This window comes from Micropterus salmoides, unplaced genomic scaffold (genome assembly GCF_014851395.1).
Source record: "Micropterus salmoides isolate LMB-PRFRI ecotype aquatic unplaced genomic scaffold, ASM1485139v1 Ms_hic_scaffold_8, whole genome shotgun sequence".
Lineage (NCBI taxonomy): Eukaryota > Metazoa > Chordata > Actinopteri > Centrarchiformes > Centrarchidae > Micropterus > Micropterus salmoides.
Genome location: NW_024044570.1, coordinates 37,624,141 through 37,681,403, shown reverse-complemented (window position 1 = coordinate 37,681,403; position 57,263 = coordinate 37,624,141). Strand labels below are relative to the sequence as shown.

Below are 57,263 nucleotides of genomic sequence, written 5' to 3'. Positions count from 1 at the left end.
AACTACTTTTGATAGGTACTGACCCCTGCAGACCGTGAACACCACACAAGAGCTGCAGTTGCTGGGATGACAAGTTCACTTGCTGCCCAATATATCCCACCCACTGACAGGTGCCATGGTAACGAGATAAGGTGGGTGGGTCCGAGGCCCAAAAGGTAAAGTCTGGTAAAGTTAATTACATGTGTCCATTTGCTTTTAATGGGCACGTGTAATATGTTTTATACTTTCTGTGATTATAATCCAATTAATCCTATTTCCATACTTATTTTGAAAACCGGACGTTGTCACGTGTATCCAAGATATTCACTTCAATTGTTAGTAGTATTAACGTTATTGCTGATTGGTGTGTATATATACAGTACTGTGCAAAAGTTTAGTGGTCAGCCAAAGAAACTTTGTATATCAGATGAAAGACGCATCATGCTTACTTCCCTTCAGTCTGAAGATGTCCAGCAGGGACATCAGCTCAGTGCTGCAGGAAACAGCGGGACCCTGGTACATCCATCTACTGGTAAGTCTGGTCAGAAGTGGCCTTCATGGAAGACTTGAGGCCAAAAAGCCTCCAACATGGAAACAAAGCCAGGTGACTCAACTATGTATGGAAACACAGGAACTGGAGTGCCGAAAAATGGCAGCAGGTGCTCTGGAGTGATGTTCACCGAAGGGTTGGATAGCCATACAAGAATGAGTGTAAGCAGACCACATGAAGCATGGCGGATGTTCCTTGCAAGTTTGGGGTTGCATTTCTGCAGACAGGGTTGGGGATTTGGTCAGAATGAGGGGTCTCCTCAATGCTTTTCGTGGTTGGTGGTCATTTTGAGACTCGTAAAGTTTCCTGCCTGACCTGATATTGTTCATGCATTGCTATGTACAATAATGCAGCTAAAAAAAACCTGAAGCGCATTGATTTGACTGTCAAGATGTGAGTCGACTCGGGGTCTTCTCCAGTGATGACTCAAATCTGACTAGAGGGCAGCCCTATGACTGCCACCTGCCAAAGTGGCTAGTAAGAGTGACTGTGTTACACGGCACTGGCACATTCTCTCCACATTTGGCGGGTGCTAATGTGAAGTCCCGCTGCTTAGGTTTTAAAAGTCTAAACTTAAACTAGAGTACTTGAATGTTCTCCATTGTCAAAACTATGTGTACCTGACCACGTACCACACTGTAGGTAGTATTTTGTGCTTTAGGCCAAACCTAAACTACTGTTCTTCCAAGTCTAAACCCACTGAGAGCAGATCAGTGTTGATTTAGCCTTTAATGTGAGTTTACAGCGTGTATAGGCATACTGATGTTTTTCTCTGAGCCCACTGTCTAAATTGGGATAGCCCGATACCTCATAACTTTGAGCATTATCTTAACAAAGACATTTTAATTATGAATGTTTTGCATTTCCCCAGCAGCGATGTAACTCTATAAAGTAAACCCATTTTGAAATATACATGTGGTATACCTTTTGAAAATTATCAGCATAATATAAAGAATGTTATTTGTGGTTGTAGTTTGCATACTAAATATAATATATACTATGCATAATACTTTGAAGACTGTAAGTAACAACTGAGAGTGCATTTTATTTTCCTATTTCCCTAATATTGACCTATATTTGCATGTAATTGTACCTTGAACCTATAAGCTCTGGAAATGTTTTTTCCAAAGGTTTGGGTGTATCTCAAAACTCAAGGCAATCTGGCAGCATGTGTCTGGGAACTAAAATACAATTTGGATGCTAACACCCATAGCCTTTCTCTAAAACGTCATTATGGTTTTCAGTGAATGAAACAAACATTTTTAGTTGTAATCTGGAAGTAAATACCAAGAAGGGAGATTTGTACTAAGATTAAAAATGACCTTTGCTGCTGTTTGTCCTATAGTGTGCGCCATCCTCCCTGGGTCTAGCCTGGCAGGCAGCGGAATTCCTAGCCACAAAAAAATCCAACTCTTTGTCTTCATTGAGGGGAGATTTTAGCTTGACACTTAGCGTTGATATTTACTGTCCAATACCTAATTTGTTTAATCTGTAGTGTTATGACCACAGCTTGATATTTTTTTTTAAAACTCCAGTGAGGTCTTGTTGTTAGAGTGCTACCTGACAGACCCAGCTGGAGGCTTAAACCTACAATGTGACGTCAAAACAAGTTCTGTTGACAGCTAGCTTGATGTTAGCTAGTCTTGCGTCAACAACGGGTCTTGGCAAATCCCTGACCGACTCGTGTTTTTACACGTCTGCTGGACATCTTTTATCCATGCAGTGTAACGTTATAGTGTCAGTGTGAGACATGCAGGATAGGTATAGCGAGATAGGCTTTGTCCAGCAAATACTCGGTTTGAATTTAGTGCCGAGAAAAAATGGCACACTCCGAGGCAACGACACGTCTCTCAGCGACTTCTCAGGTGGGCTAATGTTTGCTAACAGTTAACGTTAGCTTGTTAACTACACAGGCTGTATGTTAGTGCTGAACTGCGGGGTGGCTAAATATCACACCACGTCGTATTCAGAATTTTTCTTTAACGAACTAATTCGTAATTCCATTGGAAATGTACGCTATCACTGTAGGTTAGATTGTTGGTGAAATGGCTAACTTCCTGCTTCATCGCAGCGGTTGTTGTCGAACTAAATGTGTGGTATTATTTTTGGGTAGAGTGTGTAACTTAAATTAATCATCTCAAACGTTGTTAAAAACAACTTTTATATTCGGTTATATTTAAGATTGTCATTTTGTACGTCGCTTTGTAACGTTACAGTAGGACCACTGAAGAACTTGTCCATTGCTTGTATTCGTGTAGTGAGTCATACATTAATTCAATATTCGATTGCTAACCCTGTCGAGGCTTTTTTTTCATATAGTAGTGTTCAAGGACTAACATAACGTTACAGACAAGATGTTGAGTTATAAGATCCAGTGTGGACACAACAGCATGAACGCTGGAAAATATAAAGCAGTGTAAATAGTACCGCTATTATAAGTGAAGGTATGAGCAGTCCAGTCCAGTCCAGTTGTTGGAGTATAGCTGACTGTTCTCCTGGAGATTTGTCACTTACTGCAATGAAAGCATTTATGTTGCTCTGAATTGCTCTTACATTTTACTGTGAGATTGGCTATACCATGGTCTGGGTTTGTGGGTGTGCAGTGTTGTTACATATATCTTAACCTGTGCCTTACTCCATCTTAATAAGAATTACACTTCACTTATAGTTTTCAGCATTTTCAGCATTCCAGCTGTGCATTGAAGACAGAGCTGCAGATAATTAATAATTTCCATTGTCCAAAAAGTGATTGACATGAGGTGACGTGTGACTGCATGATGTGTGTTTGTCCAGAGATGTGGTACGGAGTGTTTTTGTGGGCAGCAGTCTCCTCTCTGGTGTTCCACCTGCCTGCAGCTCTGCTCTCCCTTGCGACGCTGCGCCAGCACAAGATGGCCCGATTCATGCCCATCGCCATCCTCCTCATGGGCATCGTGGGACCAGTTTGTGGGGGAGTCCTCACCAGTAAGTTGGGGTGTGTGTGTGTGTGTGTGTGTGTGATGGTTGTATAAATTTAGCACAAGGATACACGTGAAAACGTCCAGTTTTCAAAATAAGGTGTCTATACAGGATGGAAATAAGATTAATTGGGTTATATTCACAGAAAATATAAAACAAATTACACGTGCCCATTAAAAGTAAATAGACGCATGGAATTTACTTTACCAGACTTTTCCTTAACTTTTGGGCCTCGGACCCACCCATCATAGTCTCTCCAAATCCTGTAGGAAACACTGAGTAAAAAGCACATTTTGACTATTTAATTTATGCACTGGTTTAAAAAAAAAAAAAAAAAAGGCCAAAATGTGAATATGCAACGGCCTTAAGCTTGACAGAAGCAGACACTACAGAAACTTTAGTGTCACACAGGCAATGAAAGTAGCACCCGCGGGTGACTTGGAGGCGGGGGTGGGTGAAATATTCAGGTCATCCGCCGCTTTGACGGACAGGGACAATGCACAGCAGAAATACACGTGTAGTAAGTAAGCGTATTGTGGCGATCGGCGCCTGCGTCACACAGCCACCAGTCAGCTCAGGAAATATCTGTGAAACGGCGTTTCAAACCAAATGCACGCCCGAAAGAGGCCCAGTCTGTCCCGAGTTACAGCTCCGGTGTTGTCGGAGAATTACAAAGATTTTCTAGTGTGTGTGTGTGTGTGTGTGTGTGTGTGTGTGTGTGTGTATTTTGTTTTTGTCTTGTGGAGAAATTGGGCTTGTTAGCTTATCAGACATTAGGTGAAACTAAACAATAAAGCTGTTGAATACTTATGTGTTGTTTTCTTCCTTTTTTTAGGTGCAGCCATAGCAGGTGTATATAAGGCAGCGGGGAAGAGGATGATTTCTTTGGAGGCTCTTGTTTTCGGTGTTGGACAGTCGTTTTGTGTCCTCATCATCTCCTTCCTCAGAGTACTTGCCACCCTTTAGCAGTGCTGAGGCCCATCTGGCCGGCCATGATGCTGCCGTGTGAGTCTGACACCAGTTGCACCTCCTCTTGACGGGACCTGAGTTTATCATGGTACAAGACTAGATCCCTGGTATATCCTGGGACACATGTAAACCAGTCAGGCCCGGGACATGATGTCATTTCCTACTGAGGGACCAGGACCAGAGCGGATTTTATTCAACTATCACAGAAAGAGCAGTGTGTACAGTGGAGGTGTGTGTTATACAGCATTTAGCCTTCTGACTTGCTCTGTATAAAGTCCACGGGACAGCACAATGCTGCATTCACATCACGGAGCACACACTACATACAATATAAGATGTTTATTTAAAAATTCCCTGGCAGTGTTTCCTCAGTTTATTCCAAAGTTAGGAGAAACCCTTAAAGGACCAGTGTGTAAGATTTTGGGGGTTCTATTGATAGAATATGGCAGAAATTAAATATAATATTCATAAGAATGTCTTCATTAGTGTATAATTACCAGAAAATAAGAATTGTATTTTCAGTACTTCAGAATGAGCTTTATATCTACAGAGGGAGCAAGTCCTCTTCCACAGAGTCAGCCCTGTTTGCACTGCCATGTTTCTACAGTAGCCCAGAATGGACAAACCAAATACTGGCTTAGAGAGGGCCTTTCGTGAGTTTCACAGCCACTCTGGGGTTTCCTACAGGCTTGGAAGGGTAGGGTGAGGCCAGGGGTATTCAGTTGTTTGCGACTTTACCGCTAGATGCCACTAAAGCCTACACGCTGGTCCTTTTTTAAATAATCATTGATAAATAACTTTGCAGTTTTCCTGAAAGATGTGAAGGCAGCTGGATTCAGTTCTTCCCTGTTGTCAGGGTTACAGGTTAGCAACAGGATGGCACTAACCTTTCTCAGGGCCTGTGTGTGTCACTATGAGTCTGACAACAGTTTGACTCCATGCATTGACCGCAGGGAGACAGGACAACAGGCAGGTCGGTGCACTGTTGAAACAGGAAGGTGATGGTTATATGCAAGATTCTGGCTTTTTCCCCTGCGGCCTTAATATCTATTTTCTAACTTCCAAAGTGGTGTTTATCTTCAGGGCTGTCTTTCTTTAGCACTCTTGCTGCTGCTTTTGTTCTTCCTCATACTTTTTGTTCCAAGTAATCTTGATGTCTAATTAAGTCTGAAAGCCTGAGATTGTTGTTAAATTGAATTTAGTGAGAAGCACCAGCATACAAGTGAAGAGAATTGTAATTGTGTTTAGTCCTGATCACAGCCCTGCAAATGTATCCTAGAGAATGTCTTCAGTTTGTTTATGCGCACATCTTCATCATTTGTTTATTTTTTTGGAGTGAATAGATCAAGGTTTGAACACGGAGCACCAGGATGGTCCGTTACTAAACAAACCCAAAATGAGAAGAGCTTTTGAGGTCTTTGTTTTACAGGTGTGCCATTTCATAACAGTGAACTTTGTATGTAATCTAAATTGTTTGCGGTTCTTTGGAGCCATTCAGTCTTTATGATGAAATATGAATTGCTGTTTTATTTTTCTGCACTAAATGGCCGTATGATATTTCAACAGAACACTCCCCTGTAGTTTTTATGGGCTCATGAAATTCCTACAGTCTTCAGTGGCTGCTTTTAGTTGCTTTTGTTAGCTGACCGGTTTTTTGAAAGTAGTATCATATGTGCAACTTGCATAAACAGACATGAGTTAACTCTACATGTAATACTTTGTATGTAGTGACACTGTTTGCTATTTCTGTATTAGCAACTACTGACGCCCGGGCCACACTGCTGTCCTCTCCCTGTGTCTCTGAACTGCTGCTGCTGCCAGCCCAATGAGGTTGCCATTTATAAAAAAAAAAATACAACAAAAGCCTTGCTAACAGCTGAAAGAGATTCTGTCCACAGAAACACTGGAGGGATTTTAATTTGAAACGGAAACATTTGTATGTCTGTGACAAAGGAATGAAAGGTGCCACGTTGCTGGTATGATGTCAGTATGACTATCAACAGACGATTTTCACAATTGACAGCAACTCTCAGGATGAAGCATCACACTGCTCATGAAGGCTGTGTGGCCCGGGCGTTAGCCGTGATCTAAAACTAGCTGCTGACACCACTACCATTTATTTCCTATTGGAGTCACTTTTCAAAGTTAGACATTGGTTTTGGTTTAATTTTAACTGTATAATTGTCTTTATGAAAAGCTACTGCTGTGAAAACTGCTTAATAAGTTTTCATCATGCGAGTTCATAAAGGATTTGTGCAAAGTTCCGTGCAGATCAGACTCACCACCTGGGAGCTCACAAAAGCAGGTTTCTCATATTTCACGATATAGGCATAAATAGGCGTGGCCTATATTGTGAAATCCAGTTAAATTCAGGGAACGTGTGAGTGTAAGGTTTTGAATTTGCAACATACTGTGGGGACTTACAGCCCAAAACACACTTACCTTGATTATAGCCCCACCTGCTGGTGGACGTCTCATGTTTTGTGTCTGCTGTATGTGCACCGCTATACCACCCGTGTGAATTTCACTTTGCCTTGCATGCGTAGTCCCCAGCCCCCTCTGGCATGGACCCTGATTAAAGGTTCACACTGGGTCCTTCTACAAGGCTTTAAAAGTAGTTAAATTTAGGATCCACCTTACGGCCTTCACAGTTTGAGTTTAGATCATGCTTTAATGGTGCACATTACCAAACAAGTACAGAAGTAATCAAATTACCACACCAGAATTGCCATGCAGTGATTGAGGGTCTGGGGCCCGGGGCAGCTCCACCCAGTTGCTAGTCTTCACTACGAATGTAACAGAGAGGAATCTGTCAGTTGCTGAACCTTCTTCTTTCAAGGTTTATTTCATTCTGGTGCAGTATTTGCATATTGGCATCTGTCATTGCAACCAGGTTACCCAGGCCAGTTTTCTGTTAGCTGCAGTTAGACTTACAGTACAGACTTCGATCCTTTTTAATTCATGCAATAGTAAAGAGAGAGCAAACAGCAGATTTTCTCATAATTCCATCAAAGAATTTCTTTAACCCTTTAAACCAAAGATGGCTTGAATTCCTCATGTGCGCCCCTTACTTAACTAGCTACAATTCACTTCTGTTACATCTGATAGAATTGTTTGAAGTGCATGTAAATATGCAACAAATGAAATTGACACTAAAATGTAGAATCATTTGGCTTAAGTTTAGTTCTGCGAAGTAAAAGCTATAAAACTACAAAGGCCATGACCAGGGAACTTGGCTTTGATGACAACACACTCACATTGGAAGGACAAAAATACAGAAGTCAGCACCAATGGAACCAACAGTGGGACATGAATTGTTTCTGGAGAGCACCCAAAATGATACCTGAAGACTTCAGAGCCACACCAAACCACTAACTAATTCAAAATTTAATTTCAGTTAACATTTGAGATAGATTTCCTTTTCAACACTGAGAAGCTCAGTGTGCGGCATTACACTGTACCTATGTTGGGGAGGAAGACATATGAAAGTATAAATGTTTGTTTTTACAAAGACTTCAAGTCAAAGCACCTCACTGAGATGTCTGGCTGATGCAGAAACAAAGGAGCCGTGTGTCGACCCCTTGGCCTTGCTTTTATGCTGTATATTTTGGAGAATGTTTATTTTTTTTACGGTTGTGTAATTTAGCTCTCTGGTTCTGTTACAGCAGCACACATTAGGAGTGGGGGGTTGAACTTTGACACTGATGACAGTCTGGATATTTTCTTCAGCTAGTACTTAACATTAAAATATGTCCTGTGTGAAACTCACTGGCATGCTCATGGATATATGACTATAGGCACTGAAAAACCACCAACAAGAAGTTTTGCGAGTATAATTTTGGAGCTTCTTGTATTGAGAGTAAAGGTCAGAAGTAAAAGCAAATGCTTCTATGGGAACTGTTGGAGACAGCAGTAAATGCGTACAGACTGGACCGTCTCAGGGGAACATGTTTAGTCTGGCCCTTTACGTAAGACCCCAGATGTGGTTAAAGTCCAAGGATAAATGTTCTTGGAGCTGCTTAAAGCAGAAGGATAAGACAGGCATGAAGTAACACTGATTAAAGTAGCTGCACAAAACTCGCCCCCAGTTGGTCCATATGCCAGGCCTATTTCCCAATGGCGGGGGGGGGTTAAAATGTAAAAACCTAATGCAGTCTAGTACAGAAGTCCTCCCTTCATGAAGGTTAATTTGTTCAGTTTTTGCTGAAAATATTTAAGAGAAGAGACGGGATGATCATTTTAGACAATGGAGATTGTGGTGCTGGTGAGTTGTATTGCATTTTATACCCAATGGTATTTCTAATATTTTGTCCACCCCATTTATGTCAAAGAGGGTTTTCTACCCTTGTTGCAGGACTGTTGTGTTAGACCGACTTAGTTTTACCTAGGTGGATGTGATTAACTGGAAAAATGCAGACATTGGCGAAGTCCTCATTTAGATCTGAATTTAAACGATCTCATAACCGGCGTAACAAATCTGATCTATTTGATCTCCTAATTTTGATTCACCACATTTTTACATTTGAAATGGTAGGTAGGTACATGTATTAGGTAGAGCGCTACACAAAGTCAGAATAAAACAAATTTCAAGGTGATGCTGGGTCTCTGCTGTAATAGAACCATTTGTTTGGCTTGGTCCACATTCCTGGACTGACTTCATTATTTTTTTACAAATTCAAATAGTTTTAAAAGTTGATTTTGTTATAGTAAATTAAGTGCCAATGGTTAATATTTTCATGGAATAAAAATGTTTCAACCATAAAGTTGGTGTTCATCTCCTTTATCCTATAGTGGTGACTAGTGGGAGCTGCACATTTAAACCATCCTTCATCCACACTAAACAAAAATGGTGCCAAATAGCACTAAAAGTGGTTTATTGGCTCGTAATCAAAGGGGAACCAGTTTCGGTGCTATATAGCACCTATCTTTGAAGGTGCTATAAGGCGGCTATAAGGGGCGGCTGTGGCTCAGGAGGTAGAGCGGGTTGGGCCCGCTCGTCCCCCCTTTGCGTGTGAAAGTATCCTTGGGCAAGATACTGAGCCCCGAATTGCCGCCAGTGTATGAATTTGTGTGAATGTTAGTTTACGCACAGCAGGAGGCCTGAAGGAACTGTTTTGGACAAAGTTCACAGGTATGTTAACTGTCTGTTGAATTTTTTAGACTGTAATTTCTCCAATTTGGTACAGTAAAATGTTGTGATATGTGTACCAGTGGTAGTAGAGGACACTGTGAAGCAGAAGAAATTAAATTGGTGGTGTCACCTATGAAGGAACTGTTTTGCTGAAAGGTCAAAGTTCGCAGAAATGTTAACTGTCTATATAGTTTTCGCTCTGGAAGGGGTTTTTAGACTGTAATTTCTCCAATTTGGTACAGTAAAATGTTATGATATATGTATCAGTGATAGTAGCGCAAACTAGGAAGCAGAAGATATGAAATCGGTGTTGTCACCTATTAAGAAATTGTTTTTGTCAAAGGTCACTAAGAACATCACAAAAAACGCGTATGTATCTTTCAGTACCTTCGGCTCGCTCGTAGCCCGTCCTTACCATAATAACACTGCTTCAGGCGCATCAGAAATCCAATTGCGGCTGGTTTCACCACGGTTTTGCATGGCGCTGCAGCCCTTTACATTTCCCGCGATTGAATACTGACTCTGGCTGACTGTAAAATCATTTCTGGCTGTGTTTTAGCTGTGAAGGTAATAATGTCACTCTGTGTGATGTGTGTGCAAAGACAGTGAAATACTTTGGCAGCACTGCAAACTTTGCTAAACATCTGAGATAATATCAAAATAATATGATGATGTTATGAAGCAGCAGTTCTGAGCAGGATATTTTTATTACAATTAAAGAATATGACAAGATTGATATCTTGTCATTATGCAGCTATTATTTTGACTCAACTAACAAACATGTTTGCCTGATAACCCCAAGTTAACTCTGAGTAGGTTGAACTCCCATCGTAGTACAGGCCACAAGTCACAGTGCTTGACAATGCTGGTAACCCTGGAGTGCGGGTTTGGTGGGCCCAGACTGCATAGGGCACTCTGTAAAATCTTAAATCAAAGAAAGTCCCTAGTTTTATGTATAGAGGATGGTTGTAACACTTGTGTTACAACCCACCCCACCCCTGTCAGCCAATGTTGAGCTAGCGGTATTACCATAGTGGTTTGAAATTAGAATGGAAAAAATGCATCACATGTTGCCTGAGAAACTATATTTCAATCTAACATAAGTCAAAGAATTCTATCTGCAATAGTATTGTAACGGACTGGATACTAGTTGCAAGTTATTCAAAGAATATTAATTCATACAGCTCTCGTTTCGCAGGGCACCACCAGAGATTTAATTCTCCCAGAGTGTCCGGACCTCTAGGTAGCATTTTAATAATTATACAATTATGCACTAGTGATCAGTTAGTTAATAATCGCTCAATTATCCTAAATAAATCAGTCAGTCTCATATCGAAGGGGTAAATTCTTGTGGCAGGGACTTGGAGGTAGGCAATACAAACACAATTCCTGTGATTACGGTGAAATTTATTAACTAACTATGGTTAATGCGGTTAAATACACATCAAAGTGGGGCCTTTAAAGGCCCCACTGCAAGAAAACCCACACACACAGACCAATACCTACTCTTCGATTCACACCACCCACTGGAGCACAAGCTAGGGGTCATGAGAACACTGCACCACAGAGCGGAAAACATACCAACAAGCACCCAAGCCAGAGAGAAGGAACAGAACCACCTGAAGGGGGCACTTACAGCCTGTGGATACCCTAAATGGACCTTTGTGAAAACAGCCACAAGATCCAAGAAGAACAAAACTACAGGGGAGGAGGAAAAGAAGGTCAAACGCAACAACATTGGGATTCCATACGTGTCTGGAGTATCAGAGAAACTCAGGAAGATTTTCAACAAACACAACATCCCTGTGTTTTTTAAACCCAAGAACACACTAAGACAGATGCTGGTCCACCCCAAAGACCGCACACCCAAACACAAGAAAAGCAATCTAGTGTATGCGGTCCAATGCAGTGAGGAATGCACAGACCTGTATATTGGGGAGACTAAACAACCACTACACAAACGCATGGCTCAACACAGAAGGGCCAACTCCTCAGGTCAAGACTCTGCAGTCTACTTACATCTGAAGGACAGAGGACACTCGTTTGAGGACCACCAGGTGCACATTTTAGACCGAGAAGATGGATGGTTTGAAAGAGGTGTCAAGGAAGCCATCTGCACCAGGGTCGAGAAGCCGTCATTGAACAGGGGAGGGGGTCTACGCCACCACTTATCCCCCACTTACAATGCTGTCCTTTCATCACTTCCCAGGAAACTCAACAAACGTAACCTATTGGCCTCAGGTGAAGATACCAACGATGGTCGTTCAGTCTTGGCCACAGGTAGTCTTAACGACTGTAACGACTGTCGTTACAGCAACCAGGAACACTAACGAACCAGCGGTATCGATGACCCTGGCAAACGACCCCACTGAGGTTAAATAGCTGAGTTTCCCTGCCAGTCAGTCAGAACTGAAGATGTCCTTTGGATGAGGGACAAAATGTCTTCCAGTATCTTCAACCAAGTCCAGTTGCCCTTGACTTTAACCTTTGTTGGATAAAGCATTGGTTACAACATAAAATGAGGCAATGTCAGGGATCCTTGCTGAAAATTAAAACGCTGCAAAATTAACTTATTTAGATTCTTTTCAACAACAACATGGTGACATAACTACTAACCTAAGAGGCAAACGCCACTACTAACTTAGCATGGAATATTATTTAAACAGAACAAAACAGTTTAGAATGAAACTTTTTTTAAGAAGGCAGGAGTTATTAGTGTCCCCCCTTTCGCTGCCCTGGCTTATCACATTTGCACATCAGCTAAAAGAAAGAAGGGAGTGGTGTTTTATGGCTCAGCCGTTCTGTGGGAAAAAGAGTCAGGTTGAGGCCGGACGGGTGGTACTTTTGATGTCCGGAGGTGACCTGTGGAGAGAGAGGGGTTGGACAGCCCCTTTGCTGTCCTGCTAAGTGTCTCCAGTGACACCTTTATGGCTGAGAGGGGTTCATTAAGGCTCTTTGAATACACAGTCCTTAAGCTTCTCATTTGAGGGACGCTACACTGGTGTCAGAAGTGACGGACCAATTCGCCCACAGAGTTTCTTCTTGCTTCTCTACGAGCTAGCTGTTGCTCATAACTGGTATAAAACATGTCGCTTTATTTTATGGACAAGACTCTCGAGCCCCGTATGCTCACCCACAATGAAAACTCCCAGGTATGATAGCAAAACTAACTGGGAAGCATTCCATGCACAATTTGAACTGTTAGCTCAGGCCAGTGGCTGGTCTTCTTAAGAGAAAGCCCTGCAATTAGCGATGTGCCTTACTGGTGATGCTTTGTCAAGTCTTCTGCTACTAAGCCCTGCTGATAGGAGCAACTATGACGCTTTGGTTGGAGCTTTGAAGAGGCAGTTTGGGCTTTGCTCAGCAGCTAGCCTGCTGCGCTCTAAACTGTGCAGCCGCCAGCGACGACCTGGGGAACCGCTGAAGGATCTTTCCAACGACATTGAGGGACTAGTTCACCGCACCTACTCTCATATGCCTCCTCCCATCCAGAGTGAATTGGCCAGAGACCATTTCTTCCAGGCTCTGCTACCAGCTGACCTGCCGATCCAGACACTGCTGGCTCACCCCAGGTCCCTCCAGGAGGCTTTGGAGTTGGTTACAGAAAGAGAAATGCAGGGTACTGATTCTCTGGGAGTCATGTTTGACAGAACACCAAAGGTGAGAGCTGCAAGTGGGATTGAGTTGACTATAGCAGCACCTGCCTGGGTGGGGGAACTGACACAACTCGTCGTGGCTGCCACACTGAGGGAGGAACAGAGGCCCAGACTGCGTGCCAGAATCTGTTGGGGCTGTGGACAGCCTGGCCACCTTCTCCGTCATTGTCCCCACAGTAACGCAAACCAGGGAAACGACACGGGGACTGCATAACCAGGACGATGCGGATCCCTGGTTCTGTGTCCCGACCTGTACCAGGTGAGAAAACGGCACACTGCACAAACCAAGTGGGGGCGTTGCAACCGGTGGGTGATGTAGATGGTCAGCTCACAACTCATGGTGCTGGGCCGGACCTGGGTAGGAGACTGCTGGTACACACCTTTTACTGTGGATGGAACACGCTGCTCCGCGCTGGTGGACACAGGTTCTTCAGCGACTCTGGTGAAACCCGATGTGGTGGGAAATAAAACAACCATTTTTCCCACCATAGTGAAGCAGACAGTCACCAGGGAGTGAGCTCCCATGTAGGGGGAGGCCTTAGTGACCCTGGAGTTGGGGAAGGGGTTGATCCACTGTCCGGTGTGGGTCGTGGCCCTAGAGGACTGTATACTGGGGCTGGATGTTCTCAAGGCACTGGACTGTGTCATTAACACAAGGAGAGGGACCCTCACCTTTCCATATGTACATGTCATCCAGATGACTAGGTGGCCACCACACCCTGACTCCGCTGTGTCTCACACAGTGACAGTACTATTCAATTCAATTCAATTCAATTTTATTTATATAGCGCCAAATCACAACAACAGTTATCTCACAGCGCTTTTCATAAAAGAGCAGGTCTAGACCGTACTCTATGATGTTATTTACAGAAACCCAACAGTTCCCACCAAGAGCAAGCACTAGGCGACAGAGGCAAGGAAAAACTGAGCAGAGAAGCTAAAACAGGAGAAATATGATCTCTTTTCCTGGTTCCTGTCAGAACACGTGCTGCAGCATTCTGGATCAGCTGAAGAGTCTTAACGGACTTTTTCGAGCAGCCTGATAATAAAGAATTGCAGTAATCCAGCCTAGAAGTAACAAATGCATGGACTAGTTTTTCTGCATCATTTTTAGACAGGATGTTCCTGATTTTCGCAATATTACGTAGGTGAAAAAAGGCGGTCCTTGAAATTTGCTTAATGTCAGACTTAAACGACATGTCCTGATCAAAGATAACTCCAAGATTCCTCACAGTGGTGCTGGTGCCAGGGCGATGCCATCAAGGGAAACTATATCTTTAGATAATGACGAGACGGAGGTGCTTAGGCCCCAGAACAATAACTTCAGTTTTATCTGAGTTTAAAATTAGAAAATTACAGGTCATCCAGGTTTCATCCTGAAGGCACATTTGAAGTTTAGCTAACTGATGAGTTTCATCTGGTTTGATCGATAGATATAACTGAGTATCATCTGCATAACAATGAAAGCTTATGGAATATTTCCTGATAATATTGCCTAAAGGAAGCATATATAAAGTGAAGAGGATTGGTCCGAGGACAGATCCTTGAGGAACTCCATGATTAACTTTGGCAAGCATGAAGGACTCATCGTTGTACAAACTGAAATCGATCTGATAAATAGGACTTAAACCAGCTAAGAGCGATTCCTTTAATGCCAATGAAATGTTCCAGTCTCTGCAATAGGATCTGATGGTCAATGGTATCAAATGCAGCACTAAGATCTAATAAAACCAGTACAGAGACAAGTCCTTTGTCTGATGCAATAAGGAGGTCGTTAGTAATTTTCACCAGTGCTGTCTCTGTGCTATGATGAGCTCTAAATCCTGACTGAAAATCCTCAAATAAACTATTGCTCTGTAGAAAGTCACACAGCTGTTTAGCAACTGCTTTCTCCAGGATCTTAGAGAGAAATGGAAGGTTAGATATAGGTCTATAGTTGGCTAAAACATCCGGATCAAGTTTGGGCTTTTTCAGAAGAGGTTTAATTACAGCTACTTTAAAGTACTGTGGTACATAGCCTGTTGATAAAGATAGATTGATCATATCTAGTATAGAAGTGCTGACTAAGGGTAAAACATCTTTAAGCAACCTAGTAGGGATGGGGTCTAAGAGGCAGGTTGATGGTTTAGATGAAGAAATTATTGAAGTTAGTTGGTAAAGATTGAGGGAAGCAAAACAGTTTAAACATATATCTGGTTCTACAGCTGTTTCTAAGGTTCCTGAGTTAAGAGATAAGTTGGTGCCAGTTGAGGGCAGGTCTTGGTGAATTTTGTCTCTAATAGCTAGAATTTTATCATTAAAGAAGCTCATGAAGTCGTAACTACTGAGAGCTATGGGAATACTTGGCTCAATAGAGCTGTGACTCTCTGTCAGCCTGGCTACAGTGCTGAAAAGAAACCTGGGGTTGTTCCTATTTTCCTCTATTAATGACCAGTAGTACGCTGCTCTGGCATTGCGGAGGGCCTTCCTATAAGTTTTAAGACTGTCTTGCCAAATTAAACGAGAATTTTCCACTTTGGTGGAACGCCAATTCCTCTCAAGTTTCCACGATATTTGCTTTAATTTGCAAGTTTCAGTATTATACCATGGAGCTAACTGTCTTTGTTTTAGTATTTTCTTTTTTAGAGGGGCTACAGAGTCCAGTGTCAATCGCAGTGAGCCTGCAGCACTATCAACAAGATGATCGATTTGGGAGGGACTGAAACTAGCATAGGAGTCCTCCGTTACTTTGTGACTTGATAATGAATTTAGAGCTGATGGAATCGCATCCTTAAATTTAGCTACAGCACTATCAGACAGACATCTTGTATAGAAATTTTTGCCTAATGGCGTGTAGTTCAGCAATACAAACTCAAAAGTTATCAAACAGTGGTCGGACAAAGAGGGATTCTGTGGGAACACTATTAAATGTTCAATTTCAATACCATACACCAAAACAAGGTCGAGGGTGTGGTTAAAAGCAGCTGAAACAACATCCAACATGGCTAACTCTAGCACCTCCCTCAACGAACCACCCACACAACCCCCCACCCTACCTGCTGCTGGGGTACACGCTCAACCAGCCCCTGACACTCCGCCTGACATGAAGGACAGAATCTTAGCTGTGAAGGAGGAGAAAAACTGTGATGGACTGAACAGGACCTGCTGTGGCAGCTCATACTAGAGTTCAAAGACTGTTTTTCACTGTCAGAGGATGATGTGGGCCGGACAAACCGAATCCAGCACAACATTGAAACAGGGACTGTGCAGCCCATTAGGATGAGACCCCACCGCCTTCCCTTGGCCAGGTAAGCCGCAGCAAACAAAGCCTTACAAGAAATGCAACGGGCAGGGCTCATCGAGCCCTCTACCAACTCCTGGGCTTCCCCAGTCATCATGGTTCCTAAAAAGCTGAAGGATGATTGGCGGTTCTGCGTGGATTTCAGACCCCTCAACAAAGTGACCAAAAAAGACCCCTATCCCCTCCCACGCATTGACGAGGCCCTCGACACAGTGGCAGGGTCCTCCTGGTTCTCCTCTCTGACCTACGCAGCGGGTATTGGCAGGTCCCCCTCACTCCTGAGGCCAGACCCAAAACAGCCTTCATCACAAGTGGTCCTTTGAGTCAGCCCTCAGAGCCCTCAGGCATGTGTTGGAGAGAGTGGCAGCTGCAGGATTGAAACTGCACCCCCAGAAGTATTGTTTTATGAGGCATGAGGTCCCATTCTTGGGCCACAGGCTTGGAGAGGGCGGGGTCAGCACCATGGATGAAAAGGTGCGGGCCGTGCGGGACTGGCCCACCCCCAGCTTGACTCAGGACTTGAAGAGCTTCCTGGGCCTGGCCTCCTGCTACAGAAGGTTTGTGAGGGGGTTTTCCTGCATAGCTGCACCACTGTTCCGCCTGCTGCAGAAAGGGGAGACATTCACGTGGACTGAGGAGTGCCACACCGCGTTCACTACAGAGAGCACTCGTGGAGGCCCCAGTTCTTTCCCCTCCTGACCCCACCATGCCTTTCATCCTTGACACTGACACCAGCAATGTCGCCTCAGGAGCTGTGCTGGCTCAGGTGATACCAGATGGAGAGAGAGTGGTGGCATACCACAGCAGGACATTTAACAAGGCAGAACGTCGCTACTGTATCACCAGGTGGGAGCTGCTCGCAGTGGTCAGCGCTGTCCGACATTTCAAATATTACCATGGGGGCCTCCACTTCACTGTCAGGACTGAGCATTCAGCCTTGCAGTGGCTCATTTCTTTCAGAGAGCCTGAAGGTCAGCTTGCACGCTGGATTGAGGAGCTACAGGCGTATGACTTCACTGTGATCTACAGGCCGGGTCACGTCATGGAAATGCAGATGCACTTTCCCGCCACCCCTGCTTCACCAATGGCTGCCATTACTGTGAGAAGGGAGGAGGGAGAGGAGCTACAAACTGTTGTAGGATGTGCTGCGCTGGGCCCACAGTGGCCAACGGGCCATGGACTGAGAGAGGTGGATGCAGCAGAGTGGGGACTCAAACAGGGGGAAGATGTTGACATCAGACCGGTGTTAACATGGGTGGCGATGCAACGCCGACCTCCATGGGAAGCAATTGCCATGTGCTCCCGAAACCACAAAGGGACTCTGGTCAATGTTTGAGGCCTTGCGCCTGAGTGGTGGGGTGCTGCAGAGGGCGTGGAAAGAGCCAGCAACGGGAGAGACATGGTGGCAGGTTGTCGTGCCTAAGGGTCTGTAGGAGACAGTGCATGGAGCTCCAGGTTCTGGCCACTTTGGGGTATCTAAGACACTCCGCCACCTCCGACAAGGGTTTTATTGGTGCCGGCATAGACGGGATGTGGAAGACTATTGCCGCCGCTACGACAGCTGGACTGCACGTAAAGGCCCCACAGACAGGTCTCATGCACAGCTTCAACAGTTTCCTGCGAGGGGTCCCATGGAAAAGGTGGGGATTGATGTCCTTGGACCATTTCCCTGCACTGAAAGAGGTAACCGCTACATCCTCACTGCCATGGACTATTCCACTAAGCGGCCCAAGGCATACCGCCTGCCAGACCAGGAAGCGGAGACTATAGTGGATGCACTGGTGGAGGGAATGTTTAGTTGGTTTGGGGTCCCGAAGTGATTCACACTGACCAGGGCCGGAACTTTGAGTCCTGTGTGTTTTCCACCATGTCTGAGAAACTGGGCTCCCACAAGACCTGCGCCACACCCCTCCACCCTCAGAGCGATGAACTGGTCAAATGATTTAACCGCACATTGGCGCAACAGCTGGCCATAGTGACGGCTAAACACCAACCTGACTGGGACACCCATGTTCCTTTGGTGCTGATGGCGTACCAGTCTGCTGCCCAGGACTCCACTTCCTGCTCCCCTGCCCCCCTCATGTTAGGCAGGGAGATTCGGGCTCTTGCAGAGATGATTGTGAGAAAAACCCCTGACACCCCTGTGGACCCTCCAGGACCTAACTACGCCAGGAGGCTCCAGGACCAAGACAGAAGAGAAATTATGACGTGCATGCTGGAGGGCGTCATTTTGAGGTTGAAGAGCTGGTCTGGGTGTATAACCTCAGAGGAAGAAAGGCAGGTGCCCAAAGCTGGACAGTAAGTGGGTGGGGCCTTGCACGATCCTGGAGAGACTGGATGAGGTTGTTTCTCAGATCCCAAAGGAGCTTATGTTAAACTGAAAAAAGTAGAAAAGACATGTATTAAATATAGGCATAACTCATACAATCAAATAAGGAGGCAATTAGCACACTACCTGTTTGTTGGGCCCGCTGCTGTCTCTACCGAGTCAGTGGCCGCCTTTTCACACATTTCCTCCATCCTCGGACCGGCTGCAGCTGGCCAGACGGCCTTCATGCAGCCTGGCTTCAATGTCATAAGCAGACCTGGACAGGGGTCTGGCGTTCAGTACGGTTAAAACCTATGCGCCTTCTTCCATGGGACGGTGGCTTCTTATGTGGCCCTGCTTGTGCGCAGCTGATGCGGTCACTGTCGTGACCCCGCCGGCATCTGTGCAACTGTGGGGCCCTCCATCTAGTTCCCCGTTTATTATGCACGGGTCGGCCCTCTGCCTACCATGTCGCGCCACTGGTGCTTGTGCGCATGCCGACATCAATGCCGCGGACAGCGGGTGACTGGGTGGCTCATTTTTATAGCTCTGGGCAGGTGGGTTTTTGTGCATCTTTGTACCGTATGGGCCAGTGAGGCGTTGATTCATCCTGCTTCGCCTCTAACCCAATAGCGATAGCCTTAGAGGACGAAGCCTATATGAAATAGAACGGTACTGTAACTCCAGTTTCTATGAGAATAGGCGCAGCCCTCTAAGTTGTAGGCCTCACTGGACCTCAGGGCTAAAGATAAGGCATTTGGGAGCTGAAGGCTCTGCCCCAAAAACGGCAGCTGCTCTTCTAAAAATGCCCAGCAGGGTGCCCAGCGGGCGTTTTTGAGGCACAGCGTTTTTACGTCCTGCTTTGGTTGCTATGATACATAAAATCTGTGGTTGCAAGTATTTCTACGTAACTTTACCAGATTTAAAAATGTCAACACAGAGTAGAGTACTTGCTCTGACCCTTGCTCTGTATGAGAGAAGGCTGAAGCAGGTAGAGAGAGAGGATGGACTGGTCGTATGTGGGTTTACGATTTGGTGGGCGAGGAAACATCTCGGTGAGTACCACCGTTTGGTCTAAGATGACGAAGCCTGGTTCCAGGATCGTAACCGTTGCTACGGTGTGGTATTTGTCCCGCCCCTCCTGCACTGTGATTGGACGGCTGGGTAAAAAGTGACAGTGATGAGCGCAGTGTTGAACATTTTTCAACTCTCGGCAACTGGAAAAAAACGCTCAGCGCCTTGTCAAGCTGCTGCCGTTTTTAGCTTGTAAAAACGCGGCGCTCACATTGGAATGAATTGAAAAAAGACACTGCCGTCAGAAAAAAGAGCTTTGGTGGACACAGACCCTAAAACAGGCAACGACCTTTGCTGCTGTCTCTTATTTATTAAAAATAATCTATTAACTTCAGCTGAGCTAATTTGAAAGTAGTGCTATCATTTAGTTATAGACTCAATTATTTCATGTTGTACATTTAGCTGATGAAGTTTGGGGAATATATATATTAATTCAAATTAGTTATTGTCATGGTTGATGTTATTCTAATTATTTTTATTATAGAGAGGTGGCGATGGCACAATGGATTAGACACATGTTTTTGATTCCCACTGCAACATAAGTTATTGTCACAGGTCCTGCTTTACCATCCATATGCTGTACTACAACCGCCAGCAGTTTGCTCCTGGAGTGGCGGGGGTCTCAGAATACTTTCCTGCTGAATGTGAAATAATGTGCATAAAAAATAGATTCATTACCTTCCCCTTATATTGTGAAACAGTCTGTGGTGGCTGCCCTTGAAAAGTGCTAGCTATATAACCTTGGTCACTGGAGCCAATCCTAGCTGACATCGGGCCACAGATATAGACCCGACCACTCACACCTAAGAGCAATGTAGAGTCGACATTTAATCTAACCTGCATGTCTCTGAACATGCAAACTCCACACATGTATTTTTTTCACACATGTACCAAATCAGGAAAAAAAGTCCTTCCAATCGGTGAAAATGGACATCTTACTTCTGGTAAGAAGAAAGGAGAGATGAAGATGAGATGGCCCATCCTAAATCCAGGACATGGTCAAAGCAGACACACCAGCTGGCTTGCTACTCCCTCACTACGACAGGGCCAAGCTTTCCACTCTTCTTCTTTTTTTCTGGCAGTCTCAGCACTGTTTTAGTGCATTATTGCCTCCCACCGGTATAGTATCGCCATTGAAGCTTTGTTACCTAAGAGCTATATCTTGCGATATAGACCTGTGGATTTAAGGAAGTTTATTAATTCCCTATATCTCTCCTTTTGATGTACCCTGTCACTTAGCAATGTTCTGATGGAAAATATTTCCATTCCCAGTTTGCCTAATTCTATGAATAATTCCCTCCTTTGCTTGGTGTAGAGTGGGCAGTGAATTAGTTATTGTTGTATGGATTCCAAGACTCCACAGTGTTCACAGTTGCCGTCTATATGCTTCCCCACTAGCATCAGTCCACTTGCTAGCCCACAATGCCCCAGTCTTAGTCTTGAATGTTGTACAGCTTTCTCCCGCTTTTGTTTGCATCCCATTCTTGTTGCCATAGATGATTCAGTCTTTCACTGATGATGCTGCAGCATTCCATCCTACCAAGTGGCACCTGCACCTCTACACTGTCCCTGCTAAAACTTGTCTTAGCTACCCGGTCTGCCACCTCATTACCCTTTACCCCGACATGTGCTGGAACCCAAAGAAAACCCACACTCTACACCCTTGCCTCTCCAGTTTAAAAATCATCATTAAAATCTCCCCAACTATGTCTGGCCTAGCTCTACGACCCTCATCGCCACCCAATGCCATCAAAGCAGATAAGGAATCTGTACATAGTATAACCTTGCCCAAGCCCATCTCCTCCTCCCACCACAGTGCCCACAATAATGCATCTAATTCTGCGGTGAATATTGAAGTCCCATCTGTCATTCTTCTACCCAGGGACATTTAAACATGAGGAACATACAAGCCAAATCACACTCTTTTACTTTCAGGGTCTCTTGACCCAGTGCATATCCTCAGAGCCCTGGCCTGAACAACATCCAGCTTAGCCAGTACAGACTTAGCTGCAGAGTCAAATGCCAAACACCCATAATCAAAGATTGCCTTATCAATCATCATTAACGAGTTCCTATCTGTCCCCCAAGAAAACCCAGATAAGCACTTCATGATATTTATAACCTTCTCACACTTACTTATCATTTTCCCTATGTGCACTCTGTATGTCAGTTTTTCATCCAACCAAAGTCCTAAAAACTTAAAAAGCTTACCTCTTTCTAGAGGTTGCCCATACATTGATAGCCCCTGGGTACCCGATTTCTTTTTCCTTCCAATAATCACATATTTTGTCTTTGATATAGACAACCTAAATCCCCATTTATCAGCCAAAATTTCCTCTAATGCCATGTCATCCAAATGCTTAAATACCTCGTACCCCAGCCCATCTCTCCCAGGTGTGGTGTTATGCCCTCGTCTTATTGCCTGCTTTAGCTCCTGCATAGTAAAAAATATGTTAACGCCATCACTGATATCCAAATTCATCTCAAGTTTGTGACCTTCATTCTTAATAATTTTTGCTCTCCTCAGCAACCTTCTTTGACATCTGTTGCCTAAATTTATCCCAATTCACTTTCTAAATATTAAGTTGTCTTCCACTGTTCTCCTTCTCTACCTGCAAGACTTTGCCAAACCTACATAGTATAGGGAAATGATCACTCCCCATGGTGTATCGATCTATAAGATCCCAATTCCCACATCTAGCTAAATCTGCTGATGCAAAAGTTAAATCTATACAAGACAGTTTTCCATTTCCAACCTGAAATCTTGTTGACCTTCCATCATTCAGCATCACACGTGAGTATTTGTCCAGGATGTCTTCTATTAATGCCCCATTTTTATCCCTGTTTTTCCTGCCTGTGCATTAAAATCTCCTACCCACACCACCGGATAACATACCTGTTCCATTATAGCTTCTAATTTGTCCATTTCCAACTGAATACAAGGGTTGTAAAAAATAATCGAAAATCTCCTTGTTTTACTCCATACATCTACCACCACACACTCAAGATCAGTTTCTACATTTACTCTCCTGAATTGGATTTCTTTTCTTATAAACTGCACAGCCACCTCCTGAAGTATTTCAATCTTATCTTAAACAAACATACCCTGGTATCACAAAACTCAGAGTTGGCTTTAGCCATGTCTCTTGTATACATATAAACTCACATATAAACTGTTTGCTATCAAACTCCTGACATTATATATAGTGTATCTTTGAGGTTACACTCCACATATCTAATGCATTTTCTGGCCTACGCTTAACTTAGATTTGATCTGGTCTTATGCTCCTGTTGAAACCCAACCTTTGTATCTTGAATTTGATCACAGCATATTTATTCACTTCTTTTTTTTCAAGACAACCCTGAGGATAAGGATTTATCTAAACCAGAAGGGGAACAAGTATTCAGATCCTATAAGAGAAATGATCTGTAACAAAGTAGCCATGTTTCCATCAGCGTTTTTTAATCCGCATTTTGAAGTATCACAGTAGAAAAGGTTGATGGAAACGGCAAAATTCGAAAAAAAGCAAAAAAGTTTTTACGCTCGCTTGAGGTGGTTTTTGCCTTTGTCAAAAAAGAGTAAATGCGCATAATGGGAGATGGAAACACTTTTTCCGAATAAGTTCTGACGTAGCGAACTTGTAACTCACGACTGATCAGCTGTTTCTGCTGTCAGCGTCTTGCCCGTCTTGGTTGTGCAGAGTTCTGGATGCCTGCCAAGAATTTCACCACCTTGCGGCTGGTAACACTGACAGTGTCCATTTTGAGTATTTTTACTCTACTTTGGATACTTTGGAAATTTTTTGAATGCAGTACTTTTACTTGTTGCCGAGCACTTTTACAGCGAGGTATTGCTACTTTTATTACTTATTATTTTAGGGCATACATTATTCCAGGAAAGTCTAAAAAAGAGACTGGAGGCATGAAAAAGCTACAAAAAAAGATGGAGAGGAACCCAAGTGAGAATATGCAGCTGTGGTATATAACAAAGGTGATGAAAGGGAGACAGATGAGAGATCAATGGATTTAGTGTGTGTTGTGTCTGGCCAGTATAGACTGCCTGGATTAGCAGCGTGACCTGCAGATGAACTACTGAAAGCCAAGTGCGCATTAGAATAATGTGACTGGATGGCTGTTTAGCTGGGGCTGTAGTCACAAAGGAGCGTATCTTACCCCTAGGAGTCCTAAACAGGAATAAAAGTTTCCTCTGAAGAGCTACTCACAAAGCTGTTGAGACACACTTTTATTAAATAGAGAGAATTCTTACACAAAGACAAGAGGCAGAGTTGACCCATCATTTCTCATCAGTGAACTTCCACAATAATTGGTATTTAAAGGGTTAGTAAGTGATTGGAATTGGTTCAGAGAGTTCTATACACATTGGAATGTGCTGGACTCTGTGAGCAAGGAGAGATGGCCGAGAAACAGCCAAAGAGTAAAATCTCTGAAACGTAGAAACAGTTGGGTGAAGGTGTTTCCAAACTGGAGAAACCTCCAACTTGAAATTTAGGGGGTGGAGCTTCTGAGGGAGCACTGAAGGGAGGCATGTATTTGTTTGGCAGTTGAGTTCAAATATCAACAGTCCTGCAGAATCACTTCCTCTCTCTTTAAGTGACAGTTCTGTGTGAGTGAATGTGAAATAAAATACTCATCAATGCACAAGAGTGTGGGGAGCCATTTAAATCTAATTTAGATTGTTGGATTTGTCAAAATAATGGTCATGTTCATTACACTTAAAGGAAAATCACGACATAAATAAATAACATAAATATGAATAAAATAAATGAACATACTAACAACATAAAATGTGCACATTAGCAGTTTCTTAAAGATTTCTGAATCTTATTAAACAGCTATGATTTTTCAAGAGCAACTTGCACTATATGTGGCACTTTCTGTTAACAAATAGTGCATCTTGCTGTATATTTCTCTATAGGGGAAAGTAGCACTACACCAGTAGGACTCTGAGGCGAACAGGAAAGATTGTGGCCGACCCCTCTCATACCAGACACTACTCTCCAGCAGGACTCAGTCTTTCTTCCCGTCTGTAGCAGGCCTCATCAACAAGACCCGGGACCCCCACTGTTACTGACTCTCATGCTCAGTAAACCGTATTCTGATTCTGAAGGGGAAAAGCATTTTTCAGCAGGTTCTTTGACAATGTAAGTCTATGAGAAAATGTTTTGTGCATCAAAATGTGTGCATTACATGGACCCAGAAGATGTAATTCCATGGTTAGCTCACCTGGTAGAGCATGCACACCACAGGCTAAAGTCCTTACTGTGTTCGACTCTAGCTGCATGTCATCCCCTCTCTCTCGCCCACATTTCCTCGCTCTTCATCTGTTCTATCAAATAAAGGGGCTGGTACAGACATGGATACTCAGAGACCAGCAGAATTACTGTGTCCTCCATTGTTCTCGTTGTTAAGCACTTGTAGCCTACATGTAGGATGTGACAGTTGGTCTTTGTGGTATTTAAATATATTCTGTTGTCAAAGGCAGCTTTTTCCATTTAAGGAGCATAGCAAAACTGAAATCCATTCTCTCTGTTAAGGACTTGGAGACAGTCTTGCATTAGTCATACATATTACTATTCTGCAATTTCTGAATGATGTCATGGGAAGGGATTCGAGAAACTGTACACTTCCAATGATTTCATTCCAATGAATTGCTTGTGTCACAGCAGGCCAGCAGATCATGCAAAAATGGGAAATGTGTCTACCAGCTAGCAAAACATATATTAAGAGTAAAGTTTCTTTAAAAATGAGAAAATTCACTGCCAAATTACACTGTTCTTTCCAGAAACTTCTTAACTGCATTAACCACCCTATTATACTTGCAAAAGAATGACAATTACCAACAAAAAACAGTACATATTTAAAAAAAACAAAAATCATAAAGTAACTAAAGTAACTCCTGCCAGGTTTGCTACCATGAAGGAGAGGAGGATGAAGATTTAAAAAGATCCCATGGTATGTATATAGTTTTGCTCGGATCATTTGTTCTGGAGGATTGTTAGGTGGACCAAACCAGTGGACAGAGCAGCAATTGTTAAGAAAAACGATTTACATTTCGGTCAAAGTCACAGAATTTTAGATAAATCTTTGGTTTTACTCCAAATTTACTGCATCTCGAGCTCGGCACATGTAGCCTGTCTGTCATTGCCTGCAGAGTTGTAAATGGACTTTTTGTTAGAATACTGTATGTCTGATAGGTTAGCGCTGGCTGCCTTTGGCGCTGATTGAGAGCACTTGGCCTGTTCAGCATGCACCACTGCTTTCAGTAAGCTCTCACTGTCAGCACGGTGCTGTCTTTGGAGCTGAAACTTTTGAACTTGAAATGGCAAGCTGTTTTTTTTGTTCCTCAATACAAAGTTTTCTGACAGTGCTTTGCTTTTATTTGACATCAGCTTACTTGGCTCAACAAGTGACACATTACAACATATGGATTTATCAGCTATTTTATCATTTTGTAATTGTAAAATGATTAGCAGATGCCCCCCCCCCCCTTGTGCTGAGTCTAGCTCCGCCCCCATTTAATCGATTAATTAACATATCAACAAAATAATTGTATTATTACCAGAATCAGAGGAAAATCTGCAATCAAACAGCACCCACGCTGAGCCCAGTTTTCTATAATGAACATGTATTTATTGGTAAGAGGTTGACAGATGCACGGGATGTACATTATTACAGGCCAGGAGAACAGAAACAACTTGAAAGCAGAACACTGGCATCTTGTCTCAGTGAGAGACCCCTGAGGGAGAGTGGGCTAGTCAGCATCTTCATCTGGGCTGGAATGAGACTCTGTTCTCCTTCTTCTCCTGGCCCTCCTTCCTCTTCTACTCTTTCTTCTTGTAGTCCTCAAGGTGAGCCAGTATCCAGCTGGAGGGGCCCAGGATGGACACAAACAGGGCTGTCATAGCTATTGCCTGCTCCTGAGGGACAAACACACGGTGATGGTTGACTTCATATTAATTATTATGTCTGCCTCCCTGTTCTCGCACTGTGCAAGAGAAGAACAGGAAGAGAAGCTGAGTTTTCTCTAAACAGCATGCAGTGGAATAAATGAGCCTACAATAAAATAGCCTTTTGATCAGACCTGATGGTCTGAATAACTCACTACATCTGTCGCTTTTTAGAAATAACGTCACTGAAAAGTCACCATGTCACAGAGACTGTAACGAAACCTGTGTGTGTGTGTGTCAGGAAGGGATGGGCAGAGACGTATTATAGAGGAGACATGCCACTTTAGGAATCCTCAATTTAACTCTATAGTGAAAGCCTGTAACACCAAAGGTGGCAGTTATCCCACCCCTCCCGCTAGAAAGCCAATCATCTGCTTTTAATAGCCGAGGCGGGAAACATATTAATCCAATCGTGTGGTTCCACTGATGGAAAGGTCTACTACGCATGCGTCACTACTACCACACATGCATAACAGAAGTGTAACCAGTTGGGAAAAATGCTTTTTAAACCTTATTTTGGGGCAAAGTCCCAGATTTTAGTGGTGATTTTATGGTGATTTTATGTGTGACCAGTGAAACTGCAGATCTGGCTCTCTCCCCATTCATTTAGATAGAAGCCTGGTCTTGTTAGTCCGAAATAACCCCCCTAGGGCATTACCAAGATGACTGCCGAGTGCAGGACTTCCCAATAAGGACTTTGGGATGGGTCATGGTTTTTGAATTTTTGAAAAGTCTGTATATTATAAAAAATTATATATTTTATTTGACTATTGTCTAGTCTGCGATTACTGAAATATTTTTCCTTGAGATGCCCATCCCTAGTGTCAGGTACCCGTGTGTGTGTGTGTGTGTAAGGGGGCGGACCTATGTTTGCCACAAAGTATTCAGTGGTTGTATGAGCTCATAAGTCATATTCATGTCAAATATTTTGGAAGCAAAAAAGACACATATATCAAAATAATTAAAAATGCTTTGGACTCGTAGAGAACGAGAGCTATTAACTGTTTGTGTACTAAATACACTGACAGTGACAGACAAGAATATTTATGTTTTAATTTTTGGATCAAAATTATTGCTAAGGAAAATTTACTAGTTGCTGGTAGGGACATGTCTCTACCATCCCTGCTAAGTTTTACTACCTTGAGCAAACATGGCAGAAGTACACTGTTATAAAATACACTGTCCAGACTTAAACTTTTCCCAAACAAGCAAGCATCATTTCATAGCTAAAGTTTTAAAGGTCAAAGGTTTTCAAAGTGTGAGGCGGGCCTCTACAGGGGGGCTCCAAACTGAAAAATATTACATTAGTTATTCCATTAGTTATCAAAAGGAGATCACATAGAGTAGTCTAAATGTGTGTGATTTGGTTAAAGAGTTACTTCAGAGATACAAAGTTTTTTCCACTTCCTGGGACAGACCTTTTTTATGTAGTTGGTGTTGTCTGAAGTTATGTCAAACAGTTGCATTACGCTATTTTTGCTCAACTGTTGAGTGTCTGTGGGATCAAATAACATAATCATGATCCCATAGGCATCCAGGAATTGAGCATGGGGGCTGACTTTTTTCAAGCTTTTTCTGAGGATAAAACAGAGATGAGCAAGTTAATGCTAGTATCAAGCAAGATTAAGTATTTGTACAATAATCTATATAATAACAATGCTCTTTTCTTGTATAGCACCTCACTTCACCTTTACAATGCAAAAAGTGCTTCACAAAGCATAAACATCTGAGAACACTAATTAAACATGGACAACATAAAAATACATTTAATACATTAAAAAAACATTTATGTTGTGTCACAGCTGGCCCCACATGCTGTTTTTTTTTTTTTTTATCATCCTTCTTGATAAATAGTCTTTGTTCATCAAATTCATAGTGATAATGCCTGTACAGCAATCATTTCTGCTTGTTCTTGTTTTCTAGTCTAGGAGACCAGGAAATGTTACAACTGACCCCAGGCTCACCTAGTTCTCACCCTTGAGCCTATGTGAGTTGAAGCTTTATTAATATGTACTGCTAAAGTTGGTATTCATGATCAACCTTCCCCGGTCTTAGTGGGGCAATTACTGGCCAGGTGAGCTGAATAGGCCCTACTCGAACATTATATGAAACTGAGTAAACAATATTGTGGTGTTCAAACAGTCCCTGTGTCACCGTGAGCTAAAATACGTTGTGTCTAAATACAATCACCATCGTCATGTTTCACCGTACTTTAAATGGGTTCGGAACCACCGAGTCCGACCTTGTTTAAACGTCAAGGTCGAGCACTTGGCACCTGCTGCACGGGGCCCCGTGTGTGTGCACAGCGGCACCATATCAAACTTCCACGGTTACACTTCGGGTTCACTACAATATTAAACTTCTGCTGTGCTGACTATATTTTGGAAGGAAAAAAAAGTTCTACATTCGGCTGTAGGTAATGTGACCATTTCGGGGTACGGTCTATAGCTTTCTATAGCTTTCTATTTATGTCTGAGCGGGCAGACGTGTCTACGTGTTGGAATTAGCCGGAATAATGGCGATATACTGACGCACTTATCTAAAGGGTTAAATTATATTTAGTAGAATATATGTTTATATTAGGTTATGGTATAGCCTAAGCACGAAAAATAGGATTTCAACATTCCGTAAGGATATCCTTTTAAAGTATGAGATAAGCAAGACAATGTCAAGTTTGACGCAGTCAGGAAAGTCCCCCCTGCAGGCAGGATCATGCTGCTCATATCAGGCCAAGATGCGCTGCAACGCGGACCTGCTGCTGTTAACACTTAGTAAAGCTAGCTAACGGTGATCCATTAGAGCAGTTTGCCCCTGCCGGATGAGGGTACTTGTTGTGGTTATATTAGTTCAAAGTGAACATGAACTCACCCCTGCAGAGATATTGTGTTTGGCAGGTTTGGACGCCACATTAGCCGCAGGGACCAGCTGAGTCCTCAGCGCGCTCCTGAAAAGCCGAGAAACGGTGGGCAGAGGCATAGCCACGGGTCAGTGCTGCTGAAGAACTGCAGGAACACCAACAGGACGGTCTATCGATACTGACACTGCTTGCCTTGCTTTCACTTTACCTCTAGGACCAGGCGTAACGTGCGCGCGGGTGTAACAGAGATAGAGAGAGTTACGTCACGTTGCAGCGTCGGAATTTAATTGGCCGTCTGACCTCCAGATATCTGACCCGAGATGAGCGCGGGACGCGTCCTCATTTCACCCCTCTTGTGGTTCTGCTTTCTGGCGCTGGAACATGTTCCTCCACAGTGCAGCTGCTCAGAACTCACCTGCACCCTGAGCTGTAGCCTAGATACAAGGAGAGGCAGTGTTTGGCCTTAGATTACAAACACATGCCATGTAAATCCATCTAACATCTATGAACATGGTTGCGTTGGTTTGAATGGTATTTAGTTTGGTAAGGCGCCGTATTTGTGTAGCACAAGTCAAGTGCAAGTGATTGGTATAAGAAATGGACACAAACAACAGGCTAAATGACATTAAAAATAAAAAATGGCAGACTGAAGAAAAATAAGGTAGAAGTAAAGTAGTGGCAAACCTGTTTTGCTCTTTATTTAATAGTAATAAGACTTTTTTAGCAGCAGTAGTAAAGATAGTAGCAGTAGCGTCACTAGTGGTTGCAGTAACAGAAACAGTTGGCTAATACAAGTGTTGGCAGTTTTACTGATTGTAGTGGTTGTTGGCAGGACAGTTGTACCTCTGAGGTAATCCCACCCTCTAGTGGATCATCAGTGAGGTGCTTACTGATCACACAGCCTTATTAACTACCCTTTTGGCTGTGTACTTGATGGATGAGGCTACTAGCTTTGACTCTGGGGCTGCAACTAACTTAGAAAAGTCTTCATCAAGCTAAAGTACTAAAATAATACATGAAGACAAAGTAACTGTTAAAGCTTTGTTTGGTATACTAACATTACACACTTGTTGAATACATGTTACAACAAGTGTGAAATGTTAGAACTTATAAATCCACAAAGCAGCCTGGACCAGTCTCGGTCTCCCACTTAAGAGCTGTGCTAATTAGCTGTCTTTGGTGTTCACAGACATCTTTAACTCACTGGAGACATGACTTATTATGTTTCAAGTCCCCAGCCATCGTTCCCACCCCCCCAAAAAACAAAGACCACTGGACATAATCACTACAGACCCATCTGTAGTAATGATTTCATCTGGGCGTCTTGTGTTGTCCCACCTCACATCTATCACAAACCCACTCCTGGACCCCCTGCAGATGCAAAAACATGGCCCATCACTTCATCCTCCAGCACCTGGACTCCTCACTATGCCAGGATGCTGTTTGTGGATTTCAGTTCCACCTTCAACACCATCATCCCAGCACTGCTACAGGGCAAGCTTTCCAAGCGCAGTGTGCCTGACTCCACCTTCAGGTGGATCACAGACTTCCTGTCTGACAGGAGGCAGCGCATGAAGCTGAGAAAACATGTCTCTGACACCGGTTCCCCTCAAGGCTGCATCCTTTCACTTCTGCTCTTCTGCCTGTACACCTTCAACTACAACTACACCTTCAGTCACCAGTCCGTCAAGCCCCTGAAGTTTGCGGATGACACCACTGGGTTCATCTCTGGTGGGATGAGTTTGCCTACAGGTGGGAGATTGACCATCTGGTGACTTGGTGCAGCCAGAAGTTCAACCTGCCAAAAGACAATGATGGTGCATTTCTACACCACCATCATCAGTCCATCCTTACCTCCTCCATCACCATCTGGTACGCTGCTGCTGCTGCCACTGCCAGGGACAAGGGCAGGCTGCAGCGTATCCTTCGCTCTGCAGAGAAGCTGATTGGCTGTAATCTTCTATCCCTCCAGGACCTGTACGCCTCCAGGACTCTGAGGCGAGCAGGAAAGATTGTGGCCGACTCCTCCCACCCCGGATTCAAACTGTTGTGAGACTCTCCCCTCTGGTAGGAGGCTGCGGTCGATCAGGACCAAAACATCTCACCACAAAAACACTTTCTTCCCGTCTGCACCCGGCCTCACTAACAAGGCCCGGGACCCCCACTGACACCCACTCTTATCTCATCCCCCACAGCCACTACATGTTAAATTAATATAAAGTTCAATTTAATTCAATTCAATTTTATTTATGTAGCTCCAATTCATAACAAAAGTTCTCTCATTACACTTTTCCCACAATTCCCACCATGAGCAAGCATTTGGCGACACAGGCAAAGAAAATCTTCCTTTTAGTAGGTAGGAACTGAGCAGAACCATGACTCAGGCAGGGGCCATCTGCCTTAAGTGGTTGGAGGGGAGAGAGCGGAGTTGAGGTAGGGCTAGAGAGAGAGAGAGAGAGAGAGAACAGCAGCCCAACATAATATCCACACAGAAATGCAAAACAACAGTTAAGGTGGTAGTAGTAGAGACATCAATGAAAATGAATAATAATACTAATGATGACGGCAATATTAATTAAAATAAAATTCGGACTAGTAATAATAATTGTAGCAGTGGGTGTTGAGCAGGAACATGGGGGCAGTTCCTTCACAAAGGGAACACCTTTTTCATTAAAAAAAAAACCAAACTGATACATTCGACATATTATTTACAATGTTTATTGTCACATTTTGTCAATTTTCTATTTTCTATTTATACTTCCTGACTTGCAGTCGCCTACTTGCTTTCATTTTTTTTATATATCTTCTACTTACTATGTTTATTGTTATTAAAATAAAGAAACACTAAGGCAAATCCCTTTTATATGAAAACCTATTTGGCAGTAAACCTTCTTCTATTCTGATATTTGTTACTGCATCAAAGCTATCTATGAACCCGGGTTGACTGGTAAAACTAGCCTGTGGAAGCCTTTAGGCAAGTACATTGTATATCTAGATAAAACTGAGCTTCCGTTTTTTTCATCATGTTAACTGGAGTGATAAAATTGAGTTGGCTTTTCCTCTACAAGGTACAAGGTACAAGGTTGTTTATTAGTCATTATACAGCACAAGGCTACATAACAAAATGAAATTTGTAGTTCCATCACGCTACACACACAACATATGATTATGTGTAGGCTTCTATTAAATATGGTAACATATAAAATAAAATAAATGTACCCCAAACAATCCACAGCGCATTTTTTGAATTTGTATCTGGAGTTAATCTAAACAGCAGCAACCAGATGATAATATGAAAGTTTAATCTTCACAATAAATAGTCATAGGCATTTGGGTCCATCTTGACTGTGTTTGTGCACCAAGCATCATCGATGTAAAAGTCCACCTCTTATCTAATGTTCATACAGGGTGTTGCACATTATTTACAGTGCAGTGAATCCAAAAAGAAGCAACTAAGACAGAGAGACAGAGCTGATGGAGGCAGCTATAGTAAACGGTGGTTTTAAATGAGGCATTCGACAGCTCAATAAATATAAATATTACTCCAGCGGTTCTTACACACACTATGGACAGTGTGGATCTCTAGTATCATTTGTTTAAGTTGGATGTAAGCATGTTTGAATTTGATGTGTCTATTGTATGTGTGATGAATTCAATATTTTATTAGCACAATCACAAGATGAGGCTCCAGGTAAAAGAACAGGATCCACAACAGAGAGTGCTATCCTTGTAAGAGAAAAAACTTTCTTAAAGAACTGCATGTGACTCTTTGTATGCTGGAACCGATGTCACGGATACTACGTCCATTTTTATATACAGTGTATGGCTGGAACACATGTTCCAAACAAAACAACGTTGTTTTGTTTGGTGTGACCTGCAGGGGGCAGAGGTTCCACCATGATGAGTCGGCGCAGCCAGAAATACTCTGCAGAAGAAGGGCACGTGCCTCCTTACAGGATGTGTTGAGTCCAGCCTGGTACCTGTCTGTGCTTCTTGTGTTCAATACAGCAGTCACAAGAAATCGCTGGTAAGTCTCCGAAATTTCATTAACCTCATTGTCGCTAATATGTTAGCGATTACATTATCCAGATAACATACACTAAAGAAAAAGGCATCTTAGCATAACGTTAGCTAGGTTACAGGTTGGATGGTAACGTTCTTCTCTCTTATTAAGAGGATTCTTTTTTTAAAATTATTTGACGATAACGTTAACACATTTCAAATTCACCGTTTTACTGGCATGTAAAGTAACTTAGCTGTAGCATTTTAAACATGTAACGGTAGCTGGTCAAGGTGTTGTGTTAGCAGTTTGAGTTTGAACTGTTCACATGTTGGTTCTTGTGTGAACAGTTCCGTGTTAGGAATGAGGGGAAGATGGGCTAGGGTTAACGTTAAACTTTGGGATTACTTGTATGAACTTGTATGTTAGCGATGGCGGTAAAAACACGCTTTGACTCGGTTATAGCGCCAGTGTTTATATAAGTCCGTGTTCTCTGATCATTTGTTGTTCCCTGGCTGGCATATTGACTAACTTAATGTTAACGTTAGTAGCTTCTGTAACGTTAAATTGTTCACACAGTGCTCGCTGCCTTTGGTTTACAGTGTAGGCTATTTGAAGTTGTTTTATTATCAAAAAAGAGTCGACGAAATAACGTTATGCGTTGTTTGGTATTTAAATGAATGCCATAAAGTCTTGTTCTGTGAAGTGCCTGGAGGCAACGTTAAACAGCTAGCTTTTTGAATGGAGTTTGGTCCTAAGACGTTGTCAGTGTAACTTGGTGCTGCCTCGCGGCAGACAGCGCGCTTTGCTTCGCTTCGCTTCGACAACACTAACGTTACTTCTCTCCACGTAGGCATCTCTAATGACCTTTGAGTATTTTGTGTTTACATTTAGGGCAGGTCGCTATGCATTGTGCTGGAGCGGAAATGAAACGATTCTTCCTTCACGTCTTCTTGCGAGACCCAAGTGACGTAAATGACATTGGCTTTATTAAATGGATAACTCATTTTAGTAACTTCAGTTCTGAATGGGTTGTACAATCCAAAGCTGACTCTTAGACTAGAGTGTTTTACAGGGGGTGGGAAGACGTTTTTGCTGGGTGGCATAGGAGAGTGGTTTCTGTGTCTGTCTGTCTGTCTCTGATCCTGTCTCATCTTTCTCACACAGTTCATTCAAACCTCACATTTCAGTTATTTTCCTTCTTTCTCCCTCTTCGTTTTTTTTCACGTTTCCTGATCTCTTCCCACTGTGAGATTGTCATCCTTTGTCTCTCCATTAGAGGGTGACACAGGAGTGCATTTTCACTCCTGTCCCATCCCAATCCCATGACAGAGTAAAAACAATTCCTGTCCCTTCCTAATCCTGGAAGACTAACGTCAAATAATTTATTCACAGCACAGTGTTTATCATTATAATATGATACAATAATTGTAATGACATGAGTAATATATGGTATTATTATAATTAGGGCTGGACAATAAAACAATAATTATTGCGATATAATTTTTAAAACAATATAACAAATGTTCAATAAATATTCAATAAATGTTTGATTTTATTCACTTGAATAATACACTAATTAGGACTTAATTTTTTTATTAAGATTTTTATTTTGTTGAGGAAAAAGGACTGATAAAAGCTTATACTTAATTTTACTCATTTGTTGACAAAGATTTTATCATAATTGTTTTGAATGTTCTACCTCAGATTTGTGAAGTGATCCACTGTTTGGCCTCAAATGATGACTATAAAAAAAGAGATTAAAACCACAATAACCATCAGGTTTCTTCAACTTTCACTCAGGAGCAAAAATCAGCCGTTAAACTCAAAAGAATTAACGATTTGATACTTATCGTGATAATTATCGATATCAAAAGATATGAAACTTTTTATCGTGATAACATTTTTGCCCATATCGTCCAGCCCTAATTATAATTGTTAGTACGAGTAGTAGTATATTAGTATTTTTTTATTTACGGTTTCTGTTTAGCAGGCCCACACAATAGACACAACATTTCCTTTAATGCTCATTAGTAGTAGTAGTGTTCTATAGCAGTGGTCGGCAATGGGCGGCCCACGGGCCAAAGCTTGCCCGCCAGCAATAATAACTGGCCCGTGCCAGATTACTTTGATAGCGGCAAAAAAACATTATTGAGGCTGGTGCTGAAACAGTCATGACAGCAAAAGTTACTGACATAATCACTTCCTCTTAAGTGATTGTGCCTACTGTAATAAAAGCGTGAGAACGTCTTTGCAGTAGTACTTTATGTCCTGTTTAATTGAGAGAGAATCCAAAGCTTTGAAACAGGCAATACATTGAGAGAAAATCCATGAATCCCACAATCATTTAGCCCCTAAAAAATATAGATGACACTGTGCCAAATGTGCATTTACACGTTCATTCACAACAGTTCAGTTCAAATTTAACAGAACTGAGAGATGCAGCTGCATCTGAAGGTAAAGCCAAGGCTCCTCTGTGTAAAGGTAAACTCAGTCAGCAATGACTGTATTAACATAACTATTGTATGATAAACTTGATTCAACGATCAGAACATGGTCATTACCATAACATTAGCTAAGAGTTACATGGGCTGCTGCATTTATTCACATTATAGGATTTAAACCAGCCAGTGCAGAGGAGTGTAAACTTCACCAGATAAAAGCTGCAGGTGTGCCGTTGCAGTGTTAATCAACTGGTGTTAACTTACATTTGAATCAATAAGGAATGTTGTGCTTGACAGTTCATTCTGAGGAAGCGGGTTCTTTAAGAGTCTTGTACATTTAAAACTGTAGTATTGAGGCTACAGTCCCAGTAGGAAGATATATTATTTTCATTTCATAAGCAAATAAAGTTATTAAAACTGTTCTTCTTCTAACCTTGAGTCTGCACACAACAGGCTACATCTGTTAGACAGGAAATATTTTAGCCATGTCTTCACAACGCTCACTGTTAATTTGATTGTTTGGTCGATTGTAGCGTAACCATGTGTTCTTATCATCTTTAACATGGATTTTGACTTACAGAGTCAGAGTAGTTGAATTAGTCTGTAGATAGAAAGTGGGCATAAAATGCTGGAGACTGGGCAGGTGGAAAAGATGGAGCAAGAGATGAGAGCAGAGTGAGAGGAAAAGGCGACTGGGTTGACATTTTTTTTTCAACATTCCTGTGAGTCACAGGATTCTTGTGGGATTCCTGCGGGATGGGAGTCACTTTCAATATTCCTCACGGGTCTAGGACAGGACAGGAAAAAAAGTAAATGGGAGATGGATGGGAACCATAGGTTACTTTTAATATGTAAATATGTATTTCTTATATAAATTAGGGGTTGGCCAATATGTTTTTTTTCTGGGCCGATCCCAATTATTAGTAACAAATTATACCGATGACCGATATTTGGAACCGATATACAGTAAGTACATTTGCTGTAAAAATTTTAATCTTGGTGTAAAAATTTAGAATAAAACAAACTCCGACACTAAACTTTGTTGAAAATAACACTTTTAAAGTTAATTGTCTTCTTTAATATTTATACATAGTAAATTAAATGAATTAGAGATCCATCCCACAGATGGACTTACAATGAGTAATAACTTTTCATAAACTTTGTCTTTACCTGCTGCCGTTTATATTGTTGTATATTATATTTTATATTGTTAGGATTTTATTGAAACATTATTGATACTATTTATTGGTTCTGTTATTTATCTATACTGTTATTGGTTTTTCATTACTAAATATCTGCCTTTTAAAAAATAAATAAATTCAGAACAGTAATCAAATTTAATATTTTATGATAAATGTTTTCAGAGGAACAAAAGTAAAAATTACAGCAGCAAACTCACTATATAAATATATATTTCACTGGAAACAAATGGAACATGTAAAATAAACTATATTCCTGAAGTCAAAATACTTAGTTAAGAAAGAAGAGCACAAACATCAGTAAGTATCAGTCCTCCTTCTGTCCCCACCCTCCCTGCTGCTCCTGGTAGAGAGGAGCTGATTTTACAAGGATTAACTCAATTTTAAGGCTACAGGCTACAGAGATTTTGTTTTAGCATGTTTATAACAAACTAGCTATTAGCCAAGCTAGCATATGTGCTTGTGTAAAACCAAAACACAGCTGTGGTGGATAAGAGAGCACATTAAAATATGGCGTTGTACACGTTCCTGCTGGTTGTACTGATGCAGTAGCAGCCTTTTAATGGTATTGCAGGTTTTGCTGCACTTACAGCTACAGGCTGTAGTTATGTTCAACTTGTGTAATCTACACTGATCTCCGCTAACTTCGATCCATGTGTGTATACCGTAAAACTTTGAATAATAGCCCAGGCTTTTATTTGCTAAAATCACTGAATTGACCCTGCCTATATTTGGGACAGGCTTAACCAGTGGACTTAAGGAGTGCTTCAAAGGTAACGGCAGTCAGCACTTTTTTCCTTTCCTCTCTTGTACCAAGCAGGTTACACTGGTAAATCTATAAGAATAAGACTTTGGGGCTTGTTGTTTCCCTTAAATGAAGTGAACGATTGAATTCTGACATACTGATCATATGTTTAAATATTAATATTGTATTAACGATCTAAGCAGCTAAAGCAGGCGATCCCGCGGGGTTTAAGAGGTTTTATACATCCAAAGAACTTCTATAAAAACTAGACCAGGCGTTTAATTGAGGCAGGCGTTTGTCAAAATGTGTTCCCACACCAGGCCAGGAAATGGGATCGGCGGCTGTTTGTGACTCGGCTATTAATTGAAGTTTTAAGGTATATGGGAAGCTCTGCTGAGAGAGGAGGGGAGGGGCTGCAGCGTACATAAGTAATATAGGAGAGGAAAGGTTAAGGAAAAAAACACAATATATAGATCTATAAGCCATAAAAATCATACATAAAAGGTTAAATGTAAGAGGACACAATTTTCTGCCATAACAGCGATGGATATTTTAGAAGCACGGGGCAGGTAACGTTACAGCAACATTGAACACACAGAGTGCAGATGTTGGTTTGGGTTGTTTGATAGGCTGTGTCATTAACAAGTGGCTCACCTGCTGCCGTGATAACGGATCGCCGGTGTGTTTACCTGAGGTGTAGGAAGAAAATTCCGAGGAATGTGCAAACCATATTTAAATTTGTAATGATAATATTTGTGATGATTAAAACCTGCTTTCACATGGCGGTAGGCTATAATGTGAAAACATTTTTTACAGTCACGATCAGTCATGTCTGTCAGCCATCGCCGATGTATGATGGCATCGTCTATCGGCGATCAACCCTATCTTGAATGCATCTAATATTACATTCTGTCTACAATGAGGACCTGCAACTTTGAGATTTCACATCTGAAAGAGTAGCTAATTTGCCGGTAGATATCTTTGTTTGGCAGGAAGCAGTGTTAAGCAAGGATTATACTTTGTGTGCTAGGGTCCGCATGACGAAAAAATCGTCATCAAAGGGGGGTACGAGTAGGCTCTGTGCGGACGTCCGTGTGCCTCCCGTTTTTTATGATTGCAAGGACAGGTCCGCCGACTACGCTACCATTTATGGATTTTCTCTACCAGCTACCGGCTGTTCTGCCAGTGTATGAATGTGTCTGAATGGTGAATGCAGATGTAGTGTAAAAGTGCTGAGTGGTCGAAAAGACTCGAAGCGCTATATAAATACGGAGCATTTGGAACGAGTTTGCGAGACTCCGGAATGTAGCATAAACAGAAGTTGTCCGCAACCGTCCATGTATAGTGTATATTTCAGTGTATATATAGTGTATATAGTGTATATTTCAGGCTTTAGATTCTTGTTCAGCTCAAGTTTAGTTACATGTGCCCTCTGGTTTAATCATTTCTGACACACTGACTGTAACTACACACTAGGGATGCAGTGATTTCACCATTAACCGCGCTTCAAAACCTCATGGTTAATTAATCGTAAAGGCTCCGCAACACCGGCGCGGTGGGGCGCCTGTGGCTCAGGAGGTAGAGCGGGTTGGCCGTTAATCGGAAGGTCGGTTCAATCCCTGGCTCGTGTCGAAGTGTCCTTGGGCAAGATACTGAACCCCGATTTGCCCCTGGCGGCTGTTCCGCCAGCGTATGAGTGAGTGTGAATGTTAGTTTCTGTTTGAGCACTTAGGCTCAGTGTGTGAATGGTGAATGCATGATGTAGTGTAAAAGCGCTTTGAGTGGTCGAAAAGGCGCTATACAAGAACGGAGCATTTACATTTACACCGAGTGCACAAAACAAAACTAGCACAAAATGAAAACGCTGTGCGCGTATCAGAGACATGGAGGCTGCTACTGTCAACTGCAAACTCTGTCCAGGGCGTTACTGAAGAGGTGACGGATGACTCTTCAAGAACATGGCGTTAAAAGGTTGCTGCTAAAGGAGCGAATAACTACATTAAATTTGTATAAATACATAATAACGTGGCAAGTTGGTAGGGAATTAAATATAAACGTGTCACTTATAATTGATGCCATAGTGGTGAGGGTCGAGCTTTCAGTGCAACGTAAACGGACAAAGCTGCATGTAAGACCCACCGCAATGACAGCACCGCTACTAATGGCTTGTGTCCACGCCACGGCGGTTTGTTGCTGTGTCAAGCAACACGCACCGCACGTCAAAGTAGTTTAACTTTTGCACTGAGCAGTTTCCACGCAGTGCTTTGTTTCTGAAAGGGCCTTTGGGGCGGCTGTGGCTCAGGAGGTAGAGCGGGTTGGCCGTTAATCGGAAGGTCGGCGGTTCAATCCTGGCTCCCCCTGGTTGCGTGTCGAAGTGTCCTTGGCAAGATACTGAACCCCGAATTGCCCCTGGCGGCTATTCCTCCAGCGTATGAGTGAGTGTGAATGTTAGTTTCCGTTTGAGCACTTAGGCTCAGTGTATGAATGTGTGTGACTGGTGAATGCAGATGTAGTGTAAAAGCGCTTTGAGTGGTCGAAAAGACTAGAAAGGCGCTATACAAGTACGGAGCATTTACATTTACTTTGTGGAATAATGTAGTCCTCTCAAGACCTTCAGGCACTGAACATTGATGTTACCTTCAATTGTGTGGCTATAGCCAAGCCAACCTCACTTGGTGTGCAGAATCTTCTGAAAATAAAAGGCAAACAAAAAGCAAACATGGATATTATGATTGAAGTATAAGTGTGGAGATATTCTAAATGTTTTCCTATTGTAAGCAAACGTGCAGACCCAAACATCTACTGAATGTCTTCTACTAAAGTACTGTGTGTGCATCCAAAGCCCAACTATTAAAAACAGTGAGCCACACTTCTGCACTTGGTGACATGCTCCTTCATCACCATGAACACACTCCTGCTGCCCCAAATAGTCACTAGAGCCTTTTTTTAAATGAAACTGTGTTTGTGAGGTGTTTTAAAAGATGATCGTCTTCATTAGGAATCAGCGGGCTGGGGGCTGAGAGCCACAGACAGGAAATCAGAAAGTAGTTGAGTAGTTGAGTTAACAAATTCTCCTTGCTTTCAAGTGCATTACATGATAACAAAACTTTGACAGAAAAGGTGCAACCATGTTGATTTGATGCATTAACTCTAACAAGCAAGTTGATTTTTATTAACACGTTGAAATATACTAAAACTATAGCAGGTAGGATGTCTGAAACCTAATAGTATCTCTTCCATATCTAATGTTTGCTTCTGACACATGCTTGTGTTGGTGTTGATGTCTTGTGTAGGGCCAGAAAGTTGATGCTGCCTTCACTTCCTCCTGGTCTCCATCGTCCCGTTTCAGCAGAGCCTCAACTCCTTGTGTGTGCAAGTTGATAGTGTATGCAACTGACTGCACCTGTTGTGGGTGTGTGGGTGTGTGTGTGGGTGTGTGTGTGTAAATTCAATCCTATGTGAGTGTGTTGCTTTAAGGTAGTGTATGTGAGTGTGTGTGTGTCTGTGTCATTCCCTCCCAGCCCATCATGTCCCTGTATCCCTCAACGCTCCTGCTGAGTCTTCACCTCCTCTGCCTGCTGCTGCTCCTCGCTGACTCCTCCACGGTAGCTAGAAAGGACCTAGTTTCGCCCGACGCCGTACCCCAGCTCACAACGCAAGCTAACTGCTCCACTGGATGTGAGTATGAGCCAGTATTCATTCATTAAGGAGCTATGGCTAGCTGTGGCTACACGTTACAGCTGAAATGCAGAAATGCCTAATGCATACATACTGTAGATTGCTCTTGCAGAGTAGCTGATGTGAATTCCTGGATATTCACTAGGGCTGGCCTGAATGTCATTTTTTTTGAGCTTCAACGCTTCGATAGTAATTAAGAGCGAATAATCGAAGCTTCGCCTAGGCTAACTGAGTGAATATTACCAAATCTTTGTTTTTAACTTTGTTATAGCACAGGTAGCAGACCCAAGTGCAGGACTAAGGAAGGGAGAAATATTTATTGCAGGTTAAAAAGATAGGATATTGAGCAGGTGAAGAGCAGGCAGAGTGAAAATCGGTGCGTGCGAACCGGGTTGGTGGCTGCTGGACAGAGCAGGGGGAACCGTAGCTGAGAGTCCAGAGTGAGAAAGTCTGATCCAAGTAGGTCCAGAGCAGAATCCGGGAATAGTTTAGCAGGGCGGGGGTCCAGACGGAGAGCGCACGGGATGAGAGGTGTTTCCGGTAGCGGAACTAAATCTAACACGTTATCATGCAAAATTCACAATCGGCCTAATATAAGTGCTCCCACACAGCTGAGGGCTTCATTTCGTTTTCCCTTTGATGTGACCTGGAGCGTTGCGTTCACTGCTGTTGGCGGAGGTCAGGCACGCAAAAAACCCCTCAATAATCAAATCTCATAATTGAAAATTGAATGTGTACCCAACGGTGGAATATTTGGGTCCAGCCCTAATATTCACATATTCAAATATTCATATTTTCTGTAGTGTCCCAGTAATATTTGTTTTTACTGAAGCATGCTACATAACCTAGTTAAGCTCTGTTTGAGACTGAGAACACAAGCGTAGATACTGACATACTGAATATCTTGTAAAACTATTGGTTTATTATAACAAACAATCTTTTCTAGCAAAATATTATTGACAAATGTAGTTCTCGTCCTTAGAATTATACTCACTCACACTTTCATAAGACAGCCTATCACTTTTTATTTATTATTTTGTTATTCTGACTTTTCTCAGTATAGGTGGCATGTTCTTTCATGTTTGTAATGAACTAATATCACATTCTACATATATCTGTTTGAACTTTTATATTTGATAAAGTGGGGAAAAAGTTGATTACCAAAATAAAAACTTTATTTCCATCCATTTCAGCAGTGTAAACAAACACTCCATTCAGTCACATGCAAAGCAACGTTCACAAACCCAGACTGTCATTTGCAACTTCTGCCATTTGCAGCATCTGTCACGGCGCACTGTGCTGATTACAACACAGTGTCACCATGTCAGTGTAATGCTACAACTGCAGTTACTAATTACAGAAATCCACAAAATGCAATGCTTGTTAGAAAACAGTGTCAGAGTTTGGTAGAGAGCTATAGACGGGACCAAGTTTGATGGAGACGGCCACCTCGTAATTCTCTATGCAGGAAAAAATCTGATACTGTACCTGGCCTAGAAATGATTTTCTGACACAGGTGAGCTGAGCACAGATTAATTGCCATTAATACAATCATCTTGTCACCAAACATCTGGAAGATCCTAAGGCTTATGCCGCCTTCATTTGTTGATCTTAGCTCTGATTTTAATACCATGGAGCAATTCAGAAATTGAGGCAGATGCATGTTAATTCTCTTATTAGTAGTTGTTTGTCAGCCATGCCATACCAGCGCCCTTACAGAGCAGTAGGGGTCCCCCCAGCTCTCCTGCTCTCTTCACATTATAAAATATAGGGCTGCAGCTAATGATGTGTCGATTAAGTACTTCTTAAACGACACAACAATACTGTTACCTCGTCTGTGGTCGCTTTTTGTTCAGCTGCTGTTATGCTGTTGCCAAGGCGACATAAGTTTCGTTTTACGGTGGATGGACTGTAACATTAGAGAGTTGTTGTTTTCTTTGGCTTGAAATAATCCCAGACTTTGGGCACTTTCTTCTTCGTCCCTCGCTGTTTTCTCTGTCTTCCTCCAATTTGCCAACAGCAACATTATAATCACGTCATGTTCACAGTGTAAGTGCGCTGTGCGACAGTAATAAATGTCCCTGCGAAACACTGCTGTAAAGTTAAATGGATTAAACGAAGCATCGATGCAAAGAATTTATGTCGATGCATTTTTTTTTATTGATTTTATCGTTTTTAATCGATGAATCGTTTCAGCCCTAATAAAATAATTAATGCACAAGCAGCACCCCAGGAAACTATATTTTCAAATTCTCCGATGACAGCTATTTTGGCATACTGTACAAAGACAGCTTGTGCTCAGGTCACTTCATACAAGAATATGGAAGTTCACGTTGATTAACTCTTCAGCACACAACCCCCAAAGTAACCGTGCCAGTGATTCGCGACCCCTACTATCCCCAGAGGTGGTATACAAATGTTACGCACAACCTTGCACTAAACACGTCTAAACACAGCATAATGACAACAGAGTGGGTGGGTTCAATCCCCCACCGTGACACATCCACTGTTGTGTCCCTGAGCAAGAAACTTAACCCCTAGTTGCTCCAGAGGCGATACAGAGTATGTTCAAGAATCAGTCACATCAAAAGTATCAAAAAACGTCACACGCACGTTCACTGAATCTGAACATGAGCTACAACAATAAAAGCACGTTCACTCACTGGTGTCCAGAAAGCAAACAGCACAAAAATAAATACATCTTTTAATAATTTCTAGAAGATATATTTTAATGTTTTCTATAGCCTGTCAAGAAAATACAGTTATACAGGCAGAGATTCAGCAGCGCACAGAAGCTGTTGCCGTGGTTACTACCTATAGAGCAGGTTTTACTCGCGGAGCGTTCGTCTGTCTGTTCACATGAGAAACGATTTTAATGCCAGATTGAACTGCTAAGTTCCTATGTCACTGTATAGGATTTATTTATATAGGATATAGGACACTATATTAGATTTAACTGCTAAGTTCCTATATCACTATATAGGATTTATTTATATAGGATATAGGACACTATATTAGATTTAACTGCTAAATTCCTATATCACTATATAGGATTTATTTATATAGGATATAGGACACTATATTAGATTTAACTGCTAAGTTCCTATATCACTATATAGGATTTATTTATATAGGATATAGGACACTATATTAGATTTAACTGCTAAGTTCCTATATCACTATATAGGAACTTAGCAGTTAAATCTGGCATTAAAATCATGGGTGTTAAAAATCACAAAAAATAGCCTCCAACCTCATCCACCGCCTACACATTGAGTTTTAGCTCCTTAGATTCTCGTCTGTATCAAGCTTTTAAACACTGTAAAATGAAAGGTACCACTTGCCACACTGGGTATGTGATATAAAAGTGGGTGTGTTTACCAGTGTCAACTGAACATGTCTGAATACTTTACAAAGCTTTTATCACCAGTGTTTCTTTGGTCAATTTTTTGTCTGTTACATAGGCTTTGGTTATGTTATTCAGATCTATCATGTTTTATAATGATTTATTGTAGTTTCCTTAGTTTAGCTTAGTCATTCATTGATTTTTTTACTTTTTTCTTTCCCAGGTGATGATGGTGTTGTCGCTGGAAATGCTCAAGTTAACAGTTCATCAGACCAACCTGCAGAAGGAATGCATTTATTCACAGCCTCACCATCCAATCAGCTTCCAGAGACAGTCACAAGGCCTGCCGCCACAAGCTCGCCCACACAGGCTGCTCATACTGGATCCATTATCAGCACTGGTGCTATTACATCCACAACTGCAGAGCCTGTTAGGAATGTACCCACAGTCCCTGTACTAGTGACTTCTACAACCACATCTACGACCACGGCCACAGCCACACCACCACCACCATCTACAACCACAACACCAATGGCTACAACAACAACCAAAACATCACCGATATCAGCAACATCCACAACAACAACCACAACAACACCTACAACAACAACACCTACAACAACACCTACAACAACACCTACAACAACACCTACAACAACACCTACAACCACAACCACAACAACAACCACAACAACAACCACAACAACACCTACAACAACACCTACAACAACACCTACAACAACACCTACAACAACACCTACAACAACAACAGCAAAAGCAGCACCACATTCTGCAACAACTGTGAAAACGACCACACTTACAAGAGGGAACACAACTGTTGCCATCACTACTACCACAGGTACAAAGTCACCTCTACCACCACCATCATCATCTGCTGCCACGCCACAGCCAAATATAAGTACTGGGATGCACCCAATTCAAACCTTCTCTTTACCCACAAGGCCTGCTACCATAACTGTTACCAGTACCATTACTTCCGCCAATCACAATGAGCCAGCTGTCTCGGGTACAAGGGTTGCCATGGTAGAAGTAGCGGGGGCTGCTCTGACCAGGCAGCTGGTGGACACAGCGTCTTTACTGGCTGTCCTGCTCTTTGGGCTTCTCTTCTTCTTGGTCACGGTGGCTGTATTCGTCACACAGGCCTACGAGAGCTACAGGAGGAAGGACTACACCCAGGTGGACTACCTGATCAACGGCATGTATGCCGACTCTGGGGTGTGAGGGGACAGGGGGGCACAACTCATGGAGATAGTTGTTGGAGTCAGAGACTGTAAAATGGAAGGTGGGCTGGATGGTAGAACGGTGGTGCTGTGAATTCACAGGGTGAAGGTCAGTTTAGTTAATTTCTACTTGTACCTGAACTAACAGTGAGCAGTTCTCACCGACCAGACTCTGTTCTGATCTGTTTCTATCATAACAGTCCCACTTAATGCTTTGGGCTTCCATGCTTCTCCTCCTTTGATGGTTTGAATGTGAAGTTTGCCTTGTCCCATTTTTGCCAAATGTTGAGCAATATAAATAGAGATTTCCTGGATGTAACTCCAATTCTTTGGTCCTCTAACAGGTTGGCTATTGGCCCATAATTTCCCCCACATTGCTGGTCAGTCCAGTTGTAGTTGGTTTTAGGGTGGCTGGACCAATCATCATGCTTCCAAGGTGACAGAAATCTCAACCGATGCTCTTGTCAGTTGAGGTTTCATTTCCAGGAGAGCTGTTTTGTTTGTTAGACTGAAAAAAGACATGTTTTTTGGGGTTGTCTTGTGTTATTGATTTTTTTTTTTTGAATTTTTTTTATATTCTCTGGCTGTCTGTTACTGTCTCTTATCAGATGAACTTAGTCACATAGAAGTCTAGTGGTCATTAAGGACTAGGACTGTAAGTTTTTCAAAATGTCACCACATAAGTTGATTTGTATGCAACCATATAGCGTAAGACATTTCCCCTATGTTCAAATAAATGTTCAAATTTTGAGTAAAAAGGAAGAGCCCTTTAAAGGACCAAAGCATATTTGTGAATAGTATGACCCAGATGTGACTTTCAGTTTTTAGTAAATAACAAAATTACTAAACATGTAAATGCAATAACAGTAAATTCATTATAAATGTCTTAGTCAACTTAGACCCTAATGTCCAATTAGTTGACTGTTTGACTAACAAGGAACAGCTCTTATATTAGAACGTCTAAAACACATCACATCACATTGGAAATGAACCAAGATGTGTATAATGAAACATTCCCACATATGTGGGGAAGAAGCACATCAATAGGGATGAGTGATAATTGAGGATGATGAGTATGATCATTTATCAACTCTCAGTCATACGAGTATATGATCGTTTGTGTTATAGTTTTTCAAAATGGTTTGTCCAAATTTAATTAAAAACTAACAAATAGTCTTCCTTAAGATTTTGTTTTGCACATTTTAATAATTTTGTCTGATGTAATACATAACAGTGGAGCACTATTAATAGTTGTCATCAGTTCAATAATTTTACATATAACTTACATGGCCGTAACAATTGGCCATATGGGAAACTCCTTAATGATACTGTGATCTTGATGTCAACTATATTGCCCAGCCATACACTTTTTCATTACATTTCCACCTCTGTCAAATATTTTCACTTCCAGTAAGGCAAAGGTCACAATGATTGATTGTTCAGCTGATGCTAGCTTAAAGATATATTGTCATTTTGTTGCAGTGTTCAACATCAAACCCAGACCACTGCTGATATTTTGAAAGTGGTCATAGTGAAGTTGTCCTCACCTTGCTGTAGTGATATAGAAGTGTATTTTAGGGTGTGTCAGGATGCTGTGACATCACTGTTGCCTGTAGTTACAGGAAACCACAGCCCAAGCAAACACAGGTATTCAGGTGTTCACACAGGTTGTTTTTTGTGCAATGAGGAATTATTAGCAGAGCAAGATTTTCTGGTGCAACCTCACCTACTTCCAAGGTGCACAGAGAAGGGGAAGAAAGTAGGGCTGGGCAATACAACAACAATAATGATAATTATCGCAATATCATTTTCCTCAATAACAATAAAGCAAATGTTCAATATATCGTCAATGAATGATTATGATGATAAATTATTTAATTATTTTGAATGAAAACCTAATCACTGAATTTGTCTATTAAGATATTTATTTTGTTGAGGAAAAGGGACTGAAAAAGATTTACTAATCAAATTTTTTGAAAGAATTTTTTCATAATTGTTTTAAATGTTCCTCTGCCTCAGATTTGTGAAGTGATCCACTGTTTGGCATCAAGTGTTTGTTCTGACCATGAAGAAAAGTTTAAAACCACAATTAACCATCTGGTTTCTTCAACTAGCAAAAATCAGCCTTTCAACCTGAAAGAAATAATGATTTGACATTTATCCTGATAATTATAGATATAGAATGATTGAAATGTTTTTATCGTGATAACATTTTTGGCCATATTGCCCATTTTGAGGCCAACCCCTTTTGGCCTGTGGCTGTCAGGATCATTTGGACTTTGACCTCCAAACAAAGTGGTTTAGAGAAACTGTAATTATTACTGATACCCAAAACTACAAAAATAAGCGGTGTGTGTGTATAAACAGTTGAATAATCCTTCAGATGTCCTGTCCGATGAAACACCAGTCCATCAGTAGCAGTGGTGTGCCATGAAAAAGATCTGACCTGGGTGACTTCCGTACTTGAATCAAAAGTAAATGAGTGGGTAGAAAAAATGGACTATTCCACAGATGTATGATTTCTCAGAAAGCTATTTCACACAGGTACTCCTACCAGTGGAAGTTGTATTTCCATCGCTCTGCAATGCGTTTCCCCAGATGATGTTCATGCTTAGCTATGACATTAAAGAAGGAGGTCAGGCGGACAGATTTAAAAAAAACTGCCCCATTCAGTTCACACTGAGAAGGAATAAGATCCATCCCAGTTACATTATGTCTAGTGCTTTTGAAGATCTTAATGATTTCAGGCAGTAGTAAGGTCTGATTCATGTGCACATGCATTTGTTCAACACATCTCTTCCTTCATTACTTTATGAAACATTTTGGGAAATAGGCTTGCTTGCTCTAGAACCCACGGTTACAGTACACAACAAAATGCTTTTAAGTTCATCATCTGCATGGTCCTGGTTTTTTGCCTATCTTGGTACAAAGCTGGGCAGTAGCTAGTGTGGAGGAATATTTTTCAAGAAAGCTTCACTTTTCACTGCACAGGTTCATGAAGTCTCTTCTAAAGACTACTATGCCAGTGTAATATCTCTCTCTGTATTTGGTCAATTTAATTCACATCAAAGGCTATCTTCCTGGATGAGTAGTTCATCCATCATCTCTTGTAAAATAGAAACCAGGTTTCAACAACAGGTCCAGTTCAAACTGTGGCTTCTGAGGTTACAGTAGATGAAGAGACTACTTACCCCATTTGTTCCATTTAACACAGGTTTAAAAATCATCTTAAACCTTAAACCACAGCTAAGCTGAGGTTAACAATGTCTGTTAACATTTTTAGCGTGTAGACACAAAGACACAGATGTGGTTATAGCTTTGCCCAGTACAAATATAAAGCAGATTTGAGGGAGCTAGGCTAGCACTTTCCCCTGTAACACATCCTGGCCCTCTTTCTTACTAGAGATACAGTCTCTGTACATCTGATCTTCTCATCTAACTGTGGTTAACTGCAAACAAGAATATTCCATATTCCAGGTTGTTTCTCTAAAATTTAATTTCAATGTCTTATGATATCACTTTCATTACGTTCCATTAGCTTTCATTGATGCCAATGACAATGAGAGCTGTTTCATGTTTTTGCACACATGTCCTGCAGTGAATCATGGGGACATGGCCATATTAGATTGTTTATTTAAATATATTTTATATTTTTGTTCACGTGGATGTATTTTTGAATGCTTAGCTATTTTTTATATATTGGATTCTTTATTAAACCACTGTTTATCCCTGTTCATGACCAACCTGTGGGTTATATTTAGTCCACATTCCTAAACAGATTTGTCATGTAGCTTAATGTGTCCCTCACTGTACATATTCTCATATTTTTGAGATGTTAAATATTTCACTGATGTACATGAATCTTAAGCCATTCAAAAAGTATTATATTATTATAATTATGGGTTTTTTCATAATGAGATAAAGCTCCCAATAGGTTTTCCATGATTATGATTAAAATACTGTAGCTCGTGAGAAAGAATGTAAGATGAATGCACAGGTAACTATTGTCTAAAAGTTTGAATTTCACAGTGTTACAGTTATGAACAGCAATGATTATGGTTCTACTAGACTAGTTGTCCTTAACAGTTTTTATCTCCAGTCCTGGTACAACAATGTTCTCCATGGTTTTGCAATATGTTTGGAGTGTGTAAGAACAAAAACATGAGACAAGCTAAATGCTACAGAGTGAATTGCTGTTGCCTTTTCTGTTTTACTGTATCTTGACCAGTTTGTATTACTTTTCCTCTGAGGGATTCAGGGTTGATATCACCAAATAATCACTGAAGCACATTATTGTATGATAAAGCCAAGGGAAACACAAAGCCATTGTCAATATGTGACTAAGTGTAAGGACGACATGACTTGTACTCCTCAACATGAAGGTGAATCTGAAAGCTCACACAGCAGAAGATGACTTCAACGGACAAAGTCATGTTTGTGTTATTGTGTGTTTCTTCTGTTAATTTTCCATATCTTCTCTATCTTGATGTCATGCCATAACTGATTTGTTGTTTCCTCAACTCTTTTTTTTTTTTCTTGTTTTATCTCTGTCACAGTTTTCTCTTGAATATCAAGTTACTTAATAAGATTTTTATCCCGTTATCTCAGGAACAGAGTCTTGATCTTGATATCCAGAAAAGAAGCTTTTGTATACACATGAATAAATGTCTTTATTCCATTACCTTGAGGAAACAAGATGATTTGAAAACAGCCTTTTGTTTTCTCATGAGAATTTTACTTTTATTCCATGAAAATAAGATCCCGTTATCCCGTTACAGTAAGAAAATGGGATCTTCTTTTCAGTTATCTATTAAAAAAATGACCCTGGTTTCTCATTTTAAAGATCTTTTCCTGTTATCCTGAGAAAATAAAATATTTATCCACTATCATGACAAAACTAGATATTTATCATGTTATCTTCAGAAAACGTTTTTTGTTGTTATTTTGAATAACAAAATAAGTTGTCGTTATGAAAAACTGACATAGTTATCCTAAGATCATCAACTAATGATGTCAGTAACGTGATTATAAAATGAATTGCAACCATGGCTACTCCTGGCTTTTATACGTGGATGTAATTATTTTTATGTTTTATTTTCTCATGATCACTGACTAATTTTAATAATCTCAGCATGACAAATTTTGTTTTCTTGCTATATAAAATAATTATTCATGTTGTCAGCGTCAAATCATCTTCAAATCATTAGATAAAACATTCAAGATCCAGACATTAGGTAATGGCTGCCTTATGTCTGGTATTTAGAGATGATTACCATGCTGGACTCTTATGTCTTGTTGAGTAATGATCACCAGAAAACCATTTGGATTTTCCTGAGATCACAAAATATGATTCAGCGATCATTGGAAACAAAATCTAAGACTTCTCTAGCCTCCTGTAAGATTGGCTTCAGGTCTACAGTGATGGCAGAAATCTGTCTTCTGACTATTAAGATGTAGTATATACTGTACCAAATTGTTCTGGATGATGTCACTATGTCACTGAGCATTTTCAAGATGGATTTGTGTTTGCAATGACAGATATGCAGAATATCAAGAAAAGACACCTGCCATGTGCCAACCCAACATTGTATGAATGCATTTTGAAAAGATATTTTTACTTGCAGCGAATAAATAAAGAAAAAACAAACTGATCAAGTTGGTTTTTGACTGAACAATGTTGTCTAATCTTGTGCTGAATTACTAGCTGCGTGCTGTTGTGCAGTTACAGTGTAATACCATCATTCCACATGAAGAGAGCACTAATTGAAAGCTGAAGTGCAAAGCGGTGCGAGGTTTAGCCAGTGGTTCAGTTTGTGTGGACGGGTCCCTAAAAGAAGCAGCTGTTCAGCACATCCATCTGCACATCAGGTTTCTTACAGGATGCACAACAAGTTGGACTTAGCTTCTGTACCACGTACAGACAGAGTTTTACGCAGGTGTGACATGTGGTTTGTGCAAAAGCTTTTGCAATGTTTTAGTTGTGGAATATAATTTTCAAGCTTAATTAACATTTGGATTCCATAACTTCAGTACAAAATAAAACGTCCTTCCATCACAGTGAACATCATGTCTTCTCTACATTAAAGATTCCCTGTGAAGTTTGATGTCTAGTAGTGCTATTACTCTGAGCGAGTAGCCGTTTTGTTTATCATGTGCATGTGGGCTAGGACACACATGCATGCAGGCATGTGTGGTGTGACACAGTCTTTCCAATGGTATTATTATCATATTTATTATTATTATGGATGCATTCATATGTAGGCAGCACTTGAATCTCATAGCTGGGCCAGCTGGAGCTAATATGACCATCTTTATATCCTGGGTTAGGGTTAACCCTTATCCTGGGTATTTGTAATATTACAGCATACTTCATAAGATGATTCCATGTCTTTTTATAGAGTAAGTAGTGTAGCTGTCAAATAAATGTAGAGAAACTAAACTACTAAATGTACTTCACCCAAAGACCCATGAGAGCAACCTAGAGAGACAGACATCTCAGCGAGGATGGAGTTGGGTGGACGAAGGTTACAAAAAACAAAGCCCAGTTGGAAGTTCCCTCAAGTTTACAGAGAGCTTTTAACGAGGAGAGAATATGATGTGATCAAGAGTGGTATATTATGCTATACTTCTTAAATGTATTGGACATCACCCAAGAAAAACACTCACCTTTACGCAGGCAGTCCTGATAATGTTATCAAGGTTATCACAGCTTGGAGACCACACATTTATAACAGAAAGCCTGTGTTACAAACTTACAGGAATAAATGCTGTCAAGTTGCATTATGAAATGCAGAAGATCCAAGATTTTTGAATCAACTTAGGAACTTAAGATCAGGAAAGCTCAGCCTCTGTGACCATTCATTTTTAAATCTTTCACTTGTTTTCTAACTTTATTAAAAAGCAATACTACAAAGCCAGAGAACTACTTTCCGTGAACTGATGAACTGAAGGTTACAAAACAACCACAGATTAAAGATCAGCTGAAGTGCACTGCAGTCCAAACAGTTTCGACCACTAAAATTACACATGAATCCCCAAGTTTCCATGTGTACTGCAGCGTGTTACAGCAATACAAAGTTTGCAGCACTTCATGTCTGCACTGATATGTTTTCCAGAGCATCAGCGAGTGCTTTTCGTCTTAGTCATCCTGCATAACTCTGGTAACACACCCACAACAAAGACAACACACACAGCAACATCAGTCAGGGTGCATGTTAGTTCAAACATGGCAAGCCACACACAGACTAAACACCACACACAGTAAACATGTTTCTCAGCCATGCTGTGCAGTTTAGAGCCTCACACATATTCAGCCTTTCAGCCTGTGTATTCCTCTGCATGGATAATTTAGAGTGCAGAATTTTATTTTGTAAATCTTTTTACTTCCACCATGGGAATGTACTCACATTTCAACACATCACTGCCATAGACAGAATATACTGCATAGATAATCAAACAAAACTTGCCTGATACACTGAAGAGGAAGAGGATAAGGAATGGGGGCTCAGGGAATCTATGCCTAAAGGCAGGGTTGTTTTTCTAAAACACTTTTTTTCATATATGTTGAAACTGTCTTAATATACCAATAAATATTAAAAAGTTAAGTGCTCTAAACAAGAGATAATGGAAATCTGTAGTCCTCACACGGCTGCAATAAACCCAGACACTCGTTCCATTTGGACCGAATGTTATGTCTTCCTCGCTATATAGCTACCAGCCCTGCTGCTCCTGTTTTGTTACAAAGTTTTGTTAAAAGTAGGAGAGGAAGGGCTTTAAGACTTTAAAACCCCTAGTTTAGTCCCTTGTGGAGTATAACAGTTTACTGTTATGGTGGTTTGGCAGATTTTCACTAAATTAACTCTAACTCCTGTGCCAGTAATGACAGGAAGCCTGAAAGTAGACTGTGCACCTGAAAGTGCAAACTCCTCAGCAGCCACATATATTGAAATTCCTGCTAGAAAATGTTTCAGAGACTATAGACCAGAATGGTACGAAACAAATAACATTCTGTCTCAGCCCTGAAAATATATACAGTATTTAAAATGGCTTGAATGACTTGTAGTGGACTAGGAACAGCTGTAGACAGGGGCAGCCCTACAACATGATGTATAATTAGTGGGTGTCCTACTAAGGCTACATCTATACTACTACGTTATTGTTTTAAAAGGAAAACAATCTCCATCCACACCAGCGTTTTTTCAAAGTCCTCCATTTTCTCACATCCACACTAAAATGCTACCCCGGAGTTTTGAAACGAAAACGGAGCATTTTCAAACTTCTCCGTTTTAGTTCTTCAGATTCACCGTTTTAGTCTGGAGGAGGTGCAAATGGAGCAAAAGGTCTGCAAGGAAAACGTAGTAGTGTGGATGTAGCCTTAGTCCCCCATCCTCCTGGGAGAGTCCTACTCCCCCTTCCTCTGGCTCTCAGGCTAACTGCCCTCTTTAGCCTGACAACTCTGTCCCAACTCCTCCCCTCCCTGTAACCTCTGAGGGCCTCACTGCTGACCAGGTGAGAAGACAGCTTGATGAGACTCGCCGTCTCTATTTTCTGAGGAGGCTGAGGTCCTTCAACATCTGCTGGACAATGCTGTGGATGTTTTATGAGTTTTATGAGTAGCCAGTGTTATCCTGTTTGCTGTTGCATACTGGGGCACCAAGTTAAGGGTAGAAGATGATGATAGACTCAACAAACTGAGGCCAGTGACGTTGTGGGGGTGGAGCTGGACTCTCTATCGGTGGTATCACAGAGGAGGATGCTGTCCAAGCTACATGTCATCTTGGACAATCCCACCCACTCCATGATCACTCCATCACGATTATTATACATTAATTCATTTCACAACACTGGTAATTACGGAAGCCCTAAGCGGCCATCGCTTTATATTTTTACTTTACTCCGTTTTCTCGTGATAACGGGATTATTCTCTGGTCTGATGAAACAAAAATTCTCTTTGAGTCTTTGGCCTGAATGGCAAGCGTCATGTCTGGAGGAAACCAGGCTCCGCTCATCAACTGGCCAATACCGCACTGTAAGAAATGACCTATAGAATTTAGTCAATAAACATGAGTTAACAATTTGCCCTCACATGTATTGAGTGTAGGGTACCTAAATGTACTACAGACTAAAAAAAATTAGGTAAAGTCTACTAACATTTTTAAATACTGTAATGGACTGGATGACTAGTTGATGTTTATTGTCAGAATGTCACTAAGACTGTTCTAGCCAGCTGAAGGCCGATATAGACTCCTGCCATGCATTTATACTTGTGCGTAGGTGTGTCCGTCATTCTGCAATTACACCCCCAAATGCTAGTCAGCAGTAGCTCTACAGACTTTTGCCAGCCGAGCAGGCTAACTTCCGGGGTAAAATTGTATATGTGCGGCTAGTGTAGCCTTTTCAAATGTTACCCACCGAATGGATCACATTCTGATAGCGAAACGAGTCATTTCACTCGGGTTGTGACGGTCAAATATATTGATTCACTGTGTTACAGCCACCGTTTTGGCCGCTACTAAAAGTTACTTCAAAGCACGGGGTACTTCCGGTCCGCTCGGAGGCATTGCGAGGCTACCCAGCCGACCAATCACAGAGCTTACGGTCCACGTCGACTCGACGTGTAGTTACATTTTTGAGGAGGTGCACGTCAGGCGACGGCGTAGCCTCTGCGTAGCCCCGTAGCCTACGCTGTCAATTTGACGCAGAAGTATAAATTAGCCTTAAGGCAGAAAGGGCTGTTTAGAATAAGCTCTGTGTGGGATGGTTGTTATTGTTCCTGCTTGGCCGAAGGATGTGTGTGTGTGTGTGTGTGTGTGTGTGTGTGTGTGTGAGAAAAGGTGTAGAGGGACAGAGAGTTAAGAAAATAAAGTAAGCGTGTAGCGCTCTGTGGCGGCAGAGTTGTTTTTGGTGTTGGCTACGGCCCACATTAGCCTGTATTTTGCAGTGTCCAGTGCAATACCTTCCGGACTACTGCACATGAGAGCCCTGCAGTGGTGGCTAAAATCCAAGGGATTCTCCCCGAGGGGAAATCCGCTCCGTCTGATACGGGTTACGAGCAGATGCCTTCGTTCCCTGTCTGTATGGAGGAAATCTTGGTTCCTGTCCCAAGGTCCCGTGTTGGGAGCGATCTGTCGCCGAACAATTATTTCAACAGACGCCATGGACGGCCGCTTTGCGAGAGGCCCCTGGGAGGACCGCTCTCTGTGGTTGACACATCCTTGTCAGAACCGACAATACGGCAGTGGTGGCCTATTATGCGCGCCCGTTATGCAAACTGGCACATCATATCCTCCTATGGTCCCAGCAGAGACTGCTGTCCCTCAGAGCGATGTACGTCCCTGGGACCCAGAATCAGGGAGCAGACCTGCTGTTGAGACAGGGGCTAAGGCCCGGGGAATGGAGACTCCACCCCGAGGTGGTGGAGTTATTATGCGAAGGGCCTGACGACAGGAGCAGTCGAGAAGAGAAGGATGTACGGCCTAAAGTGGAATGTGTTCACCACCTGGTGCAGAGAACGGGCGGTGGACCCAGTTACCTGCTCGGTAATTGTGATACTGGAGTTCCTCCAGCACCGTTTCTCCGCTGGCCTCTCCCTGTCCGCGCTCAAAGTGTATGTGGCTGCCATTGCAGCATTCCACGCCCCTCTGAGTGATGGGCCCTTGGAAAGGGCTTCCACTGGTCGTGCGCTTCCTCCGTGGAGCCAGGAGGATGAGACCCGTGACTCGTTCCAGGGTTCCCTTTGTATGTAAACTCACCGCCGCAAATGCTCACTTGGCTTTTGGTCTGAAAGCCCCATAACTTCTATTTTTGTAGGATTACTTTCAAAAACATGGTAATGTTTTATATACTACTAGTATACTGATTATCTGTATGTCATATGACAG

General features: G+C 41.9%; 3 protein-coding genes across 3 annotated transcripts; 2 read left to right on the top strand and 1 right to left on the bottom strand.

Moving 5' to 3' along the window:
* Window positions 1–2,145: 2,145 nt before the first annotated feature.
* tmem170a (transmembrane protein 170A) lies at window positions 2,146–9,219 on the top strand. Its single transcript, XM_038705539.1, has 3 exons — window positions 2,146–2,394; window positions 3,323–3,493; window positions 4,323–9,219. The coding sequence occupies exons 1-3, from the start codon at window positions 2,280–2,282 to the stop codon at window positions 4,451–4,453; spliced, it is 417 nt and encodes a 138-aa protein (XP_038561467.1). The 5' UTR covers window positions 2,146–2,279; the 3' UTR covers window positions 4,454–9,219.
* A 17,311-nt stretch (window positions 9,220–26,530) lies between these two features.
* LOC119893283 (cytochrome c oxidase subunit 8B, mitochondrial) lies at window positions 26,531–29,986 on the bottom strand. The gene is made up of 2 exons (XM_038705324.1): window positions 29,742–29,986; window positions 26,531–26,843 (listed from the first exon to the last, which is right to left on the bottom strand). Exons 1-2 carry the CDS (start codon window positions 29,847–29,849, stop codon window positions 26,748–26,750), a joined length of 204 nt encoding a protein of 67 aa, XP_038561252.1. The 5' UTR covers window positions 29,850–29,986; the 3' UTR covers window positions 26,531–26,747.
* A 1,180-nt stretch (window positions 29,987–31,166) lies between these two features.
* Window positions 31,167–52,034, top strand: wu:fa25f02 (uncharacterized protein C11orf24 homolog). Its single transcript, XM_038704997.1, has 6 exons — window positions 31,167–31,242; window positions 31,345–31,501; window positions 33,611–33,757; window positions 41,412–41,484; window positions 41,640–41,796; window positions 45,366–52,034. The coding sequence occupies exons 1-6, from the start codon at window positions 31,167–31,169 to the stop codon at window positions 46,382–46,384; spliced, it is 1,629 nt and encodes a 542-aa protein (XP_038560925.1). The 3' UTR covers window positions 46,385–52,034.
* The last annotated feature ends 5,229 nt before the right edge of the window (window positions 52,035–57,263 follow it).

What these genes read in the sequence shown, in the direction of transcription:
- wu:fa25f02 (XM_038704997.1), top strand. Translation starts at nt 31,167, where the DNA reads ATGCTGTTTGTGGATTTCAGTTCCACCTTCAACACCATCATCCCAGCA. An exon ending in GGGCAAGCTTTCCAAGCGCA is followed by an intron (nt 31,243 to 31,344) that starts GTGTGCCTGACT and finishes GTTCCCCTCAAG; the next exon opens with GCTGCATCCTTTCACTTCTG. An exon ending in GCAGTCACAAGAAATCGCTG is followed by an intron (nt 33,758 to 41,411) that starts GTAAGTCTCCGA and finishes TGTCTTGTGTAG; the next exon opens with GGCCAGAAAGTTGATGCTGC.
- LOC119893283 (XM_038705324.1), bottom strand. Translation starts at nt 29,849, where the DNA reads ATGCCTCTGCCCACCGTTTCTCGGCTTTTCAGGAGCGCGCTGAGGACT. An exon ending in AACACAATATCTCTGCAGGG is followed by an intron (nt 26,844 to 29,741) that starts GTGAGTTCATGT and finishes TTTGTCCCTCAG; the next exon opens with GAGCAGGCAATAGCTATGAC.
- tmem170a (XM_038705539.1), top strand. Translation starts at nt 2,280, where the DNA reads ATGCAGGATAGGTATAGCGAGATAGGCTTTGTCCAGCAAATACTCGGT. An exon ending in GTCTCTCAGCGACTTCTCAG is followed by an intron (nt 2,395 to 3,322) that starts GTGGGCTAATGT and finishes GTGTTTGTCCAG; the next exon opens with AGATGTGGTACGGAGTGTTT. An exon ending in TTGTGGGGGAGTCCTCACCA is followed by an intron (nt 3,494 to 4,322) that starts GTAAGTTGGGGT and finishes TCCTTTTTTTAG; the next exon opens with GTGCAGCCATAGCAGGTGTA.